This window comes from Tinamus guttatus, unplaced genomic scaffold (assembly GCF_059628265.1).
Source record: "Tinamus guttatus ecotype Peru unplaced genomic scaffold, ASM5962826v1 Tinamus_guttatus_pri_ptg000432l, whole genome shotgun sequence".
Lineage (NCBI taxonomy): Eukaryota > Metazoa > Chordata > Aves > Tinamiformes > Tinamidae > Tinamus > Tinamus guttatus.
The window spans coordinates 592,643-655,877 of record NW_028288966.1 but is presented as its reverse complement, the minus strand read 5'-3'; the positions used below and the strand labels follow the sequence as shown (position 1 = coordinate 655,877).

Genomic DNA, 63,235 nt, shown 5'->3' with positions numbered 1-63,235 from the left:
CAGTAGTATGTAACCAATCGCAATGTAAGCGTACGCGTGGCTAGATGACTTAACAGAAATGTAGTAGATAAATAGAGTGCTGTAACGCGAATAAAGTGATTTCTGTTTGACTCATATTGAAGCCTTCAGGAGTCGTGTCTGGCCTCCCGCATTTAGCTCTTATTGTCAGCCTGAAAATGTGGACCAAAATGAAACTCCTTTTGCAACATTTGAAACTCCTTTTGCAACATTTCTAGTGCATCCATACATGTTTTGCTTGGGAATGCAACTGCTGGTTTTTCTGCAGACAAGTTTTGAGTTGTGGGGAGATGGCAGAAGTTTTCCTCCTTTACTTGGTTAATGAGCAGGTCTAATTTGACTTGAAATGCTTTCACATGTGAATACATATCACAGATGAGCTTCCCCTTTCCTTGAAGTTGGACATTGAAATTGTTGAGTAGCTCTGTTGCATCTGTCAGAAACGCAAGGTGCCATTTCCATTCTGCATCTTTGAGCTCTGGTACTTCTTTGTTTTTAGAAAGCATAAAATCATAAACCTGTGGAAGTAAGTCATAAAATCGTTTCAAAACTCTCCCTCGACTCAGCCAACGGACTTCTGTGTGGTACAGAATATCTTCATAGGCAACACTTAGCTCAGACAGAAATTCCTGAAACTGTCTGTGGTTTAGTGCATGAGCTCTAATGAAGTTAACACAAGAAACTACAATTTTCATGACAGAGTCCAGCTTCAGTGATTTACAACACAGTGCTTGTTGGTGGATGATGCAGCGTATGGCTATTGGATGTGAATGGTTGCGTTTGTCCATCTCTTTGTTAATGCGTGCAACCACTCCTTTCATGGACCCCACCATGCCAGGAGCACCATCAGTTGTCACACTGAATAGTTTACCCCAGTCCAGCTCCAAATCGTTCACAGTTTGGCAAACTTTCTCATAGATATCCTCTCCTGCAGTTGTTCCTTTGATGCTTTTCAGTGCAGCAAGCTCCTCTGTGACTTCGAAAGAATCATTTGTCCCACGAATGAAAATTAGAAGTTGTGCAGAATCACGAACATCATTGCTTTCGTCGAGTGCCAATGAGAAATAGCAAAGTTTTTTTGAGGAGTTTTGCAACTGCAGATTCAAATTTTCCCCCATTTCTTCAATCCTTCGTGTCATTGTAGGTCCTGAAAAACTCACTGTACTAAATAAATCCGCCTTCTCTGGACACATCTCTTTGGCAACAGACAGAAGGCATTCTTTAACAAATTCTCCCTCTAGGAATGCTCTGCAAGTGCGTGCTATGAGCTTGGCAACTTGATAGCTTGCTCGAAGTGATGATATATTGAGCTGCTTTTGCTTCACAGAAGTATTTTGCTGAGTTGTCAATCCATGTTCCAGTCTTAATATTTTATCTTTTCTCACTTGTCTGACCAAAGAATCATATTTATCTTTATGTTGACTTTCCTAGTGTCGACGCAAATTGTATTCCTGGAACACAGACACTGAATTCTGGCGTATCAGACAAACAGCTCTTTCTTTGTACTCCGTGAAAAAATAATCAGAAGTCCACTTTTCTTGGAATACCCTGCACTCGGAGTCAATTTTTCTTTTTTTTGACATGATGGTGCGCGCGCTTTCCACTGGTGCTGGCTTGCTTGTCCTGCCTGGGAGCTGGAGGGAGGGAGCTGGAGGGAGAGACGTGGGAGCCGCCCACCTCACTGATGCCGCCGCCCCCCTCCTCAGCCCGGCCGCGCAGTCCGGAAAGGGTGGCCAGAAGGGACTGAAGGAACTTTGCCGCGCCGGGGCTCTGGCGATTCGCCCGAGTTGGCTGGACCTCGCAGTCCAGAGGCTGCCGACTGAGCTTGCTCGGCAGAGGAGATGCCCGCGCCTCTCGCCTGCCGCGCATCGCATCGAGGAGGACGGGGCGGCGGCGGTGCGGTTTGTAGCCGAGAGGCGCCCCCTGGCGGGGGATGGGAGGCAGGTCGAGGACGAGGCGCTGGTTTCAGCCCAGTCCCGGCGGGTGCTTGGGGGCTGCGGAGGCCGGCGCGCGGTTTAAGTGGCAGGAAGCCATCTGCGGCTGCTTGGTTTCCCAACCCCCGGCGTGGAGCGGGGCGGGGCGGGCCGGACTGAGGATCCTGGGGGGCCGTATCCGGCCCGCGGGCCGTAGTTTGAGGACCCCTGTACTAAGCTCATAAAAATGAGGAGGAAGGAGCCAAAGAGAAGCTTTCATCCTGAGCTGAGGCTGGTTGCTCACCAGCAGAGTACTCTATGAGTTATTCTCATTTTTATATTAAGTGGCAGTAGGGCTCAAGGACAAGGATGTGAGCTGTCAGCCAGACATCTTGCTAGCACATGCACCTCTTCACGTTGTTAGCAGGGCTAAAAGCACTTGGAAAAAAAAAAGTATGGATTATTTTTCTGACAGTTTGTTCCGGCGGTGTCAAAATCCCCAGCAGAGGGCTTAAGATTTTGATCTTCATAAGCTATAATTACGTAGCTGTTTTTATGGTTATTCTTACTGGTATTCACACCACGTCTCAGGCACTATTTTCCAGGTTTATCCTGAGATTTCCTCCTGATCTACATGCATTGTCTAAAAGGATTTTTTTTCAAACATTTCCAATGTACTTACGAGTTCTTTCCTCTTTGTTTTTTTTTTTTTTTTACTTTCCTCTGGAATTTTAATTACATATGAGATCTAATGCTAATTGGATAATAGCAGTTATAAATAGCAGTGCATATAATTCAGTGTTCATGCATGTACTTTATCAGCTTAGTTCTGTGATCTCCTTTTCAGTAAGATACATTGCTTACCTTTTCATCTTCCATTGACTTATTTTGTTCTCTGGGTATTTTTTTTTTTCTGAAATACCCAACAAGTCAAGAATTATTTTGCAACTTTTTTTTTTTTTGGCGGGGGCGGGGGATGCACTGTTTTTTTGTGTTTCCTTTACACTTTAATCTGCTTAAAAGCTGTAGTTACATTTGAACGCTATTAGCAGTTTAAAAAACAAAACTAAAAATTCCATTTCCATATGCCAAGTGTTTACCAGGTACTTTCTGTATTACTGCAAAGTGAATTAAATGTTCATTTAACATCCAGTTGCTACAGGATTTGCCATGCTCAGTCAGAGCAGTGTTTATCAAATTGAGAGCAGTGCATCCTGAGCTACACCAGACAGAGGCTAAATAAATAAATAGCTAAAGAAATAAATGAATGAAGTTGTGCACAGCAAATTGTCTGTTCCTGCACACAGAGGATAAAAATCCTCCCTGAAGCTTAGAGCAATCAGCTTACACCTTCAAGCATGAGATAGGGTTCACTAAGCCCAGCATGAACATGACTGCAGGACGAATGTTAATCATGGGCACAAAATCAGCCAGGCCTTATAAATAAATAAATAAATAAATAAATAAATACATAAATAAATAAATAAATAAAAAAGAAAGAAAGAAATGGCCTATAGTGAATAGTGAATGGCCGTTTTCCTTAATCACGCAATTGTGTCTACTCAAGCCAGGAGGGAGAGTAAGGAAAGGACATGCAGGGTCCTCCTTTTACCCTTCACTATCCTGAGCAGCTCATCACAATACCTGTCACAACCTCTTGGTATTACGGGAGGCGCAGCTTCCGCCAACCAAGTGCAGGGAAAGGCAATAAAGTCATTTGGGATAAGGTTCATGTAGAAGAAAGTAAAAGAGCAGACTGAATCTCTTGGCCAGTGAAAGGGTAAGACCCTGGATAAGGTTGTTTGATGCAAAGATTATAGCTGTTTGTGCCTCAAGCATGCACTAAAGCTGCTAGAATAAGAGGTGGTAAGTCTGCTTAAATGGTGGGGGGGGAGGTAATTTTCTTTTAACTGGTAGGAGTTTTATTATAAAAACACACTATTTTGATACCATGCAGTTTAGGTTTAATTAAGTGCTTGTGAATGTTAGGCAGGCAGGAGATAAATAAGCAGACTGCCTTCTTTGATGAGGTAGGGTAAAGCTACATGCTTGAATGTTACCTCTGTGTTCTTCCTGGGCATCCCGAGCACAGCAAAAAGCAGAGTGCAGCAGCAGTGGCTCAATGAAGTATCACTTTTTTTCCAGTTTCCTCATTATTATGCTTGAAAGCTGAGAGCTTAAACCTGAAATGTGCTGAATACTCCAAACCCAGTCAGATACATGGTCTTGTTTGTGTTGAAACTTAAACAAATGACTAAAAATTTGGGTTATACTTCTGTTGCTTAGCACTTCACAGAATCCTACCTGTAACAGCATTTTCCATCCTGCTGATTACATCTGTAAGAGCGTTAATGAGAGTTAATCTATGCTGTGTCCTACATATGAGCGCTATAACATATGATTCTCTATAAACAGAAGCGCTTTGTTGTTTTATTTTTTAAAAAACAGGTTTTAAATAATTAACTGAAATGTTTTTGTTGATACCCAGAACATCAACAGGAAACACGTGAGGTTAAAAAGCACCTTAGTGGAGCTTCTTAAACACAAATGCCCAAGGACACTCCGGTCTTGTGCGTCAGTGTCATAACTTGCTCCTGGTGCATCCAGCCTCCCGGTTTGCCAAGAGAGACACGGGGCTGATAAAACGACGTCTGAAAATGCTTGCAATTAGTTACCATTTGTTTACTGCCTAATTGGAAAAGCTACTGTTTCTTTTAGGCAGTTCTGCATGAATGGAGAAAAACCTTCATGATCCCACTGCAAGTCAATGACAGAATTCAGAGAAAATGTTTTACAGCCACTAACAGTTACAGGTCCTGACCAGCATAGTGCAGCTCTAAACTTCAGGGAAAAGAGAAAATACGCCTCAAAATAAGCTTTCATCCTGATGTTTCTAAACTGCTCCTCAGACGAGGAGGAGGAGGATTAGGGCAAACACGAGTTAGAAGCAACGGTGGCAGCTTGGCTGTACCCTCAGGTGCTTGTTGCCATCCTCAGCCAAGGAGCGGATACACATGTTAAACTGCCACATTTTATGAGCCAGCAGAATGGATTGGGCACTAACTCCTCCTTCTCTCCGGTGCAAAATCAGCGGGCTTGGTTTAAATGGCTGCTGACACTTTTACTTTTATCTTCATGGAGAAAAATGTTGGGAGTAGAGCAATAAAAATACAATCAGGAGGGAAAGCTCTACCTCTGTCCTGAGATATGGAAGTCTTTCTTGCTCTTCCCATGGGACTGAGTAAGAAAAGGCACTCTTTGTTTGAATAAATGTTAAGAAAAGTGTTACTTTTTCAAGTCCTCAGGTTATTGAAGCAATGGCAATAGGATGTTACTATTTTTATACATTTCCCAAGTGAACTCTGCAAGGCAGAGATGCAAAAACAGGCTGGAAGTATTCCCCAGGAATGGTGAACGGATGACCCCCAGACACCAGACTGAAAGCTCAGTTTAAAAAAAGTGGCAGTATTTTTTGCAGTGTAACACATATTTTTCCAGTGTACACATATTTTGCAGTGTAACACAGCACAGTTTTGATTTAGCCACCAAAGAGACAGCCCCCAGCTATGACAACTGCCAATCCTGTCTTCTCCAAAGGCTGAGGGAGTTTAGACTTCAAACTGTATTTCACCTTTCAGATTCTCAGTTTTAGTCGCATTCCAGCTTCTGTTCCAGCTCTTTCAAAAGCAAGCGTGGAAGGGGCACCTGTGGGGTGAGCGCGATCCTGGCTGGCTCACATCAGCTGGGGGCTGGCACTGCTGCACGGTCACTGCGCTGCCAGCACCTCCTCATGGGTCACTTGTTTGCGTTCCAGGCTTGATATTTATTGCTAGACACATCTGCATTCAAGGGTTTCCTTTCACTGTGAGGGAAAAAAAAAAAAAAAAGATAACTATATTAACTATATTGAAAGGAGAACGCCTCCATTAGCAGAGTATGACATTCTGTCGAGAAGAAATCGAGTCATGTACTTGAAGCATGATTTATTCAGACGGGTTGCTGCACTCCAAACAGAGCTCTTTTTCTCCCCTGTTCAGCAGAAAATATGCACAAGGTTCTGCAGAGGGGAAGCCACAGAAGGTCAACACTGCATCTTCCACCGGGGCCTGAGTGAGACATGGTGGGGCCGTGAAGCCATTTCTAATAATAATCTTTGAAGGACACGCATGTGGAGAGGTTTGGATTTGCCTTTCTTTCTCCCAGGCCATGAAAACTCATTTACCACAAATGGAAACTCATTTTCACGGAAAATATTCCTGAATTTTCCGAGTTAATCCACCTTTACACGACACTAATGATGAGACCTGCATTAGCCGGAGTTGCAGAAAGGAAGAAAAAAAAAAAAAAAAACTGCAGCAAAGAAACCCTAGGACAGAAATGCAACTGCTAATGCACAGGCTTTGCTGCCATATGGGCGCTGCTGCCCGTTCCCTCTGCTGGCATCGTGCCCGTCCACAAGCTGACAAGCTAATTTTATCTGAGGGGAGGCAAGGAAGGATTTCAGCAGCATGTAGCATTTGGCATTTCATATTCAAGATGAGCTTCTCAAGGGCAAGTAATGCCAGCCAAGACAGATACTTCAGAACAGAAAGCCACATGCTGACGGAGCCAGGAAAATACTTTCCTTTTTTGGGGAAAAAAAAATAATAATAAAAAGTTGCTTAAACCTAAAAGTTTCATCATTTAGAAAAGTATCCCCTATTAATAAAAATATTCAGAAAAAAAGAACAAGTGATTTTTAATATATTAAGACAGTTAAAGGGTTTGAAAACTGTACTTTGTGGGTTTTTTCCTTTCATTTGTGTATTACATTACATTATTTTATATGCAGTCAGTAGTAGCTATGTATAACCTAACACCTATTTTTATAATCTACAACATAAGTATTTTCCTGGTTTTACATTGCTGAGAGTAGCTGTTATTTCACATCGGTTGAAATGGCTTGTTTGCATTGCTACAAATTGGAGTTACTCCAGAAACAAAAAATGGTTTGCAAAGAAAATTTGAACTGCAACCCCTAAATGCAGAATTCTGAAACAAGAGCACATGCAACTTCCTACTCACTAAGTCTTTAGCGAATTACCCTTTCTTTTATAGCTCTTTTCAAATATTGTCTTTCAACAGATTCAGTTCACTTCTCTGGGCATTGCTCTCCCTGGTAGAAGTAAGTTTTCCCAATCAATGCTGAGCGCACCTACCTGCTGCTCTCCAGTTGCCACAGCAACTGGAATTTCCCTGCTTGTCGGATACCCGGAGACCGTGCTTACAATTAGGGTGTTTTCTAGACACCACAAGACGAGACGAGCTGCACGAGCTGGGAAGCCGAGCGGACATCCCATGTCGCTGCTGCAGCTGCAGGCAGGCAGGGACCTGTATCCGTGGCCCGGGCGGCCCGAACGCCCTCACTGCCACATGGGCTCTTTGCCAACCCTCAGCCTCCCTTGCAGCGACGTTCTTAGATCCATCATCACTTGTGGCTGGGTTGCAAAGCCGAGTGCAATGTTCTGGGTTGCAGAAGGGATTCAAGAATTTAGAGGAAGAGCCACATGGCTCTGTGCAGTCCTGCTACAGACCTTGACACACTTAATCCTCCGCCAGCGAGAGGGTTTTGGCAGAGCTCCTGGAAGCAAGAGCTCCTGGAAGCTGATGCTGCCCCAAAGCCCCTGCAAAGGTGACAAGCTGCGGTCAGCGGTGCAGTCTGGCATGGCAGACGGAGGACACAGCCAGCAGCATGCGGCTTTTGGCAGCAGAGTCAGCAGAGACGCGAGGGCAAGGCTCAGACCAGGAGGAAGAGGCTAAGTGAGGTCTGTGGAGCGGATGGGCTTCATTAGCTCATCCTGGAGCAAACAAAACACATAGGCAGCTACTAGAGAACAAAAAGCTTGCAAAAGCTTCCCATGATGGGGTGTCCCTGTGCGGAAAATCTCGCTGTCAAGAACTGAATGTCCAAAAGGAGACAGAGGAGTCCTAAAACTTTATTCGAATAAAGGGAGAGTCCACCGGGCATATCCCTGTGGGGTCTCTCTAAATGCTGGGGGACGCAGCCCCGCTTTTATCCTAATTTCCCGACCGAGGGACGCCCTCTCCTTTTCCCCATTGGCCAAGGTACTCAGAAGTTACAGCCTTCCCGGCCCGCCTACACCGAACTCCGGCCTCCCGCCATCTGTTCTCACCTGAGCTCACCAACTCCTTTGTCCCCCTTGCTGAAGAATGTGGGGCAATTGCCCTGTTTCCCTCCTTTGTAAAGGCCCCATCTCCTTGCAGATGGCTCTTTTTGTCCTTCTGGGCTCATGGCTCCACTCAGTCTCCCCTCCCTTTGTCCTGCTCTTCAGCCAAACTGTGGAGAAACCCCCTTATTGATGAATACAGAAACTTGAGCATTCCGCTCAATCCCTCCTCTTTTTCTTTTTTTTTTTTTTTTTTTTTTCCTTTGGACAATATTTGTTTTTACAAACTAGCTTATTAACTAACAACCTGCGTTCAGTATGTCTAGTACCCATCAGTAGTCTTCATATCCTCCTGAACTCCCACAGACCCAGCAACCCAGAGTTTATTTTCCAGACCCACTCCCCGTCAGCGGTACAGATCAACTGAGAAGTCCAGGCTTCTGGAGTCTTGGAAATCTTAACTCTGGTGTGATGAGTCCATCCATGCTCAGCTGTCTTGATTGATGTACCAAGACCCAATCCCCTGGTTGGATATCATGGACAGTGAGACTTCAATGGTCCTTTCCGTCAAACCTGGTCCTTTCCGTCGGACTTTAGCGCTACCCGGAGGTCCTTTCCTTCAGACCTAGTCCTTTCCGTCAGACTATAGCGCTACCGGGAGGTCCTTTCCTTCAGACCTAGCCCTTTCCGTCGGGCTTAGCGCTACCGGGAGGTCCTTTCCGTCAGACCTAGCCCTTTCCGTCGGGCTTAGCACTACCCGGAGGTCCTTTCCGTCAGACCTAGCCCTTTCCGTCGGGCTTAGCGCTACCCGGAGGTCCTTTCCGTCAGACCTAGCCCTTTCCGTCGGACTTTAGCGCTACCCGGAGGTCCTTTCCTTCAGACCTAGTCCTTTCCGTCAGACTATAGCACTACCGGGAGGTCCTTTCCGTCAGACCTAGCCCTTTCCGTCGGGCTTAGCGCTACCGGGAGGTCCTTTCCGTCAGACCTAGCCCTTTCCTTCGGGCTTAGCGCTACCCGGAGGTCCTTTCCGTCAGACCTAGCCCTTTCCGTCGGGCTTAGCGCTACCGGGAGGTCCTTTCCGTCAGACCTAGCCCTTTCCGTCGGGCTTAGCGCTACCCGGAGGTCCTTTCCTTCAGACCTAGTCCTTTCCGTCAGACTATAGCGCTACCGGGAGGTCCTTTCCGTCAGACCTAGCCCTTTCCTTCGGGCTTAGCGCTACCGGGAGGTCCTTTCCGTCAGACCTAGCCCTTTCCGTCGGGCTTAGCGCTACCGGGAGGTCCTTTCCGTCAGACCTAGCCCTTTCCGTCGGGCTTAGCGCTACCCGGAGGTCCTTTCCTTCAGACCTAGTCCTTTCCGTCAGACTATAGCGCTACCGGGAGGTCCCTTCCGTCAGACCTAGCCCTTTCCGTCGGGCTTAGCGCTACCGGGAGGTCCTTTCCGTCAGACCTAGCCCTTTCCTTCGGGCTTAGCGCTACCCAGAGGTCCTTTCCGTCAGACCTAGCCCTTTCCGTCGGGCTTAGCGCTACCGGGAGGTCCTTTCCGTCAGACCTAGCCCTTTCCTTCGGGCTTAGCGCTACCCGGAGGTCCTTTCCTTCAGACCTAGTCCTTTCCGTCAGACTATAGCGCTACCGGGAGGTCCTTTCCGTCAGACCTAGCCCTTTCCTTCGGGCTTAGCGCTACCGGGAGGTCCTTTCCGTCAGACCTAGCCCTTTCCGTCGGGCTTAGCGCTACCCGGAGGTCCTTTCCGTCAGACCTAGCCCTTTCCGTCGGGCTTAGCGTTACCGGGAGGTCCTTTCCGTCAGACCTAGCCCTTTCCGTCGGGCTTAGCGCTACCGGGAGGTCCTTTCCGTCAGACCTAGCCCTTTCCGTCGGGCTTAGCGCTACCCGGAGGTCCTTTCCTTCAGACCTAGTCCTTTCCGTCAGACTATAGCGCTACCGGGAGGTCCTTTCCGTCAGACCTAGCCCTTTCCGTCGGGCTTAGCGCTACCCGGAGGTCCTTTCCTTCAGACCTAGTCCTTTCCCTTCCGTCAGACCTAGTCCCTTCCGTCAGACCCCTTGAGGACCCCCTCCCGGTCCTACCTGCGGATCCCCCGATCTGCTTCTCGTCTGTCTCCGGACAGTCTCGGGAACCCAATCAGTCTTCCGGTGCAGGCTGCCGTCGAAGGGAGTCGATCACCAAAAGCTATGGTGAGGCGCGCCGTCGACTCCAATCGCCGTCTGCCGTTCCTGGAAGGTGGAAGGATCCCGGACGAGCCCCCATTTGTGCGGAAAATCTCGCTGTCAAGAACTGAATGTCCAAAAGGAGACAGAGGAGTCCTAAAACTTTATTCGAATAAAGGGAGAGTCCACCGGGCATATCCCTGTGGGGTCTCTCTAAATGCTGGGGGACGCAGCCCCGCTTTTATCCTAATTTCCCGACCGAGGGACGCCCTCTCCTTTTCCCCATTGGCCAAGGTACTCAGAAGTTACAGCCTTCCCGGCCCGCCTACACCGAACTCCGGCCTCCCGCCATCTGTTCTCACCTGAGCTCACCAACTCCTTTGTCCCCCTTGCTGAAGAATGTGGGGCAATTGCCCTGTTTCCCTCCTTTGTAAAGGCCCCATCTCCTTGCAGATGGCTCTTTTTGTCCTTCTGGGCTCATGGCTCCACTCAGTCTCCCCTCCCTTTGTCCTGCTCTTCAGCCAAACTGTGGAGAAACCCCCTTATTGATGAATACAGAAACTTGAGCATTCCGCTCATCCCCAACACAGTCAAGAACCCAACCCCACAGCACCAAGGCACGCAACCAAGGAGTGCAGAAACAGAGGAGTGAGCCTTTTACCCTCTCAGAACCAAATTTCAGGGAAAAGGTGGAAATGGAGCACGGCAAAACACCACTGCAACAGGCTACGGCCTCTATCTCAGTGGACTATCCACACATCATTCCAGCAGGATCTGGGACTGGAAAAATAAAACCACAAGGCACAGCGGATGCAGGTCTTATCCAGCAGCCACTCAAGAGGCCCCTGTTTAAATTCAGCACTGAAGGGAAACCCGAGCACAAGACAAGTTCACCCACACACACCCAAAATAAAAAGGGAACAGTCAATAGTAAAGGTATTTGCACTTTTAAATAGAGATAATACTGCCTTTATTCTGTTTTGTCTGTCTGATCCATTTATATTTTATGCTATTTGCAGCACAGAACATACTTATTAGTCACACACAGAGAAGCTGGCATGAAAGGCACTGGTGCCATAAAACAAATAGGGAGACAACAAGAAAAAGCAAGAAATTGAGAAGTAATATTTGTTTGTACCACATACAGTATTTCCTCACCTCCCCCTCTATCCTCCTCTCCCCCCAAAAAACCAAAAAAGATTAAGCTAGAAATAACCTACACATTACCTAAAATACCTCTCTATCACTGTTTTAGATCAAAAAGGATTTCAAGGATCAAAAAGGCCATTCTGCGAGTGACCTGTAAGAAGATTATGCTGAGCAATTGTTTGTTGCTCCTTTGCTCCTGAAGACAACTCTGGGAAAAGGAAAGACCTCCCACACATTTAGGGGGGGGGGGGGAAGGAAAAAGTTCCAGGTGCTGATTTGCTGAGGCGAGGATTAACTGCAGGAAGCGATAAGACGAAAGGTTTTCTCTTGAAGACCCTGCTTGGATTGTCGCATCCCTCCCTGATCTTTTCTAATCAAACAGCCGCCGTGGTGGCTGCAGTGCTGCCAGCCGTCCGAGCAGGACCCTGTCAGAGTTAAAAGCATGAAATACCAAGCGGAGCCATAGCAGCCTTGCATGCGCAGTGCCTCAAGGACAGGAAAGGCACCGGGACACGTCCACGGCCTTCCCTAGCGTGCCTGATTTACAAGCACAGATTAAAGCGTTTTCCCCTGCCACGCGCAGTGGGGAAGCTCCAACACAGAGTGGAGAGGAGAGCCACTCTTGGAGACTCAGGGAGCGAGGCCGGGGTGAGGCAAGCGCAGGGTGTCGAGTCCTTGGAGGAGACGAATTTTCAGGGATTTGGAGGTGATGGGGAAAAGCAGGAGGCAGAGGGATGGGGCCCAAACTCGTCGACTGCAAAACAGCAAGTACCAGCCGGATACAGTGAGATGAGAGGGAACAGCAAAATGGAAGGACTATTGGGAACGGGAGCGAGAAAAGCCCATGTCAATGGAGACTTGCTGGAACACAGGGAAGATGTCAGGAAAGGCATCCAAGGAGGTGGCAGAGCACACAGAACTATGGGATTTGAATCCTGTAGCAGAGCTGCTACACGTGGACAGAAGCAACAAGGCTGACCAAAGTACAAGAAGAGCAAATAATTATAATTATTATATGTGCAGAGGAGATGTCTGGGGTACTCTCTTTTGACAGATCCTCCTGGGTTGAGGGATCCTGTCTTCTCTGTATGGTGATGATTTCTGCTAGCACCTGAAGAAACTGCTAACCTAGAAAATCTCCTCAAACCTTCCTCTGTACGGCAACTTTTAGAAGATCACCATTAAAAACGTAACCTATTTAAGTTAAATAGGCTAGCTCACTTAAATAGCCTCTCACGGAATGGATGTGCAAAACCTTATTTTGGCTTCCAGGCATCCTTGGAGGTGAAGGCCCCGGGGCGGCAGCGGGACGGCACCACTGGCTATGATGAACCCAGCCGCAGCCCACGACCCTGCTCTGCGGTGCAGAGTCACCCCCAGTCACTCACACCATTAAATCTCGCCTGCACACATGCTCCATTCGCCTGCTCTGCCGGCGGTGATTCATCGGAAGCGCTTAGCTGCGCTATCTCCCATTGACGGATCATGCCTGGTTACATCATTCCCTCAAGAGCTCCCTCGAAAGAAAGAGTTTGTTTGCAGCATGGCAGCTCCCTTCCTGAAGATGAAACACCAGAGTAAGCTGCCTTAAAAGCACAAACAGAAAGGGGTGGGAATTATCACGGCACAATTTCTACATCTGTCATGTCAGAAGGCATTTTCACGTTCCCTGTCGACTTTTATACTAAATGTATTTCAGAAAAAAAAAAAAGGCAATTGCTCTATCAGATGCATATTTTTAAAGATGATAGCAGAAATAGTAAGTCTGAATTCCACCTCTGAGCCCGAAACAAGCTAGGGAAATTGAGAACTCTGCTATGTGCTGTAGTGATTGGTGAGCATTTGACCTTCCACCTTGTAACCAGAAAAACTAGACTACAACCAGGGAGCGCCCCTTCCTCTGGCTTCTTCTAAAGATACCAGCAATCAAATCACAAACATCAAAGCACAGAGTCTTTGGTGGGTGTCCTGCAGGGGGAACGTCAGAGAAGGAAGAAGAGGAAAGTAAAACTAGACTGAGAAACACCTACCACTCATGTATGATTCAAGCTGCAGACAGCATCCCTGAGGGGCTGAGAATGTTTCTTTAGCTGCACCATCGACGCAGCTGACCTAGTGCTGCAGGGTTGCACTGTTCCTGGAGACCACCTAGCAGACAGCTTGAATGTGCAGTCCCCTCATCGGTCTGGCTGCCGCAGAGAGGACAGCAAGATACTCTGAAAAGTCTCTAGTCACAGCCCAAACCTGCAGGACCACAAAGCTCTTTCACGATGTGCTGAAATCATCCCCCTTCTCCGTGCCCTTGGCCAAGGTCATTGGTTTCCCTGCAAATTTTGCCATTCAGTGAGTTAAAACTAGTTGAGCTGAAGTGTCTCACCTTAGATTTGGATTTTTAGCCAATGGCAGAGATAAGAGACTCTAGAGAATTTCCCTTGCCATTTTTTTTCTTTCTAGTAGGGAATCCAAAGATTTCCTTTCAGCTGAAGCAAGGGATTGGTTTAACATAGTCTAGTTCAATGCAGTAGGACAAGTGCCTTAAAATCATTCTGTATTTTCCCCTAATCAATTACTATCGCAGGTTCTTTTATAATTGCCAGCCATGCTAGAAAACCTATAACATAACAATTCTATTATGCTATCCCCCAAGTCAACTGTTCTGCAAAATAAAAATTTTGTATGTGAGTGGGTACAGGTCTATATATAGATACATCTTGTATACATGACCCAGAAAAAAGCCAAGGACTTTAACGGTGTTCAGATCAAGCCCAATATACAGTTAGACTGACACCATTTCCATATGTTCTGATTGAAAACTTTAGATAATATTTCCCTTCCCACTGCACGTATCATATCAACAACATTATCTTTATTATTTACTTTTTGAATGGCTTTTTTTTTCCTTGATGGCAAGGCAAGCACCATGGCAGGAAACAAAAAACAAAACTGAGAAATCAAGAAATTAAAAGCTTGTTTTGTTGTTGTTTTAAAAAAGATCCTCAGTTTGTAGAGCTCCTTATCACATACCAAAACACATTTGTTGGTGCAAGCACCAATGATAGCAGCAGAGGTCTGGAGAGAACAGTATTTGCTCATTAGCAGCTCCTGCAGACTCACAGGAGGTGAATACCTAACAGATTGCTTTTCTCTGGGATCTACCCAGAGCCCATAGCCAATGCTCCTCTCCTATTGCTTTGCACTCTTGCCAAATGAGTGACAGCTATTTTAAAGATTTCTATGACAGATGCTTCGAGCCAGGTTTTTGGGAGCACTGAGTACCCATCCCCAGCAGGAATCAACAGGAGCTGCAGGCACTTGGCCTCTCTAAAAGGCAGAGCTATAAATTTCACTAGACATTCTCACTGTGCCATTATAACAAGCTAAAGTAGGTCACAATTTCTACCTATAATGTTGTCAGTGACCTTCTATTATTATGTGTCATTTCCAGTCTTGGCATAATATCCTTGTTTCCTAAGAGGCCGGATTTACTGCAGTTACCATTCAGAATATATACACACGCGATATATTTACATATCTATTAAAATATACATAAAATCATGAAATAGAACCATACGGGTTAGGAAACCTTGCTGGAATATAAATATGCTTCTTTGCAAGCTTAATTATCATATACCCCAATGATCTTGGGGTCAATTGATGTTGAACTAAGGTTTCTACCTTCTTCCCACAGCTCACTTGAATAAAAATGAAAAGCCCCAAGCACCCGAAGCATCCTTTCCCCTGTGATGGGAAAGCCTCAGCAAAGAACATTTTTCAAACGTCTAAACCAAGTAAGATTTTTCTCTACCAAGTAAGATTTTTCTCTCCCAAATTGCCCACTTGAGAGACTCTTACTGTTCCACAAACATCTTGTCCTCTGGCTGAAGCTCTCCTAAATTAACCAATGAAACCTCCGCAGGAGGAAATGAGTAGGAAATGAGGAAGTAGGAAATGAGGAAATGTGCAGCTGGTAGAAGGGCTGGCAGCAGAATAGAGCGATATAGCTTTGTTTTTCCTTAAGTTTAGCTCCTGTATCATTAAAGCCAATGCTCATTTCCCCATTGATTTGAAAGTATGGGCCAAACCATAAACGGTTCTCATACTCATTTTAAAGAAAGTTTTCTTTCCAGGGCCAGATAAAAACAAGTTGCACAACTACAATATCAATAACATCCTGGATTCAAAACTACTTGAGAAGTGTCAAAATGTTAAGAACTACTACATCTTTCTCAATGCCAACATTTTCTTCCAAAAGAGAACACAACTCCTTATAAGCCAAAAAATGCAGAATGTCTGAGAGAAGCTTCAGAGAGAATTAAAGCAGGAAGCAGACAATTGAAGGTTGTCAGATCTCATAATTTTATTCACAAATCTGGTGATATCCGAGGAAATGTATATTATATCTTAAGAATATAAATAAGAATATAAAAGATCTCAATTCTTTTTAGTTGAAAAAATAAAAAGGTTTAAGATGACAGGAGAAAAGTGAAAACACCAAGCATATCACAGGGCTTCTAAAACCAGAAAGCAAACAAAAACATTCAAATATAGTAAAAATAAGATTTGCATATCAATTTTTTCTAACAGTTTGGGCTGACTATTCAGGTTTCCTTATCCAGTTTCTAAGTTAGCTAGATAGTCAAGAAGACAACCTGTCATCTCCTAGAACATGGCATAAAGACTCCTGTGAAGCCACCTTTTCCTTTTGCTAGTGGGAGTTTAGGTCCCAACTCAAGAGCTTAACTTCCTCCTTGGTTTCAGCACTACTGCCTGTGAGACCCAGGCCTTCTCCAGGAGGCCAGAGTGAATAGCAATTTCTTTAAATTCATAAAAAGAAATTTAAGCAGGAATAGATTCAGGCCTCTGAATTTCATCCTATTACAACTTTAAATAATCATCCTGCAAAGTTTTCTTCCAAAGTAATGCATCTTAAAATTAATTCCCCTGAGCATTTATAAATCCTCAGTCTTTTTTTTTTCCTCCTTTCCTTTCACAGATAGCCATTTAGCCTTTGAAGATGTTTTAAAGAAGGCTACTTTCAGTGCAGGCCTACGCTGCTGAAATGCCCCAGGTCTCATCAGACTGATGGAAAAAACATCTTGAGATGCTCCTGTGCAATAACTGATCTAATTGATGAGGAGTAATCCAGCCTTCTAACAACCCTCCCCAAATGTTTAATCATGGATTCAATTTTATGAAACACAGCCCTAAAACATGACTATGTGTCATAGAATTTACAGATATTGTCTTTTTATAGATCATCTTGTCCCACCTGCATTCCCTGGAGTGATGAATGATTGTTTGTGTGTGTGAGCGCACAGTTCTACTTTAAAATGATTAAATCAATGGCACTGCCACCACTTTTACGTGATGCTTTATCTACCAATTTAACCGACAGCACAATCTGTATTTCTTCCTCTGGTGCCAAACTTTTTTCACAACCATCTCTGATTCAAAACTACCTCTGAAATGCTATCAGCTGAACATGGAAACAGCCTATAGAAATTAAAGCAAATTAAATTTTATGTAAAATATTAATATAGAAAGATAGAAATCTTACACTGAGCCAGTTGCTTGGAGGCATAGCTATTCTGGATATCTTCTGATTTTCCTTCATAAATATTTTAAGATGTTTACCTCAATTAACATGAGAAACATTAAATCATTTAACTAAGGCAGAAAGATTGAATCTTACATATACTGCAGTCTTCACCCCAGTCTATATCACTCAGCTAAAAAGCTTGGGGCTAGATATGCTAGTGCATTATGATATTATCTCTCCTCCTCTATAATTTCATCCATTTGCAGCCTATAATTCACACAAGTGAAGCTCTACACTGCAATATTTTTGTCCAGAAATGGAATGCTAAAAGCATCTCCGTACCTAACACTATTGTTCAACATTTTTTGAGAGTTTTGAAAAACAGGTTAATGCAAAGCTCTGCAGCAAATCATGCCCTACTCAGTTTTTCATAAAGAGTTCAAGCTGTTAATGCTATTTGCAAAGTTCTTGCATATTTTAGCACTCAGGTTTCCAAGACATTTACAGAAATAACAGGTCATCAGGTGCTGAACAAGGCAACAGTCTAGCGAAAATGAAATTGGGCAAGAATTTTACCACACATCCTACTTGATATTTATGCTGGAATACAGAATGAAGCTTGAGCTTATTATTATTATTGCAAATAATAATAAAGTAACATTACAGTATAAACATTTATTGTTGCTCAGGTAGCTTCCTGCATCAGGTTTTGTCAAAGAACCCTATGAAATTCCACCAAATGCCTATTGGCACTGGGTAGAGCTGCGGGATAGCACAGGAGCACCGGGGGATTCGCACTCAGTACTTATTTGAATGTCATAAAGCATTCAGCTTATTATTTTATTCCCCCAGAACTTTATTTTCTCCGCTAAGCTTATAAGTTTGCAAACTTACACACATAGCCTCAAGCTCCTCTTTTCTCCCTTCTCCACTGTCCAGCTCCAATCAGAGCGTTTTGCTAACGCATCCCACCAGCCTCCTTATCCCCCAGAGACACCTGGACGCATGTTTTCTAGGCACGTTTGAGATCAGCACACTCCTAGCCCTCTCCTGCACGTCTTTGCTTCTCCTCATGCTGAAGCCCTACATTATTTCCTTCTTCCTACTCCTGCAGTACTGCCCCAATGAGGTTTTCTTTTTATTACTTCAACCTTCTCCTGAGACATCTTTGTGGATTCTCCTGTCAGCTCTCCCACTCCTCCTTTCCCACAGGAAAAGAAAGTGCTGTGCAGAGCTCACCATCTCTGTCCTCCCCCTCGTTCACTCCAGACTAATTCTTCAATAAGTACCACCAAGCAGATGTAAATTCATACAGCCATCTCCTAAAAATGGACCAAATGCACTCAGTTAATTCCCTTACCTTTCCTTTTGTCTTCAATAAAGTCAGCTGATTCTTGATCTTTTTCTCTACCGAGTCTTCTCTCCTTAGGTCTTCTCATGTGGTCTAGATAATTCTTCTGCAGGGCTGCCTTGATGCCATTCTCTACCGACCAAGCTACTAAAGTTAAGAGTAAATTAACATGGATATAAAACAGACTGGATTCTGAGACACCAAGTGAACAGTCTCCTCCTCAAGCCATCCCATAAAAAACACCCAAGAAAAGAAGGTTCAGAACTTCCCCTGATGTCTCAGAAGAAATGAATCTTAAACTACTGTCCCGCAACCAGAGCGCTGAGCAGTCAAATGAAACAACCAGAGGCAGCTCCTGATGGGGCAGAGGAATTGAGAATGGTCCCTCATGTGCTACGTGGAAAAACCGAGGTAATTGTAGATTGACTGTAGATGGATTGAGTCATCTCCTTGAGGCAAGGAAACATAGAATCATAGAATGCTTAAGGTTGGAAGGGACCTCTAGAGATCATCTAGTCCAACCCCCCTGCACACGCAGGGTCACCTAGAGCACGTGGCACAGGACTGCATCCAAGCGGGTTTTGAAGATCTCCAGAGAAGGAGACTCCACAACCTCTCTGGGCAGCCTGTTCCAGGCCTCTGTCACCCTCACTGTCAAGAAATTTTTCCTTAGGTTCCTGTGGAACTTTTGGTGCTTCAGTTTGTGGCCATTTCCTCTAGTTCTGTCAGTGGCCACCAGTGAAAAGAGGCCAGCACCATCCTCCTCACTGCCTCCCTTGAGGTACTTATAGACACTGATTAGATCCCCTCTCAGCCTTCTCTTCTCCAGGCTGAACAGGCCCAGCTCCCTCAGCCTCTCCTCATAGGGCAGATGTTTCTCCTGGGCCTGGAACATTTTCCCCAATCGATAACAATATTAAGTATGACTCTAGTCACTCAAGTTCCACCTGAATGTAAAGAAAAGGATAAAAGGTGAACTCAGGAGGAAAAGGAGGAGGGAAGAATCCATCATAACTCTGGGGTCAGTCGATGCGCTGATCCCCCTTTCCTCCCCTCGGACTGGCGCGCCGCCTGAGGAGACTCGAGACTGAGAGCCCTCTCCCATCTTCTGGGGTGAGTGATGATTCCACATTTGTACATCAGAGCTAGCTAAAAACCCCACGCTCTAGTAGAGAATTTCCTGTACTGACATCTGAAACCTGCTTTGTAAATGTTGCATTTGAATAAATCATGCTGTTTGTGAACTCGACTATTTCTTTGCGGGGCGATCGGACCTACGGTCCACAGACTGTTTGTGAATCTGATACTGATTTGATATCTCCTCCCCCCCACCACCACCACTACGGCTTTCAAACTGTAACATTTCACAAGCAGGGATTTTGGAAGTCTTTTTTTATGCAGCGTATGGCCTTTCTGCTCTCTTCTTGTAAGTCTTCCTAAAGACTAAACTTGCCCTTTTCTCTATTTGTCCAGAAAACAAGGTTATTTATGCTGAAAGCACTGAACCATTCAAAACCTTCCCATCTCCAGACAGTAACCTACAGACAGCACCTACATTTTGAGCCATTAAGCAATAACCTTTCTCCACTTGCTCCTCTGTTCTTCCCAGAAGAACAAAAAAAACCCAAACACTTAGAAGAGCAACTTTAGAAATAGTTTTAAAAGTTTGGCTGTTAGGTGTTCTGTTTTACACTCTAGTAGCCCCCAAGCAGCAATTTAACAGCCCCAGCACAGTAAACATGCTCAACAAGAGCTCCTGCATCGGGAGTAGCTACAAACGTATACTTGAAACAAAGCAAAAAGAGAGAAGACACTGAAATAAAGTATATTAAAAAAATGAACATGCCATCCATCAGTTCACCAAATTTAAGACTTGGCTCAGCAGCCCAGCCTTTGGGCCTTAATTACAAACCTGCTTTGGGGTTAAGAGCAGATTTGTGTCGCTCCCTTGTATTACTGCTACCTTCACTCTTTTAATGCTCAGGAAGAGACCTAGAGTTCATACGACCAGCTCATTTTCGTCAACGTCTTCTATTTTCCAAACATACTAAGAGAGGTTACATTTTTAGTGTCCTCATTCTCCTACACAGCAAAAGACTCCACAACAATATGTATTTATATCACCCTTTTTATTTTTTCAGCCAGAAATACAATTTCATATTTCAATAAATAGTTGTTGCCGTTCGCTGTCTCCGGCCGTGCAGTCTCCAGACTCAGCTCTCGGCAACGTAACATGTTCACCCAGAGGTCGGGCTCTCCGGGGTCATCCTACCCCACTAGGGGACAAACCACGTAACACCAATATGGTTGGAGTGCCATTTATTGTTTACTGCTCACTACAGTTATACTCCTTGCGAATGCGGAAGCTTACTCTGCCACCAATTAGCAACAATGTTACCTTATATGGCTATGTACTGATTCTTTAAGGTAAGACAGCTGACTCGCCTTAATCTCTGCTGACCCTTTGCTTTCCGTAACATCGCGAGATCTTCCGAGCGCCAGGCCCTAAGCCTAAGTCAGGCCAAGTCAGCTTATGTCAAGCACGAAGCCATATTGCTATATCTATATAACCGTCCACATTTCCCCCTCCCCATGCAAGCGTTTATTCAGTGTCTGCTTTTTGCGTTGAGGAATTAACAGAAATTGTAATATGTGGATGGTTATTAATTGTCTTATACAGCGTAAAGCACAGCTAAGCATCACAGCACCTACTATTATGATAATACAGAGCATGATTCCTGTCTTAACTATAGATTTTAGCCATCCCCCTAGTCCGAAAAGGTCTGTGAGTCCATCCAAACCAAAAACCCCAGATCCTCCTGTATCTTTTTGGTGTGATCCATCAGCTGTTGGATTTGCTGATGTATTGCCTTAGAGTGATCGCTGAGGTCCATGCAGCACATTCCTTCAAAGTCTTCACATCCATGCCCATGCACCAATAACAAGAAGGCTATTGCTGCTCTATTTTGTAGTACAGCATGCTGAACTTGCGAGAGGTCAAGCGCGAGCTCAGAAAGAACCAGGCTGGTTGCATTAGCCTGCTTTACTGTCCAACAGGCCAGATTGTTGAGGTTTCTTGTGTGCGCGCGCAGCTGCTGCTCCTGGTACAAAAGGAGACGTAAAGAAAGACTCCCACCAATTCCATAGTTTTACGGTGTCGTCGTACTGTTCTGTCAATACTGCACTACCTGCTTCTCATCGGGTCCTCACGCACTGTGTTGCATTTGGGTGAACCCAAGGCATAGCCATACTGACCTGTCCAACTGTACATGGCCCTCCAATTGTTTTGGTGGGGTCCCCATTCCAAGCTCGGTTACCACAGATGAGGAAAGAGCCCAGACATTCTGTTGTTGCACATAGTGATGGTTGTACAGTCTTGGATCTTTTCAGGACCCTCCGTCAGTCATCTTGATCATTATTAGAAGGAAGGTTATCATCACTCCAGCGCGCACCTGTGTGAGATAGATTGTTCTGCTGTTTTGTTAGTCCCGGTCTAATACATCGTGCTGGAACCCATTCTATTTGATCATTCAACTGCACAGCTGCATATCCCCTTCCTAACAACCTCAACTCCCAACCATCTTCCCATTCTGCATTTCCAGGAAATCTTACCTGCACCTTTGACAGTGGTCTTTTATCTTTTTCTCCTTGTCCGAAATGAGCGCTTATAGGTGTTACTGATTCTTCCCCACAGCAAGGGTGCTTTAACACATAAAGGGCTCGACTTAAAAGTTTTTGCTGTTCTTTCTGAGGTATGCCACCTGTATATCCTTCCCCCTCCCCAAGCCGAGTTAACTGCTGTTTAAGAGTGCGATGCGCGCGTTCAACAACAGCCTGTCCCTGACTATTGTAAGGGATTCCGTGTTTCAATCGGATGCCCCATTTTTCCGCCCATGCTTGTGTTTGTCTAGATTGAAAGCAAGGGCCGTTATCTGTTTTAATGTGCTCGGGCGAGCCCATGACCGCAAAACATGTGGTTAGATGCCTGCAGACATATAGGGCCCTTTCGCCGGTCTGCGCTGTGGCCTACATAAACTTAAAGTAGGTGTCTATGGAGACGCGGACATACTTGAGGCGTCCAAATTCAGGTACATGTGTGATGTCCATTTGCCACATCTCTAATGCCTTTTTGATTGCTTCACCGAGCGCTTCCATTCGAGTTTGAACACTCTTTTTTGGTTGCATTGCTAAAAATACCCATTCCAGAATGATAAAGCGATGAGTGTAATGATAATTGTCTTCTCCCCCTTTTTTCTTTTGCCACTGCATGATGAGGGCAAACACCGAGATTGGGTTGGAGACGACCATGAGGCGTATCGGAAGCTCAGAGCATTGCCGTCCTGCCCACCGGGTGGAGATGAGCTGTCTTAGGCGATGGATGCATTGTTCCTGGATATCGGGGCATACGTTTACATGATCGGCCTGCACACAGTCTCTATCCTGCACTGATAAGCTTGTTTACAGGTTCTTCCTCTCCTACTTCAGTGTTCTTGCAGCTGGTGACTTTCCCACGATCTTTTCGCCTTGGTCTTAGTCCGGCTCATTGTGCCCGTCTTCTATCGGGAAGTCTCCGTTACTTAGATATGCTCCCACAATTTCCCCTTTTTTCACTGATATGATGTATTGAGTAGGCTATATGGATTCAAGCTTGTCCAGTTGCTTAGAGGAATACCTAACACCAGTGCATCAAATTGATCTGCTGTCCCACAAAGCCAACAACTCTTAATTTGGGTATAATTAACAATATGCCTAAGAAGCATAACATATCCATTAGCGTGAAAAGTAGCATCAGCTTCTATAATAGCATTAAAAGCAACATTACCTCCTAAAAGCCACAATATACAGCTAATAATGACAGTAACACCTCTTCCTCCCATGTTGTTCTTCTGCAAGCTCACACTTTCCACAGCTAGGGTACCGGCTGCTTGCCTGCTACATATGATGTATGCGAGTTTGCTTCCAGCCAAGGTCTCACCCATTTCGCTGGCATCCATCTGGTTCCAGTATCTGTAACAACACAAACATACCCTTTTCCCCAGGTTATCAAGTCCAAAGGTCTCGTCCATTTTCCCGTGTTCCAGTCTCTCAGCATCAACTTACACGGGCCTAATTTTACTTCTGTCAGGGCTCCCTGTAGCCCAGCCCTGTGTTTGACCATCAGAGGGACTAGGCCGTCCTGGGGTAATCTCAAAAATGTAAAACATATACTGCTCTTGCCAATTTTTTTTTTCATTTTTTGTAGCTGGCATTTCAGCGTTTGGTTCATATGTTCCACTATGTCATGGTCCTCAGGATGCAATGGTATGGTGAAAAACAATCTTTTAAATCAATTATTAAGATGTCCCAATCATTTTGGAAGGTTCTCTATTTCCATTTCTATTTATGTTTGCATATCTTCAATTTGGTTTCCTCTCTGCCCAAGGATACAAGTCAGAGTACGGCTCCCGGTCCTCCATCGGTGGGGGGGGAACGCCGTAGGCTGAGTTATTCCTGGCTTTCCCACTTCTGAATTCTGCACTTTCTTGTTGCGCTTATTCAGCCCTCTCTGCTGATATATATTACACAATAAAGATCTAAAGACCACAGACACACACAAACAGCACAAACACAATTTCCATCTAGTGGCACGACCTCACATAGCTGTGCACTCCACTAGTGAGTTCCACTGGTTATCGGCAGGATACTAAGACTGAACATCTTGAGTTGGCAGATTAGAGGGTTGCTGATAGGCTGGCAGATTAGAGGGTTGCTGACAGGCTCCCACCTCAGCGGGCGTCCCCGCGGAGACAACATAGGCCTCAGTGTTAGGAGTCTCACCCCCCTCTCTCTGCACTGTCTTGTTTATGCCCGGTGCATCCTGCCACGTAGGGCCAGTACGTGCCAGCAGGCAGACCAGGGGGCGGACAAACTCCGCCTTCAGTCACATAACCTTCCCTCCTGGCTGCGCAGGTGCGCATACCAGTAAGTGGTCCCAGCCGTCAATCTGAGGGTCCTGCCTTTCTCATCTTCCTCCCTCTCAGGTGTTTGACCTTCAAACTAGTTCAGAGGATGTTTGCAGTTAAGTTGGCTACAAGCCCGGTCGAGCAGCCGCCTTCAACTGCTTTCGGAGGAGGTCGGCTGTGAGCCTGGCTGAGCAGCCGCCTCCGCGCTCCTTATCTCTCAGCCTGGGCAGGCAAACATCTTCTTTCTCAGGGTCTTGGATTCTATTTCACACAATAGTTTTATGACTCTATGGATCATACACATTTACAGCTTTTCAACCATACCTCGTGTCAGCATCAATATACAAAGGATACAACACATAATAGAGATGAACATAGCAAATAGAAATAATAGCCCTAATAACGGTTTCTGTCCTCACTTAAAGCATTACAATTCTTCAACCCCCACTTTTAAAAGATGGATCAAATTCCTCTGCACCTCCCCCCTGGCTGTTGTCAAGCCCTCAGCAACATAAGTTTCCTTGATCTCATTTGCCTTCTCTTCCCCGGCCCCCCTTTCTCCTTTTTTCAAGGCGATCTAACAAGTCCTGGACCCAGCCAGGCCGTTCTTCAGGTGCAACAGCGGGGGTCTGGAAGCAGGGGCACAGACAGTGTAGGTGCCGCAGGTGCAGGCACAGAGGCAGGCACGGGCAGAGGGTTTGGCGATGGATCTCCAAACACCAGCGGTTTTTGGTGGCGTGGCGGTCCCGGTCCTGAAGTGCTCGCAAAGGCAGACGTGGCTCCAACGGCCACTTTCCTTTTGGCTTTCACATCGGATTCGAATACTAGGTGGGGCTCAGCTTGGAACCCATTCTCTCTGCACCAGATCGAAAGCTTGCAGAGGGTCTGTTCATCAGTAGCTTGCTCCAGGGATTGCACGAGCCTATTCACCAAATTTCCGTAGGACTTCCACAATCCCTGCTTCACCATCGTAAATAATGGGGCCTTTCATTCTGACGGCACTAAAAACAGCGCCTGCTTCCGCAAAGCATTATACATGGGCATCGAGTAGGTTGGCTGGGCTGCGGGGTCACCATAAAGACCCCGTCCCATAAGCATCTGCACAGTCACACCATACAACGCATCTCCCGAGATGTTACGTGCGTTCACCACCTTTTGGATTTGTTTCTCCCACTCCCTGGCAAGCTCTAGGATAGTTAGAATCTTACTGAATACGACTAGCTCTTCCGCCTTTCCAGCCATAGCCTGTTGCATTAGTTCTGCTTTAATTTTATCCCAATTCTCCTCCCTAAATATCTGTGAGTGGGAGCCAAGCACTCCCTGCCTGATTAAAGTATCCAGGCACCCTTTTATGGCTGCCGACTTGATGCAAGTCTTATATTCTTTGCCTAGGGTCTTTATCACCTTCACCGCGGTCTCCATGCTGCCTGCAGCATCCTCCTCCGCCTCCGGTATCACGTCGGGGTCACCACCTGTTGCCGTTCGCTGTCTCCAGCCGTGCAGTCTCCAGACTCAGCTCTCGGCAACATAACGTGTTCACCCAGAGGTCGGGCTCTCCGGGGCCATCCTACCCCACTAGGGGACAAACCACGTAACACCAATATGGTTGGAGTACCGTTTATTGTTTACTGCTCGCTACAGTTATACTCCTTGCAAATGCGGAAGCTTGCTCTGCCACCAATTAGCAACAATGTTACCTTATATGGCTATGTACTGATTCTTTAAGGTAAGACAGCTGACTCGCCTTAATCTCTGCTGACCCTTTGCTTTCTGTAACATCACGAGATCTTCCGAGCGCCAGGCCCTAAGCCTAAGTCAGGCCAAGTCAGCTTATGTCAAGCACAAAGCCATATTGCTATATCTATATAACCGACCACAATAGTGGTGTTTAAACAAAGCCCCCTTCTCTTTGGCATTTGACCATATTTTGTTTTTCAAATTTAAAGCCTATATAGGAAAAAAGTTGACATTAGAGCTCATTGTTCAATACATTAAATTTACAGATATGCAATTAACTTTTTAAAATACACAACAGTTGTTGGAAAGACTCTAATAAATCTAAAACACTAACCAAACCAGTAAAATTCAGACTACTGGGCTTTTATTTACTGCCTTCAGTTATAACTGTGGAGTAAGTGAAAGAATGAAGAGATCTCTTGGTTTCCCACAACCAAGGTGTTTTTTTTTTTTTTTTTTTTTTTTAATATCCCAAATACTTATTTCCAAGAGAGGAGGCAAAGCAAGTACTTCCATGCAGATACTAAAAAATAACTTAATGGACCTAAAGTAGCAAATGAACAAAGGTATATTTTATGAGTGAATTTCCCTCTCACCAGTGCAAACCCAGTTACAAATAATAAGTTACAAATAATAAGTGATCTAATTTAGCCAAGTTCACATTCCTTCCTGTTACATAAAAAAACAAACAAAAAAACCCAATAAAAATAAAAGGGAAAAGAAAGCATACGTACATTGTACTGTACAACACAGGAAGAAACAAAAAGGTAGCTTGAGCACTTATCCAAAAGCATTTTCTAACATCAAGCCAAAATTAGCAACAACCAAGCAGACATCACCATTTTTCAGTGTTAAATTACTGTAAATACTAGATCTAACTGTACAAAAAAACCCCGAACCCAAGAAAACAAACAAAAAAACCAAAGCCTTTTGTTACAAGGTGTCCAAAGTAATATCCACCAGTTGCAGTCAAGTTTGAATTAGAAGCTGCTTGCTCTGGAAGGATGTATTGCCCTCCAAGCGCTTGGAGCACAACACATTGTCAGAATTCTAGCCAAATAAATTACTTTCTGGTAACATTGAGCTGATACAACCACCTACGATGTGGACAGTCATGTACATGGTACAACAGTGGATTTTTGCAGCAACAGAGAAATAACCAGAAATGGATTCTAAATTCCAGAGGAGAGTTCATGTGTTATTTCTTGCAAACATACAGTCCCCTCTAAGGGTGAGGTGTTGGAGCTGGTATTGTAGCACTTCTGTGTCAGCAGGTTCCTTGATGCTCATTTTGTCTAAATTGAGGTAGTCCAGGGATTTAGAGTGAGCCTTTTTACCTTTTAAAAGGCAAAGAGGCAGGGGGCCATGTAGTGCCTTGTAAGGTTCATATGGCAAAGCCTTAGTGCATTTATCCCCTGAGCTGGGCATCCGCCTCCTCCTCCTCCCGTTCACTGCTGGAATCTCATATGGCTGATAGTACCTGCTTCTGGTTTTGTATAAACGGGAGGGACGTGCGAGTCCCAAATCGAGCCATTTGGAGCGCAAGTTAGGCCCAGATTCCCCTTTGCTCTCTTCATTTCCTGTACACTTTTGGGCTAATTTCAGCAGCTCCTCTCCAGTTGTGAAGCCAACCAAATAGTTAGAATCAATATGGAGGATCTGATAGGCCGAAACTGTCTGCCGCATTGGTGAGCATGGCGTGCTGGAGCATCGGGGCTTCTCGGCATCGCTTTTGCCTGCAGCGCTCACCTGTGCAAGAGGCATGGGGAAGGTAGATATCGTACTTCTGGACTCTCCATTTATGTCCACTTCCATTTTAAACAGTGCTATGCTCCTAAAAATAAAACAGAGCTTGATCAGAAAGAGAGCCTTTAACAAAGAAAAAGAGCCGAGAGAAGACTTCAGATAGCAGATGTTTATCACCCCAAAATCACAACTGGGACTTCTCTTTACAGTCTTGTCTTACACTCCACAAAGTCTTGTAAGAAAACTATCACCAACATTTGCCTTCCAGAGCTATTTTGATTGCTTTTTCTTTTTTTTATGAAAAATACCAAAGTATATTATTGATATTCTTGAATATGTTAAGAACATTCTTGAACAGTATTGCAGACAAAACTGAAATATCATTCCACCTCTGTTATTTAATCCTTTTAGTCCATCTGATATCCTGTCCATTGAGGCCATCTATATCAATTAGCAAGTCCACAGCAAATTCCCCCCTATTCAGTTGCATACATTTGCCACTTAAAATGATCTCAGTAAATAAAGCTACCCCCTGAACCACTCACCTATCTAATAGCTACCGCCTTCAGGCATGATCATGGACAGGACCTCATCTACTGGGTAGTGTTTCCATCCTCCAGAAATAAAGACACCTTGCTTTAGATTCAAAGAGCGGCATCCTGACTGCTCAAACTTGGCAGTCTTTATATGCCATCCCCAATCCTCCCCCTCCAAAACAACCAATCTTCTTATTCAAAGTCAACCAAACAAACCCACAAATTCTAATGCATTTCTAACCAAGGAAACAGCTGACTAGTGTTTAATAAGCATGCCATATGATGCTTGTAAGCATCTTAAGAATAATCAATATTCTGATTTCTATCATATTTGTTTAGCTTTTATTTATTTTGGAAACAATGTGCCCTGTCGTTTCTCTCCTCACAATTACTCCACATAGTTTGGTGCCTTTAGAGGTGCAACAACTTTCCATCACTAGTCATCACCATCTTTAGCATGGGAAGCTAAGGCTAACATCACAGCTGGTATATGCCAGTGGGTACCAGAACACAAAGAAGACTTTTTATTTTTTTTCTCCTTTTTCCCTCCTCATTTCTTTGTCTTTCATGTCTTTTACACTGTCTCTGTGACACAGCTAGTTCACAAAATGCAAAGGTCACATGTGTTTTCAAATCCTCATTTCCTTCACCATCAGCCTCACATTTACTCTGAACTGGTCTCTACTCTAGTCAATTCATTTCACAAAAACAAACCTGCACAGTTCTGTAATGTTTAAAGGCAACAGGACTTGGAGAAGAAAAGTTAGTAAGCATGCAAACTTGTAGTGGAAATGAAGGCCTAAACTTTGTTCCAGAGGACTGGACCATGTGAATATCTTGGCAGAGTGTCACAAATGAGACTGCTGCTGTCAGTTTGCACACTTTTAAAGCTACTACTTGTTACATCCTGAGAATTGAGAGGTCAGAAATAAAGAAGCAAAGATGTAATAAGCAAAGGAAAAAACATAGTGTCTTCTTTTCAATATGTTATTCAAACATTTGTAATTAGACTCTCCAATATGGAATGGAAAACCCCATCAAGGTCAACAACCATTCACTTGTCTTAAAGCTGAAGCCTACCTGGTTTCTTTCTGTGGATTGGGAAAAGGCAGTTTAAGTAATGCTCCCACTTTTGCGTCCCTGCTTAGTCTCAACTCAACCTGCTGCTAAACAGGTTTTTGCTAAAGAGGATTTGATTTGCCAATCATTGACAAAAAGACTTATACTATGGAGAGCCCGTTATTGAAGTGCCTTTAGTCTAAAATGTTTTTTTTTAGTTCTCCTCATAACGTGGTCTACTTTGGATTTCTCAGTTTGTGTAGCATTGCTTTTGCAGATAGATGGATTCATTTCATGCAAGTTAATATTTTTTACCAAAAAAGAGATAGCAAGAGATAAACAAAAATCAAAATACTGTACCAAATGTCAATGTTTAACACTGAAAAAAACAACTATGTAAAAACTCAAGAATGGTGCTCGTCATATTTAATTAGCTTTCTAAAATGTATTTACATAGTCAATTCAAACTTTCAGTATAGCAAAAGCAATTGTTACTTCCTACTTTAGCACCATATGAGATGATAAATATAGCCAGGCTTCAGCACACAGAGTTAAAGATATTCCTGACAACTCGTTGGGCAGACATCATAGTTCCTGAGCCATCAAGATCCAAGGATATTCAAAGAGTAACTTAGAAAAATCTTTCCTTAAAATTTTTGACTGCCCATAGGTTTTTCACAAAGAAACCTAAATATTTACCTGTTCCTGATCTTTTAATTCCTACTTTGTCTCTTCCAGGTCAGAAATATTTACACTCATCTTCCAGAAAGATTCAACTTGCTCTGTTAAAAAGCAGAAACAATGCTAGGAAAAGCATAAATAGAATTTTATTGCAAGGTTATAAATGAATAGATACATCCTCAAAACCAGCAACAACAACCTAATCGCTTGCTACAGCTGTGGGTGCCCTTAGGGAAAAGCAGGGAGGAAAGGATGTCTACATGCACGTTTTGGGTTAAAAAAGCATTGGAATACCAGAAAGCAGCACAAAGGCTCTTCTCAAAAAACAGCTTTTAAAAATAATTCTAGTTTGAAAAATGCATGTGTGCCCTGCTAACAAAAAGCTATCCATTTTGGCAAAAAACCTACAAGCATGAAGGCAAGGGTCAAGAGGTCCTTGTGGAACAGCAACCCCCTTGCTGGCCGGGAAAAAGGGAGGAGAAAAGCCCAGAAGTCAGCAATGCTCCAGCTTAATGCTTCAGTTTGAAAGAGCAGAATCTCCACTGCTGTACCCCAATGCAAGCCCTAAAAACCCGACGCTAGCGAGAATCTGACAGACGCTTGAAAAGAACAGTAGCAGCAGGAGCCAAATTGCAGGATTTGGTGCCATCAACATCAGAAACTAAAGGCAAGAGCACTGCGAGTTGCTGAAATGAATGACTGGCCACCTCCAGAGGCACAGCTCCAGGACACAGCATGTTGAATTGTGCATTCCCAAGCCTTTTAATGGGACTTACTCAAGCTACCATATGTTTTCAATATATCCCATTTCCTTATCTGGTTAAAAAAAAAAAAAAAAAAAAAAAAAAGACAGAGTTACACTCTTCAGAAGATTTTGAGCAGAATGCTCAAGTTTATATATTCATCAATAAGGGGATTTCCCCACAGTCTGGCTGAAGAGCAGGACAAAGGGAGGGGAGAGACTGAGCGGAGCCATGAGCAGAGTGGGACAAAAAGAGCCATCTGCAAGGAGGGGAGGGCCTTTACAAAGGAGGGAAATAGGGGAATTCCCCCACATTCTTCAGCAAGGGGGACAAAGGAGTCAGGTGACCTCAGGTGAGAACAGATGGAGGGAGGCAGGAGTTTGGTATAGGCGGGCCGGGAAGGCTGTAACTTCTGAGTACCTTGGCCAATGGGGAAAAGGAGAGGGCGTCCCTCGGTCGGGAAATTAGGATAAAAGGGGGGCTGCGTCCTCCAGAAATTTGAGAGACCCCACAGGGATATGCCCTGTGGACTCTCCCTTTATTCGAATAAAGTTTTAGGACTCCTCTGTCTCCTTTTTCGACATGCAGTTCTTGACAGCGAGATTTTCCGCACAATTTCTATAAAAGAAAATCTTCTGAGAGAGTCACAGTATCTGTGAATATAGGTACTAGTAGCTACAAAGACATTGTTAAAGCTTTTAGGCTGATTTTTTTAGGCCATTTCTGTGGTTATAGGACATTAGCCAACTCCAGTAAGTTCATTGCTGCATTGTCTAAGGCAGGGGTCCTCAAACTACGGTCCGCGGGCCGGATACGGCCCCCCAGGGTCCTCAATCCGGCCCGCCGGTATTTACAGAACCTCCCTGCGCCGGGGGTTGTCGGGGGGGGGGGGGGGGGGGGGGGAAACCAAGCAGCCGCAGATGACTTCCTGCCACTTAATCCGCGCGCCGGCCTCCGCAGCCCCCAAGCACCCGCCAGGACTGGGCTGAAACCAGCGCCTCGTCCTCAACCTGCCCCCTCCAGGGGGCGCCTCTCGGCTACAAACCGCGCCGCCGCCGCCCCGTCCTCCTCCTCCTCCTCCTCCTCCTCTGCGATGCGCGGCAGGCGAGAGGCGCGGGCATCTCCTCTGCCGGGCAAGCTCAGTCGGCAGCCTCTGGACTGCGAGGTCCAGCCAACTCGGGCGAATCGCCAGAGCCCCGGCGCGGCAAAGTTCCTTCAGTCCCTTCTGGCCACCCTTTCTGGACTGCGCGGCCGGGCTGAGGAGGGGGGCGGCGGCATCAGCGAGGTGGGCGGCTCCCACGTCTCTCCCTCCCTCCCTCCAGCTCCCAGGCAGGACAAGCAAGCCAGCACCAGTGGAAAGCGCGCGCACCATCACGTCAAAAAAAAGAAACATTGACTCCGAGTGCAGGGTATTCCAAGAAAAGGGGACTTCTGATTATTTTTTCACGGAGTACAAAGAAAGAGCTGTTTGTCTGATACGCCAGAATTCAGTGTCTGTGTTCCAGGAATACAATTTGCGTCGACACTACGGAACTCAACATAAAGATAAATATGATTCTTTGGTCGGACAAGTGAGAAAAGATAAAATATTAAGACTGGAACATGGATTGACAACTCGGCAAAATACTTCTGTGAAGCAAAAGCAGCTCAATATATCATCACTTCGAGCAAGCTATCAAGTTGCCAAGCTCATAGCGCGCTTGCAGAGCATTCCTAGAGGGAGAATTTGTTAAAGAATGCCTTCTGTCTGTTGCCAAAGAGATGTGTCCAGAGAAGGCGGATTTATTTAGTACAGTGAGTTTTTCGGGACCTACAATGACACGAAGGATTGAAGAAATGGGGGAAAATTTGAATCTGCAGTTATAAAACTCCTCAAAAAAACTTTGCTATTTCTCATTGGCACTCGACGAAAGCAATGATGTTCGTGATTCTGCACAACTTCTAATTTTCATTCATGGGACAAATGATTCTTTCGAAGTCACAGAGGAGCTTGCTGCACTGAAAAGCATCAAAGGAACAACTACAGGAGAGGATATCCATGAGAAAGTTTGCCAAACTATGAATGATTTGGAGCTGGACTGGGGTAAACTATTCAGTGTGACAACTGATGGTGCTCCTAGCATGGTGGGGTCCATGAAAGGAGTGGTTGCACGCATTAACAAAGAGATGGACAAACGCAACCATTCACATCCAATAGCCATACGCTGCATCATCCACCAACAAGCACTGTGTTGTAAATCACTGAAGCTGGACTCTGTCATGAAAATTGTAGTTTCTTGTGTTAACTTCATTAGAGCTCATGCACTAAACCACAGACAGTTTCAGGAATTTCTGTCTGAGCTAAGTGTTGCCTATGAAGATATTCTGTACCACACAGAAGTCCGTTGGCTGAGTCGAGGGAGAGTTTTGAAACGATTTTATGACTTACTTCCACAGGTTTATGATTTTATGCTTTCTAAAAACAAAGAAGTACCAGAGCTCAAAGATGCAGAATGGAAATGGCACCTTGCGTTTCTGACAGATGCAACAGAGCTACTCAACAATTTCAATGTCCAACTTCAAGGAAAGGGGAAGCTCATCTGTGATATGTATTCACATGTGAAAGCATTTCAAGTCAAATTAGACCTGCTCATTAACCAAGTAAAGGAGGAAAACTTCTGCCATCTCCCCACAACTCAAAACTTGTCTGCAGAAAAACCAGCAGTTGCATTCCCAAGCAAAACATGTATGGATGCACTAGAAATGTTGCAAAAGGAGTTTCAAATTAGATTTAAAGAGCTTCGTCTCCATGAACAGGACATAGAGGTTTTCCGGAACCCATTTTCTGTTGACATTGAAACTGTTGATCTGATTTACCAAATGGAATTGGCCGAACTACAGACTCGTGACTCGCTGAAAGATGCATTAAAATCGAGCAGCCTTACTAATTTCTATGCATCTCTCCCCTCAGAGACATATCATAATCTCAGGAACCATGCACTCCAAATTGCAACCATCTTTGGCAGCACCTATGTCTGTGAGCAGACTTTTTCCCCGAATGAAACATCTGAAATCTCCAATCAGATCCAGACTAACCGATGAACACTGGCATCACTTGCTATGACTAGCAGTGACAAATACGGAACCTAACATTGACCATCTCATTAGCCAAAAGCAGGCCCATAGTTCACATTGAAATATTATTTGTTTTTGTTGATTACAATTGTTCTTCATTTTAAATATTGCATTCTTTTTCCTGTTTTTTGTGCACTACTACAAACAAAATACATGCAGTGTGCATAGGAATTCGTTCATTTTTTTCCAAACTATAGTCCGGCCCCCGACAGTGTCTGAGGCCCCCTGTTTAAAAAGTTTGAGGACCCCTGCTCTGGAAGCTAGATTTTGTGCAACTCAATTAATTACTTGAGCTAACTTTATACAGTGGCTAGCCCCTTTTGGAGAAGTTATCATCAAAAGCACCAAGCATTGGCATAATCTTTCCTCTCACTAAATGCAAAAGGAATTTTACTACTGAAATAACACAAGAAAAAGTCTGACGCTGAATACGCTTTTCAGAATCTTGCCTTTCATGTATATTTCATGAATCCATTTTTTCTTGGCTGTCCTGATTTGTTATTCTCTTTCAAGCCCAACAATGTTCAGATAAACCAGTATCAAACTAGTACCAAGCAAGGACTTCTGGTAAGGGGAAAAAAAAAAAAAAAACCTCAATAGCAAACCAGTATGTGTCTATTGACATATATTCCCCAAGAACTTTAAAATATAGTTTAAAACATCTCTGATATCTCCTAGAAGCATTAAAAGTCATGGACTTTTCTGCAGCCAAATGCAGTATGTACTTGTGCAGGTATGTTTGTGCATATACCTATTCAAAAGTAGTGAAAAAGGATTCAGCATTAAACACAAACATATCACGCTCAAGCCATTGCATGTTGGATTAGTACTCAGGCACAAGGACATATAATTCATACATACATTAAAACTGACACACACATAGTAATGCAAACTAAGAAATAGCAGGAGAAGAGCTAATGGCAGATCACACAATTCATCACATGAGAGAACAGTTACTGAATTCTCATTCTATAGGTCTAAGCACATGTCAGTACTTCCAGCATCAATTTTACCACTGGGGGAAAAAATAAAAAAAATCAGAACTTCAATTAAAAGGGATTATTTCCTCAGATCACAGTTGTCTTTCCTTCTGTCTTCTCAAAGGGAACGACAACAGAGTGATGCCAATTCAACGTAATTGATAATTAAGGCTTTACTACAGAATCCAAACAAGGAGGTGATGATGAGATGGCACATGCTTTTCTTTGATGCTTCTTCATATATTTATGTATGGAAAAATATTGAAAATAGAAGTTAGCAAGAGAAGGATTCCCTTGACCAATATACATATACTGGTGCTAAAAATGCTTCCAGAATAAAATTCACTTCATTAAGATTTTACAAGATTTTAATTATTTTCTTTGAACTACAAAGGGGGCTTTGCATATAAATTAATCTGACCTAATTCAACTAAATATCAAGAAAGCCACCTAAACCAGTGACAAAAGGAATAAGGAGCACAAAGACTAGGTTAACTATTATAAATTACTAATATATTAAAGAATGCATTCATATGCTTAAGACAGAGCTTTGAGGGCAAATCTAAAAACCCCTACATCATACATATAGCAAAGCTTTCTGATTTTTGAACATTTTGCAAAGGTGACAGATAGCATGCCAAGATAAGCATGTTGTACATGAAAAACAGAAGCATATTACATATTAACATCAGGAGATGCTGGTGAATGTACTGTACATCATTTGCTGACTTGGATTGGAGCCCTGAAATGACGCCTAGTCATGTGCTCTGATTACACACAATGACATTTAGGGATTCGTGCTTTTTGACTGATAATTTGTTACTTTCTTTTCTCTCTTCCTCAAAAAGAGGACAAGTGGCTCTAAAGTTGCAAGTTTAATTGTGTGATTACTCAAAATTTAAACAAAGAAAATACAGAGAGATGAAGTTGGGTTTCACTCAACATGCCTATGCTTTCTGAAAAGTCCGTGTTACTTTGAAACCACCAAAACAGCTTGCTCTTAACAAGAGTACTGGCTCTAAGTTGGTATTTTCAGTGTTATTAATCTTCTCAACCAGAACATGAAGTGATTTGAGAAGAAACCTTTATTTCTATGAAAAGCATTTCATTTCTGTGCATTCAGATACAAATTGATATTTTTCATCATACATATTCGGTTTGTTTGTTTTGACAGAATCCTGCAGGTGTGTTTACCATTCCTTAAGAAAGACAAAGATGCCTCTCTCTCTCTCTGATAAATTTCTTTAATTGCAACAAGCAGGTGGCTGAACGGAAAGGTGGCTTTAGAGTCAGCTCATACCAGTTCCATACAAGAGTGGAACACATAAGATTAGACATAGTGAATCAAGCAGTACCAGCTTTGACATTTCCCCTTCTCTGATCTTCCATTACTTCTTAATGTATAAGACACACTTAAAAGATATGATTCTTGTCTATCAAACATTAGGGGAGAACACAGGAAGTGAAGCCACCCAGCCCATGTAATTATAAGAGGACTGTGACAAGTTAACACATTTTATTTCCAATATGCAATAAATATATATATATATGTACACTGAAAAATTTAGCTTGAAAGGAAAGAGTCAGGTTAAAGCTAAGCTTGTGCTGAGCATGCACAAGAGTGCCACATTTCAGTTTCTAGAGCAGGGGCTGCCAGACCTTGAGCTATTTGCAGCTTGCAGACTCTTCCCACACAGGCTGGTGATGTTGCTGCAAGCACTGCCAACCCCAGATCACAAGCACAGGGATGGGGACTGCCCCCCAACTAACTCCTAGACTCCCTCAATCTTGTCTCAATCTGCTGCATGATTATTGTTAACCACACACGACTTTATATTCAGCTGAAGGGGGTTAACACACACACACACACACTTAGCCTCATTATGCTCTTGGAGGTACCTTAGAACAGTCACATTAAGTTTTATAGACAGATACCATGTTTGTAGAGACAAGAAAGATGGGAGAGGGGAGAAAACAAAAACATATCACAGCAAGACCAGAGAGAAAGCTTGTGAGAGATGCCCACAAATTGGACATATTTTCACCAAACCCTGATTTTCCTTTAAAAGAGATACTAAGCCACAGAAAAAGCAAACAGAGAAAGCATGTTGCATCATATGAGGTAAATTTGGGACTGAACAAAAAGTTTAACTTTTTTTTTCCAAAATTAAAATAAGAAAATGAAATTACACATAAGGTATATGCATATATAGAGGTAGGTTTTTTTTTATATATATATATATACATATATATATATATATATATATATACACACATACACACTCTTAAGAAGTCACAGATAGACCAGATTAATAAAGGACAGTGCACTAACTTCAGGAAGGGATGCAAAACAACAGCCTGCACACCACAGCCACTTAGAAAGGTATCTCTGGAATAGCTGGCATTTTCCTTTTGAGCAGGTGAAGCCACCCTTAGCCCTTAAGCAATGCAGTACACTGGACAGTATCAGTTTTACCACACCATGATTTGTAATGTTTTGCAAAAGAAGATTAAGCCAATTTCTAATAATGTGCTCCTACTGCTAGACCCAGAACTAGTTAACCGGTTCATTTGTTAATCCTTCTTATTAATTCAACTTTGAGCAGAAAAAATAAACAATCCAGGAAACAATCTTTGAAAACCGAAGAGGGTCACAAGTGACTTGCCGAGGAATCACATTCGTCCTGTAGACGCGGCACTGTGGACCAGAGCAGCGTGACCAAGCAACCATTTCCACAGAGAAGAGAGAGATGGAATTTCAAGAGCCCGTTCAGGCTAATGAATTTTGTATGAGCTGTCTTAGCAAATGGGAAAAGTAAGAGAAAATGGTGGGAAGGCAGGCCGTTTAACTTCCAGCACCTCCTCAGCAAACAGTGTTAGTTAGATCATTTTCATCTCCTCATCAACTGAAAATTTAGTTCTCTCTTCAGTTTCAGGCTATTTCACTCAAAAGAAAACTATATTGATTTATCAGAATAATTCAATTAGCTTTATAGAACAATAAAGATAGAAGTAGAAAGGTAGATTTTTTAATGTTTTACAGATATCGCTAAATAAACACTATTTTGTCCTAAAAAGACAAATACTAGTGGCAAAACAGGCCTCCACCATTTTTGCATCACACATGAAATAACCATGTGGCAGTAGGTTATGTTGCCATGCCTGAAAACACAGCTCTGCAGATAGTATTTTGAAACTATTTACCTCAACAGAAACTCTTATCCACAGCCTTTGTTCGGAAAGAGCTATTCAAAGAAAAACACTAGTTAAAAATAAGACCTAGTCACAAAGCTATGAGGGAAAATATCACATTTAATCAATATGATTTGTTCTGACGGGTTTTTAAACAGAAGCACTTTAAGTAACTATTCCATTGGCCTGACGCCATGCAATCCGCAGCAGGTAGGTAGCTGTTTGCTGGAAAGGGGTGTCTCCTTCCTTTACGCCATCTGCATTTCAAAAGGTCACTTCCTCAAGCTTAGGAGCTATATAATAACCTTTAAAGTGCTGTCCTCTGCCACCTCTTCAAATGTCCCTTCCCATACTTAAATAAACACCTTTTTTTTTGTGGGCAGCATTTAAGTTTAATGTAAATATGGGATAAACATTAACTGGAGCCCAGCAGCACACTCTGTACAGTAAATGTGATTTAAATGCGTGAATGGAGAACGTGGACTAGGAAAGCTCCATGCATCTGACTTTGCCATAACGTTTGCATCTGATTACACAAGCCCAGTGGCCGGGCAGGCAACATATGGCTGGGCAAAGGGGAGATTATAAAGCAAGGCACACTACAATGCCAGGGCTCTTATGCAAGAATTTCATTTCAGCGATCACACAGCGATTGCCTCACTTCTTTCCTTCATTTCAGAGCTTCTGAAAGAACCACCCTTCTCCATCCTCATTATCTCCACAAACACTCTCCTTCCTAACTGCAGTCTGCTCCCCTTAATGCACAACTGGGCCCGTGTGTACGTACAGGGATGCACAACCCCACCCCGGGCAGGCACAGCAACAAGTGAAGACACTCTCCAAAAATATCTACGAACGCACATTTCCTGCTATTTTCTGTGCAATAGGTGGGTACAAACGCACGCACGTCAGCTAAACCCTCTGGAAAGTAGCACATAAATGATAACCACTCGGGAAGGCTGAAGACCCGAGGATGTTTTCCTCTGTATCTGCCCAGCACGTGACGCAGCAGCACCTTAACTGCTGGGAGACACCCCTGCCCCGCTGCCCAACAACCCAACACACACAGAGACAACAGGCAGAACAACCTGGCTGACAGCCCAGGGCCATTTAGGAAGCTTCCTGTTCTGGAAGGCAATCCTTTCACCTGCACTAGGGCAGTAAAGGCGGCCCACGAGCACTGCGGATCACACAACTGACATGTTTTACACAGGGCTTTGAGTCTCCGCTCACTAAAGATGCTTCAATTATGGAGAAACGTGAAGCTGCCCATAGGAAGCTAAGCACTAGTCTCCTGTATTGGTATGATGAGTCCAAGGGGTGCGCTCGGGTTTAGGACCTCTATAAATGCATCAGGAGTGGTATTAGGGGGACTGCTGTGCGTTGTAAGTTGCTACTGAAATCCATTATAGATGGCTATAAAGAGACACAGCTGCTAACATGTGTGAACTCTGTCTTTTCCACCAGCACATAATAATAATAATAATAATAGCCAGCACAAAAAACGCACTTGAGCGACCTAACTCCAAGATGAAGGCTTCACGTGACCCCCCCCAGCCTTCCGCGCGAGGATCATTCCCACCACCACCTCATTTTCCCCCTCGCTGGGCCAGGACAGCTCCCCGGCCTCACCGCCTCCTCCAGCGCGTCTCCAGGTGCCAGGAGGCGCGGGAAGGCGGCTCGGAAGAGCCGGCACAAAGGCGGCCCACAGCGGGCTCCGCCGGGGCAGCTTCCCGCGGGGCCGGGACCCTCCGCCCGGCCACGGGCAGGGCGGCTCGGGAGCTGAGCCCGCTACCAGAGGGCGGCGGCAGCGCTACCAGGCAGGCGGGCTGGTGCCATGACATGACAGAGCCCCACCACCGACCCCCAACCGCCCCGCGCCACGCGGTGCCAGCCCCCGCTCCTACCTGCGGTCCAGCGGGGCGGGACCCGGCCCGGCCTGGCTCGGCTCGGCCCGGCCCGGCACAGGGCGGCAGAGCGTGCAGGGGCAGCAAGACGCCGAGTGCGGCGACTCCTCTCCGCGGACGAGGGCGGGGCTGTGGCGCGCGGGACGCCACCTAGCGGCCGTACCGGGCGCCATGTCTCAAGGACCCCAACGGCTCCCAGCGGTTCGCGCGGTGGCCACACCTCTCCTCGCCTCTGCCCCGACCTTTGCTGTTGCAGATAGTTAGGGAACGGCGGCCGGAAGATATCGTGCTGTACGGAAAGATAGGGCCCCTAATAGCCAATAGTGTTTAGTCTATGGTGTAAGCAGACGGATGTGACGTTGTAAACCTAGCTATATAACACCTTGTTACCCATCAATAAAGGCCATTTTGCCGTCCACCACATTGGTGTCAACTAGCTGATGGCCCGAGTGGTTTGGGGGTGGTCGCCGTGCCGTCCCTGAACCAGGTCGCTGCAGCCGTTTGAACGGCAACAAGTGGTGCCGAAACCCGGGAAGTCATCGCCTGGACGGGTGAACGGCGGCCGGAGCGAGTGGACCACCCCGGCAGAGAGGACGCTATCAGAGCAACAAGGAGGATGGAAGCCCTCGTGAAGGTCGTATCGCAATTACATAAGCATTGGGGGATTGATTGTAAGCCAAAGATTTGTAAGCCAAAGATTTGTAAGCCAAAAGATTTTACTCTTGCAGTTGCGAGGCTTTTAAAAATTAAGGTTATAGACCAGCCCGTGGATATTCTGAAGTCCCTGAAGCGTGTCCCTGAAGTGTGGGACAAATGTACTAAGGCGTTGGCTGAGGAGATTATGTCTTCAGGTTGTGGGAAAAACCTTAAGGCTTGGGGAAAAGTTGTACAAGCCTTGCAGAAAGCTAGAAAAGAGCAGGAGACCTGGGTGGCAATAAGGGACTGTTTGTTAGCCACCCCGAAAATGGGAGTCGGGGCAGCCGCACAGACTTTGCACCCCCCAGATGATGGCAATTCTGCTGAGCCTAAAGGTCTGCAAGAGGGTGATACATCCCCTCCATCCCCAAACCCCGCCCCGCTTACAGAGGAGCAGAAACAGCCGAAATCTGTTTGGAGCGAGCTAGCCGAGGAAGCTAGGAACATTGAAAAGAAGTCAGAGCATGGTGACGTCTGGGCCAGGCCACCACCCTATGCCCCTCAAAATGGCGCCGAGCCGCAGGGGGTAGGGTGGGGCGAGGGTGCCCCCGGCGTGAGTGAGGCGCCGAGAGCCAATGGGAGTGACCGGACAGCTGAGGGAGGCCCGAGGGAGGGGCCTGGAGCGAGCCCGAGGGAGGGGCGGAGAGGAGGTCCGAGGGAGGGGCGGAGAGAAGGCCCGAGTGAGGGGCTGAGAACCGATTAGAGCGGACATTTCAAAAAACGCCGAAGCCCAACGAAAAAGTACCGGAGCCCGGAAGTGACCAGTCAGTCGAGTTCCAACTCCGGATCAGACACTAGTCAGGACGAGTGGCTCACAACCGATTCAAACTTAAGGAAGGAGAAAAAGAAGGTAAACATCCGAATTAAAGAAAAACCGGCGGGAGCATTCATGATTAAGCATGTTGCAAAGGAAGAGCATCTGACCCCAATTCAGGTGGCTGTTACCTTCAAAATAAAACTAATGAAAATTGTGAGTTTCTGTTCACAGGACCGGATCATCGGACACCCCTGTAACCCGTACACCCTGGTGACAAGCGTCCCACCCGAGCCTGCGAGTTCCACGCTGACTGAATCCAGAAAACAACAAAACAGCCTCCGCAAGAGGGGGCCGCGATGCCTTTGCGTTATCTTAATTTTGCAGCTTGTCACTATAGGACAGGTAGAGTCACACCAGCCCTTTAAATGGGGTGCTTGAACAGATCGAACAATCTCGAGCAATTAGTACAAAAATAACTACAGGACCACCAGTTTTCAGTGCCATGCCTTGCCAACTAGCACCCATTGAACCCTGTTCCAAACGCAGCCGGTACAAAAATTTGTTCACCGGTTCGCCGTGGTTAACCACCCTGATATCCACCTTGATAGGGCCAATAGCAATGATCATGATGAGTGTTTAGTCTATGGTGTAAGCAGACGGATGTGACGTTGTAAACCTAGCTATATAACACCTTGTTACCCATCAATAAAGGCCATTTTGCCGTTCACCACATTGGTGTCAACTAGCTGATGGCCCGAGTGGTTTGGGGGTGGTCGCCGTGCCGTCCCTGAACCAGGTCGCTGCAGCCATTTGAACTGCAACACTTTGCCCGCTCTGAAGCAACAGCCGGGGAACGCTGGCCGGTTACAAACTTTTAGCTGTAGCTTTGTCGTTGTCCAGCTTCATGGGGCGCTCCAGGGACATGGCAAAGCTGCTGTCACTGCAGCTAAGCTTGCAAACAAGTGCCAAATTCTCCTTCTTTAAGTCAGCAAAAAGAGAGGGGGAGGGAAAAAAAAAAAAAGGAAAAAAAAAGAGGTGCAGCAAGGTTGTCAAGGCTCTCTGTCTTGATAGCAGTTGGTTTGGGATGTGTGACCACATGGTCTGTGGCCCTGTGCCTGACCAAGGGCAGGCCCACGGAGCCCCCTCACCTTATTGCTTCACTGCATTAGGCTGGTACTGGGGAGACTACCAAAAGCAGCGCCCTGAAGTTGTTCTAAAATGGCTGCCCTGCCCACAGGTGTCCAAAACAGCTACTCTGAAACAAAAAAAAAACGTTATTTTAAAGGTGGTTTTGGTGGTGATTGTGCTATGAAGTAACTGCTAAATCTCGCGCCCCTTGTCCTTGACGGAGCTGCCAGGCTTTGGGGTGGACTCCCACCTAGCGGCCGAGGGCAATAGGAGGGGAAAGTCGTGGCCAAGGCCTGCAGGAGAGTATGGATCTTCACCATTTAATAAACTTCAATCTAACAGAATTGCCTTTGAAATTTCTAAGTACTAAAGCAAGGTATATCCTAAATACTTCCCAATGCTTGTAACTCAGCTCCACAACAAATATTTGAAAGTATAAAAAGCCTCAATTTTCAAGCTTCTGCATTCTCCATGCAACAACTGAGCCCATTGCTCTTCACTTCTGCAGTGCTCTTAAAATTATCCAAGATTTTACATCCTGAAAAAAGATACAATGAGGTACCATGTATCACTTAAAAATTCTCTGCTTCAATGCAGAGAAAGACACACACGTTAGTACTTTAGATTTCCCTGCATCATCACCCTTGCCAAAATATCAGTGACCTCAATCCTACAGTGGCTTTGACCACTAATAGGTTCCTGCATCACTAACAGTCAACTCTGCTGCCAATTTAAACCATTTTTCCTAAGTAGTAAAGATGAAAAAGAAAGGGTTTTACTTCCTTTTCAATATCTGTAACTTCTTTTATTATAATTATTATTTATTACCCTGGGAGAGCTTTTATCAAAACATTTTTCTTCCTTGCTTTTGTATATTCCGGGCTTATATATTGGAAACTGTTAAGGTGATTTGAGCATTAATGAATTTACTAAATCATGAAGGCTGAAAGCTGAGCCACTCAAAGAATATGCACTCTGTATTTTTTTTTCATGAATTTAATTCCAAAACCTAATAGGACAAATAACATCTTTTATTAAATATTCAATCCATTTTCCTGTATTAAAGACTGCAGCCCTGTATCCTGAAGCCCTGATTTTGTTGGAAAACCGTAAGGACTTTCAAGATAAAATACAAAATATTTGTTTTCAGGAAAAAAAAGGCCACAATTCTTGGAACATCCTCAACTCACAAACGTACGTGATATTAAAAATATATGCATCAAATTTAAAAGAAGTAGGCAAAATTAGTTTTTAAATTCTAAGGCAAGTTAAACAAAAACTGGTTATAAGAGAACATATATGCCATACTCGAAACTGAATAACAGTTTCCTAAACTTGCAATTAGCTGGGCAAAAACTACCACTACAATGGAATAAAGCAGCAAAAGGTTGGCAGTGCAGCAACACAGAGAGAAGCATGGTTGAAATACTACTACAACTTTTATGCTGAAAAAAAATCAACAAACCTAAATGTTTTTATGTTAAAACAGTCAAGAGTAGCAATATTTATCTATTGCCATAAGATTTATCAACTTTTGCCAACCAAACCCAAAAGCTTAATCATTTTTTAAACAGATCTTAAAAGGTCATTTGGCTAAGTTAAAAGAAAGTATGTCAGCAACTTACTGAAAATCTAACCCAAATGTCTGAAGTATGCCACTGAATAAAATCCCATCCTTATCTTTCATGCAGCAGTAGTAATATGAATTTTAGAGAGTGTGAAAAATATTCCTTGATTTCCTTTCTGAGCCAAATTCGCTTTTAGTGTAATTAAGCTGACTTCAGGAGGAATTATGGCTACTTGTGAAAGGCTGAATGTGTTCCTTTGTATCCAACAGAGGAGGTAAAAAAACGTGAAAAAGGAAAGATGGAGTGTCCAACACTGTAATATTTAATAATTACTGGGAAAGGGAAGTAGAGTATCACTTTTGGTTTGATTTCCCCTGTGCAGAGCTCAGTACTTCATAACTCTCCACTTATCGTGCAAGTCCTCTTCAAAAATGACTACAAATCCCTTAGTTCAAATTCATAAATAATTTAAAATATTTCCCAGACTACTGTCCTTCAAGTCTAAAAATATTCCAGCTTAACCCTGTCCCACCAAAGAAAAATAAGAAATTTTTCAAGAATCTGAAGGCAAATAAAACAAAAGGCCCAAGTGAGCTTATAGCAAGATTTTTGTGTATATATATATATATATATACACATAATATATATATATTTTAACTAAGAGGACCTTTAGTGTCATATAGCATAGTAATAATTAAGTGAAAGGAACAGCTCAGAGCACTTGGCCAAACAGCCTGACGCAGCCCACATGGCCAGAGTAGTAAGGAAAAAGAGAAGTGTCGACACGGGGGTCTCAGACACCACAGACACGATCAATGTGATCAAGCAGTGCCAGTTTATTCAGGGTTCCAAGCGCGCTTATATGCAAGACTTCCCCGTACACGCGAGCGCTTCTTTACAATGATTGGTTAAGACCCCACGTCTACGCATCTAACTATACAGTGTGATAGGCTAACTAACTTTAATGACCGTCCCCCTCTTCCTGTTTGTCTCAACTCTTTGACTCCTTATCTGATTGTCGGGGGAATTCCTTATCTTTTATTCAACAGTCTTTTCATCCTTTTCAGCTAGGTCCGGCACCCTGGTGCCCCTCTGGCACCCATCTGTCCTTTTATCTAGGCCTGGCACCTATCTGCCCTTTTATCTAGGTTTGGCGCCTGTCTGGCTTGCTCACAGCATGACCACTGGCCTTCAGAAATCCCACAGAGAAGCACTCACAGTTGTTACATACTTTATGTTACCATGCGAGACCTTTAGAAAGCATTGCAGAGAAAGTGACTGTTCCGTCTACCTTTTTGAAGGCCACTTTCAACAACAGACAATGATAAACCCTTATTTTTTTACAAGCTATTTCACCTACCCCCCAGAGAAATTCTGGCTTATCCATACATTAATGGCTTATTCTTTGCCACTGAGACTACTCAACATGCTTCAAATAGACTCATAGAAGAGAAAACAAAATGGCTAGAAGCTTCCAGTGATCTTGTTTGTATTTAGGAGCACATAAAAAAGTTATGTCACAGCTTTGGTTGACTGAAATGATATGCATACGTAAGTTTTAACAACATTTTTCTTTAACAGTAAACATAACATGTACATTCAGTTGTGTGCAAGACAGTCAGTAACACATTTACACCATAGAAAATGAAATGTTTTAAGTACAGAGCTGTGAAACGCTTTGTATTTTTGGTATTTAATTGGTATTCTGTCAAATTAGTCTGTTGAAACCATTTCACGTACTGTCAGTTTAAACACTCAAGACTCTGTGGCAGGGTGAACTGTTGGGGATTGGCTACGAGAGCGTGGACATGAGTATGAATCCACTGACTTTGGTTCAGGCCTGCAACTGAGCAAGCAGGGCCTTCTGGGAGATTAGGCCTCAGGAGAAAAGTGCTGACGACGTGCTGGTAAGGCAAGGACACTCTGTCCTTGGCTAGTTTCGTAAACAACTTTGAGGGGATAAGGCAGGAAGAATGAAGAAGCTGCATTGCTTATCGACCGTAATCTGGGCTGGCCAGACTGAAGTAATCTTTCTAACAAACAATCAAATACCGCTAGCAACCAATTACCGACTGACACGTTGGCATGCTCAAGCTGTAACTGTATAAATGTGCGCTGTCTCGGGCAATAAAGTGAATACTGCCTATCACTCATATTGAGATGTCTTAACTCAGCGTATTCCTCTACCACCCGCAAGTGGCGCCCGAACAGGGACCCCTGACGGGGTACCTTTGAACCGACTCGGGGTGGTGGACGCGGAGAAGTCTCGGGAGCAGCGACCGAGGGGCAAAGACTGCTGAGTAGTCTCGAAGCCTGAACCGATTGAAGTTCGCCGTCCGCGGGGACCGCCGAAGAAAGAGCTGCAACCTGGTGCTGAGGAGAGGGAGAAGGCATCAGGATAAGGTATTTACAGAGTTTTAGAAAAGAAAAAGGATGGATCTTGAAGTGGCCCTAGAGTTATTGCAGTGCTTTTTAGAAAAGCGGGGAGTAGATAAAGATGTTATCAAAAATTTAGCAGGGTTGGTTTCGTTGGGACGTTCGCAAGGATGGTTCCGAGACCCTGATTTACTGTTCGAGGTGGATGAGTGGAGGAATTTAGGAGATTGGTTATGGGACAAAGTAATAGATGATGATAAGGGAGCAAAAAAAAAAAAAAGAAAAGAAAAAAAAAATTGATGAAACCTTGGCGTGAGGTCATCAATACTATGAAACGATATCAAAAGGAAAAAGATCTGGCCACTATGGCAGTACGGCGGCTAGAAGCGGGGTTGCAGAAGCCAACAACCGGCCAGCCGCCAGTAAATGATTTACTATTCGGGAATGATCGGGCAGCGCTGCCTTGCTGGAAGCCGGTGCCGGTTCGCCAGCGACCTCAGATTGACGAACCAAAGTCGCAGCTGCGATGTGAACCTTCAGCGCCACCCGCTGAATTGGCGACTCAGCCGTCCTCAGGGACAGCTGGGTTATCAGCTACCGCAGATATGCAAAAGGAGCAAGATAAGATAAAGGGAGAAAACCTACCCCAATGCCATGATAGAGGGGAGGCAGGGTTGGCGACAAAACTGAAATGACCAATTGTTCAAAGAGTAGATTGGGGATTGATTGCAAGGGAAGCAGCTGAAGCGGGCAATTATGACATAGCGGAAAAATTGACACAGGGAGATTGTGCATTCCCAGTGTTGTTTGATCAGGACCAACAAGGGAATTGTCGGGGAACTCATACCCCAGTAAATTGGAAGTTGCTGTCGCAGTTAAGAAGTACGGTTAATGAATCAGGGCTGCACGGTGAGCCCACAAAGCAGCTGTTAAACTATATTTGGGGAGCCACTGTATTGTGTGCAGAAGATATCAAAGTGATTATGATGCTAGAACGAATGTCCCGGGTCCCCATAGGGGCGCAGGCTATGCTAGTAGAGGCTGTTCGAGATGTTGGTAGGGATTTAGTACAGGTTCAGCAGCAGGCATTTGCAGCTCTGGCTCCCCTGCGGCCGGCCGAATGACCTAGGCAACCACCCCGACCGTCGTCGGCCAGAGGGAACAAATGCTTCCGTTGTGGCCAAGAAGGACATATCCGAAAGCATTGCCGAGCAAGTAATGTATGGTGCAACTCCTGCCAGAGCAAATCCCACAACACGATCGCTTGCAGTCGTTCGGGAAATGGTCGCCTGAGCGCGCCGAGCCGCCGTGCGACGACAACAGTAGCGGCCCCAGCACAAGAGCAGTGGCCGCTGAAAAGGGAAAGTCTGTCGGCGGCACATGAACTGGTACAGGAGCAATTTCAACAGGGACATTTGCAGTTGTCGACGAGTCCTTGGAACACCCCCATATTTGTGATAAAGAAAAAGTCTGGCAAGAATAGGCTGCTGCATGACCTTCGTGCTGTCAATGCACAAATGCAGCCCATGGGGGCACTGCAGCCTGGCCTGCCGAACCCAGCCATGCTACTGGAAAAATGGCATCTTCTTATTATAGATCTAAAGGACTGTTTTTATACTATCCGTTTACATCCTCAGGACAGTCAACGTTTTGCTTTTACCCTGCCATCTATTAACAAAGAGGCGCCTGCTCAGTGCTTTGAATGGGTAGTCCTGCCTCAAGGAATGAAGAATAGTCCCACACTCTGTCAACTATTCGTGGACGATGCCCTACGACCCGTTCGATCTGCCTGGCCCGATGCGGTAATCTATCATTACATGGACGATATCCTGATTGCACAAGAGCTTCCCTTTATGGTGTCACAGATAGCATTTTTGGACGCAACGCTAAAAGAACGAGGTCTGGTGATCGCCCAGGAGAAAATACAACAGAAACCACCCTGGCAGTACCTAGGGTGGCAAATCACAGACTCTCAGGTTCACCCACAAAAATTGGAAATTCATACAGCAATTCGGACTTTGAATGATGCCCAAAAATTGCTTGGCGATCTGCAATGGCTACGCCCTATAGTGGGCATTGACAATGATGCGTTGAATCGTCTCCGACCCCTCCTACAAGGTGTGGACCCGGCACGCCCTGTGTTTCTTACACCAGAGCAAGAAACTACGATACAGGATATTGCTACACAGATCACTCAGCGGTGGGTAGCACGTCGCGATCCAACTTTGCCTGTTGATCTTACCATTTTAAATACCCCCACGCAGCTCATTGGTGCACTGACACAGTGCAAAAAGAAAAAGGGGGAGAAAACCCGTACCCGTGTTCTCGAATGGTTGTATACATCACTGCAACCACACACAACTATTCAACAAAAAGTAGAGAACTTAGCGGAACTGATTATGAAAGGGAGAACACGAGTGGTGCAGATCACGGGAATGGAACCAGGTGTAATTAGAATTCCAATAAAAAGAGATCTGCTTGAATGGTACCTGCAGCACTCTGGAGAATTACAAGCGAGTCTATTATCAACAGCTGCTGATATCGAAGTAGACTCTATAAAGTCACCGGAACTACAATGGGTGAGCTGAAATGAGTGGATTATGCCACATAAAAGAAGTGAAGTACCGTTAGCGGACGCAGTCACCGCCTTCACGGATGCAGGGAAGAAATCACGACGAGCAGCTATCACCTGGATGGAAGGAGTGGAATGGCATCACCACCTGCTAGAAGCAGGGGACTCACTACAAACGCTGGAACTGGCTGCGGTGGTTTGGGCGGTGCTTAGATGGCAAAATGAGCGGCTCAATCTGGTCACGGACTCTTTATATGTTGCTGGAATTGTTACGCGCATAGAGGGGGCGAGGGTCCGGGATGTTAAAAATCCGTGGTTGAATGAGCTCTTACGCAGGTTGCAAACCGCTTTGCAACAACGGTTGTGCCCGTATGCTGTGATACACATCAGGAGTCACATGTGGACTCAGGGTCTGGGCGAGGGTAATCACAGGGCCCATCGAAATCTGGATTGTCTTTCTTGTTGGGTGGTCAAACAGGCTAATCTTACCACCAGGGCTCTTTCTGACTTAGCGAATGGCATGGACCGTATGCGGCATGCGATCTTACAAAACCGTATGGCCATAGACTTTTTACTTTTGGCTCATGGTCATGGCTGTCGAGATTTTGATGGGATGTGTGGTATGGATCTTAATGATCCTTCGCGATCCATACACCGAGACATCCAACAATTAATGGAGCATACCCAAAAGGTAACAGAGGATGTTGGTTTCTTTGGCATAAATGGCCTTACAGACTGGCTGGGTGTTACTGGATGGCTCCGCAATATTTTGCAGAGTTTGCTAATGTTTTTAGTAGTAAGCTATAATTGTATTGTTAAGCTTAAGCTGTATCTTATCCTATGTAAAACACATGATAAATAAGAGCATGGGGGATGTCCTGCTCGCGCAAAAAGAAAAAGGGGGAATTGTTGGGGATTGGCTACGAGAGCGTGGACATGAGTATGAATCCACTGACTTTGGTTCAGGCCTGCAACTGAGCAAGCAGGGCCTTCTGGGAGATTAGGCCTCAGGAGAAAAGTGCTGACGACGTGCTGGTAAGGCAAGGACACTCTGTCCTTGGCTAGTTTCGTAAACAACTTTGAGGGGATAAGGCAGGAAGAATGAAGAAGCTGCATTGCTTATCGACCGTAATCTGGGCTGGCCAGACTGAAGTAATCTTTCTAACAAACAATCAAATACCGCTAGCAACCAATTACCGACTGACACGTTGGCATGCTCAAGCTGTAACTGTATAAATGTGCGCTGTCTCGGGCAATAAAGTGAATACTGCCTATCACTCATATTGAGATGTCTTAACTCAGCGTATTCCTCCACCACCCACAGTGAACGTCATTAGCATTGCAAGAGCCTTACCTGCTTGAAAATACTACCCGGAAGTTGTCTCTCCTGTGACTTAAATGTGAAAAGAATTAGCTAACTGGGAGTTTAGGACATTTATTAATAATCAGCCACCTGAACTTAGGACAGTGGACAACATTTGCACACATTTGTGATAATTTTAAACATTCAGAAATGTGTCATGCCACAGCTAATCACGAGAACCACTGAAACGGGATGATTCCTCTATGCAACTCAATGGTTCAAAGCACCACAGATTTGCCAAAGCTTCTCACAGTTCTTGTAAGGCCTTGAATGACTTTTAACGAGAGCTGTTGACAACCACCTGAATTAGGAGAGAGGCATGAAAATCTCAACAGGGCCATCCCGGAGCCCGAGTATTGCGTTACACACTTTGCATGTAACATCAAGCATTGAGTTCTGGCTGGACCGCAGTCCCTCTCTGCTCTTAAGGGCTGCTTATAAAAGCATAGATGGGATATTTACAGCTTTCAGGATAAACTTACTACCAGACCAACTGTAACCATTTCTCTTTTTATAAACCCTGCTTTTTTAATGTCAGCCTTTCATACAAACACATGGGGAAGCAAATAATACTGTCTTTTTTTTAATAAAAATAAATATATTTTTTCAATAAAAACATAAAAAGGACCATTTTATCTGCTGGATGATATACAGGTACTTACATATAAGTACGAATACTAAACAACAATAGAGAAGGTATTTTAGAATGTTTTATGTCTGATGTAAACACAGAATGAAAGTATGGAGATTCAAAAGTAAAAATACATCAACTCACTCCATTATGCCTAGTTATTGCAGCATATATGATACAAAATCATTCAAATGCAGAAAACACCTGCTTACCTTCAAAAAGAGGCAAAGCGATTTCTTTGGATATGTAGTTAAATTATATATAAAAAAAAAACTCCTAGCAAAGACATGTGTTACCTTTCAGCCCCCAAAAGAAACTCATGGGCAAATTATAAACTCATGAAAATAGAAGTTTATAATGACAACAAATAATGTTTCATTACAGCAGCATCAACAATGCCACCATAACATACCACTGGACAGGTTTTGTATTTTTGTACATGTTTACAGTAAATATTTGAAGACACAAAAAAGATTCTTGTGCAGCTTTTTCCATTAAAGGTGTGCAATTTATCCAGCTGATAAATATTTCCTTAAATGTTTTTAAAAACTGAGATCTTTGACCTAGATATGTAGAGCGCATGCTAGTTGTCCTTAGTCTATACGGGATTAAGTTCACTATGAAATGCAGATGCAAATGGCTTTTGAAAGCTCAACCATTATTTAGTCTGTTTCTATACAATCAAATGCACACTACAGAATCGTTTAAGAAGTTGCTTCCAATTTCATTTCTTTTCAGCAATTTCATTTCTTCTCAGAAAGAGTTTCAGCACTAACATTTACATCCCAAGAGGTTTCTTCTGGATTCAGCTTAACATTAGATTCACAGCCAGCAGATACACTGGTAGCTGCAAAGGTAAGAACAGAAAGAAAATTATTAGATTTTATAGATATTATCTTTTCTTTATGTTTATATATATTTTCTTTATAAGAACATCCATGGTAAAAAGATTTTAAAAGGAAGGCAAATGCAACAAAAGCACAGAAACATGCACAATGTTACAATAATTAGATCTTAAAGTAAACAGATCCTGAAGTTACACATTTATCAATCCATCACTATTAAAAATTCTTTATACGAACACTAAAATGGCAAATAACCTCAAAACCACATATATTATCAGTAGAATAAGTAAGTACTTTGTTTGACCAAGTGAGCCTATTGGTAAAAGGTATGCATTTTAATAGATAAAACAGAGGAAAGTAGGTTTGAAAACCCTAGAAAGCAAGAAATTAACTCAGAACAGAAAAGCCAAAGCTGGCAGGGGTGGGGGTGGGGGGAAGGCAAACAAACACATCCACTTCTTGGAGTTGCAGTACAATAAAAATCGTTTCAAGTGTAAGAAAGGGACTAAGAATTCAACCTTCCCTATTTAATATTCTCATAAATCTACTGACCTTTCCCAAGGAAAAGTTTCTAACATAGACAAGTCTAAGCAAAAGTATTTTCATTAAAAAAAAAAAAAGTGGTAAATATCAGTGTTTACCTTCAAACTCCATGACCCAACAGAGAGGAAAGTCTGCAAGTTCTTTCCGAGTAGCCTTGACCAGCTAGTTTAGACTAGCAGAGCTGTCTCTAAGGAGGCCCTTGAAATGCAACCTGACCTTGTTCTCGAAACCTTTAAAGCAGCACAGATGCCCAAGAGCAGACAGCATGGCCAGCTGGCAGTTCAAGCTGCATGTGCTCCACACACGCCTAAAGCTGTCAGCTGCTTTCACCCAGCTCCCTGGCATGAATGAGGAGCTCCGACTGGCCTCTCATGGTGCCACCTTTCCAACAGAACAGTATTGACCCAAGTATCACAGAAAAGAGGAGGAGGAACTTCCTAATAGATGCTGCAGCATACTTACTACAGGTTATACCTAGACATTTTGAAATATTAACATCTTTCAGAAAATCTTTTATCTAGTAGCTTCTTAAAACACAGGAAGTTCCTCCTCCCTGTGAGGAAGAACTTCTTTCCTGTGAGGGTTACAGAGCCCTGAAACAGGCTGCCCAGAGAGGTTGTGGAGTCTCCTTCTCTGGAGATCTTGAAAACCTGCCTGGATGCCACCCTGTGCCACATGCTCTAGGTGTCCCTGCTGAAGCAGGGCGGCTGGACTAGATGATCCCTAGAGGTCCCTTCCAACCTCAACCAGTCTGTGATTCTTCTCTATTTAAATAAACATTGTTTGGGTAATGTGCCTCCAACAGTGCAAACTGTAATACCAATCTACTTAGCACTAGTACTAAGCTAAAAAAAAAAAAAAATCCGAAATGTACCACTAGAGCAAATGCACAAGAAGTTTTATCTGAACACGCAGTTTCGCAATAAAACCACCTCTGGATGAAACCAATATAGAAAGCATGGGATATTAATAACTGGGGGGCATCCACAAACAGCCTAACTCAAAGGAAAAGGAGGAGAAAAAAATAAAAGCAAGATCATGTTAGTAGTTTCAAGTCAAGAAAAGATCAAAAAGATCAAAAACTAAATTTATTTATTTATTTTTAAGTTCTTTTTCAAGTAATGTTGCAACTTCCAGGCCCGCATGCCAATGACCAGCAAAATTCTAAAGTATTCAAATGAAAAAAAAAAAAAAAAAAGAGGAGAAAGCTTTTAACTGTTTTAACTGTACATATGTTCCCTGCTCATGCGTATGCTGTTTAATCAGTAAAGGAAGTATATCTTGTGCGTGCAGTAAGCTAGTGTTACTATCAAAACATTAAAAAAATAATTTTCTTTGAATCTCATTGGTCTTTTTCCTCTTTCTTAATTTCCCTGTTACAAGGTCTGTGAGGAATCCTGCCTTTCAACAGTGAATTTTGAGATGCACAGCACCAACCATTTCAATTTCCCAGGTCATTTTTCTTCTTTTACCTATTTTGTAAATAGCAAATCTTCAGTTAGGATTTTTCTTTTTTTTTTTTTTTTGGTTCATTAATTCTATTCATGTTTGCAATGCTGCCATTTAAATAAATAACCTCTGTTCATCTAAGAAAGACTAGAAATGCTGAAATACTTACAGAACAAGACAAAAAAAAAGTGAATTTTCAGATCATAACATTTCTTTCAAACACTCTGGAGCATAAGAGAAATCAGCTATTAACAAAGCTTTACTGTTAGGATAACATGGGCGATGCCATGAGTTCTAGATGACTACTAAAATGTTCCCACCTACATATATAGGGAATGCTATGAAATAGCTGCCTGGAGAAATTACACAATATGTAAGAAGAGAAATCCTGCAAGAAGCAATTAAATGAGGTTTGTTACTCTACCTCTGCCAGAAGTTACTTACATGTGGGTGCTTTCTCTACTGCTAGCCTTTCAGACAAAGCTTCAAGTGGTGTTGGGAGAATTTTTGCAGGGGGGTGTGTATTTAACGAACCCTTCCTTCCTGACAGTGGACTCATGTAAGTTGAAGAAGCTGAAAGGGGGCAGGGAAAAGATACACATCACAAATATTAAAAATACCATTATTAATAGCAAAATGCTAAAAATAACAGTGACAGAACCATGTATCTGTCTAATACTACCAAAGTCTTAGCCAGAAACCCTGCAAGCCAGTCACAGATTTTTGACTCTCTTGTGTAAAACTTCAAAGAGTAAAAGACAAAAATCTCCTTTTTACCTCAGAAAGTGGCATGAGAGCATCTTTGGCAACCAAGTCTCAATAACAGAAGACGACTGGCAACAGTTAGTGCTACTGCTCATGGGTCACCAAAATGCCCCATGTAGCCCAACAGGTCTAAGGAACATATACAACGGACGACTCTCTAGACACCTCCCCAATGTGGTAGGAAAGCAGAAGGATCTATAGATAGATCATCTCTACATAAGCAGAACTGTGAAAATCCAGCTTTCCAAACCACTCCAATAGCATGACCTTTTTTGTTAGCATTTTTTTACCCTCTTGTGAACTGCCAATTCTTTACTGCTTTTAAGAGGCACCATCTTTCCCAATCCTAAACAATATAATGAAACTTTTTAAATACCTAAGAACTTTAAAATATTTATGAGCTGTGTTAATTTAGCCTGCACTATCTAATTAGCTACTGATTCAAATCTGTTACATGGTACATGGTACTATAACAAGAGGATACCAAAAAAGTTAATATTGCAGTTAATCTATGTTGCGGGGTTTTTTTCTTCCTTTTCTCTTTTAAAGAAACAATATTCTTAGTTTAATCATTTGCTATAAAATAGTGGAAAGATTAACTAGACAATATTTAACAATTTAAGATGAGCATAATTACAACTAAAAGCAGTACATGTCTCCTGTAGATTTTCACTTGATGGAGCAGCAACAGAGGCAAGAAATTCATCCACCTGCTTTAGAGACAGGGAATCATGTAGGGTTTCCAAAGGGCAAATAGAAGGCACCATGGAATACAGTTCAAAACCTGCAAAAATAATAATAATAAAAGATTTCCAAACATAAGACAGGAATTAAGCTATTGCATAGGTAAGCATTAATGCATAAAACAAAATAATTATTTTAAAATCAATACATGCAGACATAATACTCTTGGAATCCTGATGTTAATACAACATGGAGTTGAAAAAAGGTGGACCAATTTCCAGAATAAACTAAACTCAAAGTACCATGTAACAGAGCATGGGATACAAGTCCCATGCACGTGTAGAAGTCACATGTACAGAACTGGTCTACAAACATTGTATCAGTTCATGAAGAATAACCTTCCTTTAAGTCACTAAAAAAAGTCAAGAAATGGCAGTATTTCTCCTACTCATTCGCATACAAGGCAGAACACTGAATAGGTAACTCATTCATGCAAGTGGACAGCTGTGTTGTCAACAGCTGGCTGAGACAGAAGAGCTAAAAAGCTAAAGCTCTCAATGAGAAAAATTTGAAGAAGTCGCCTTCTATCATCTCGAGTATTCTGTGAAAACAACTGTTGTCTCCAGTATCCATGGAAAACCACGATTAGCACTTGGGTACTTTGAGGTTACAGGTTTTAATTGTGTAGAACAGATTTACACCTACCTTTGTGGATTTAAAAATCAGTACTTAAAACACTAGAAGTTTTGTATATTAGCATGGGTAAGTATACCAAACCAAAAATCTAAAATTTACTGGACTCTACTCTTCTACATTAGTATTTATCATAAACCAACCATGCATATTTGCATTACTAATATATCAAAAGCATTTAAACCCATTGTGGCATAAAACTGCACTTCTGTAAACTGAGCAAGTTGGATAACTCAGCTCTCTTTATCCAATTGCATTTCAAAAGAGGAAAATGTGTCCATTAGTGTTCTCACATATAGCTGTAACATTCCAAGCTTGCAATTCAATACTGTAAATGTATAGTTGCTACATTTCCTTTATGATACTTAAATGAAGAAACAACAGTGAATGAAATAATGTTTCGAATTTCAGTTCAAGGTATTTTTTTTTAAGAGATAGCAATCTAACTGTGAACTGTTCCCTCTCCCCAAAATAATAAGCATAATAATATTCCTATGCTAGCCAGTGTTCCCCATTTGCTCCTCCCTTAGTGATTTATGTAGAAAAAAAAAAAAACACTCCACAAAAGTTCAACCCAAGGATGTCTGGGTTGATACTTGAATCCACCATGGCCATACTCAAATTTGAGTGAGAGCCACGCCAGCTATACAGTCAACTGCAGCGTGCTTATGCCAGCTTCACTAAAGTAAGGGAAAACATTGCATTTCAGGGAAACTTGCTTTCCATGTGCAAAAGAAACACCAACACTCTCTTTAGTTGTATTTTTTTTCTTAAAAAGCAGCTAAGCTTTAGTGTAAGCACTAGAAAGGTTTGACACACGTGTTAATATCCTATGTAACTGTGCGTGCATGCAAAGCACAAACCCTTTCTTTGAGAAGAGTTCTCTCTATCCTGGTGGAAGTGTTGTCATCAGCTGAATTCATTTTTACACTTTTCAATCTTACTCTTGCACAGAAATGCAGTGGGACACTGTTGGGTTCATTTTTTTAAAATACCTATTAATCTTTCAGTGGAATGTTACAGAAAACCTGAAAGGAAATTCAAAATGGATCCTGAGAGGAAAACAAACAAACAAACAAACAAACAAACAAACAAAAAACTCTTTCCTTTTAGGAATCCCCCCTCTTCAGCCTTGTGGTTGAAAACCTTTTAACAGCAGAACCATGTGTGATGTCTGAGAAAGAGAAAAACAGGTACCTGAAATTTGTAACAGCTACCAAAACATTTAAAAAAAAAAAAGAGAGAGAGAGGAAGAGAAAAGAAAAAAAAAAACACCCCCCCAAAAAAGAAAGGTAACAAGCTTAAACAGAGCCCTTAAATAGAGGGCTGTTGATAGCTACAAGATGTGTCATGAAGTGTATGAAAACAAGTAGAATGAGCTGGTGATTCTGGCATACAAGGTTATATCAGGTTAGAGTTGAACATTGAGTAGTGATTTTTTTGGGGGAAAAAACAGCAGGAATACTGTTTCATCTCAATGTTATAAAGGGATTCACATTCTGAAATCTATGGCAAGAATTTCTGCTCTACCCCAGATTATACAAAACTGAAAACCTCCGGCTCTTCAGTAAGCCAAAATCCACCAGAAAAGAGTCAGGAATCCTAAAATTTTCACCATCAGTATTTTTAAGTTAGTTGATCATTTCTCACTGTTTGTGAACTCGACTACTTGTTTGGGGGGAGGCGATCAGACCTACAGTTGACAGACTGTTCGTGAATCCGATACTGCCAGAGTCGAACTTATAGGTGATTACACTATTTGGGATCTCGATTTCACTCCTAGGAAGGCGATCGGACCTACGGTCCACAGACTGTTCGTAAATCCGATACTGATCTGATATCTCCTTCCCCCCCCACCACCACTACGGCTTTCAAACTGCAACATTTCACAGTCATACACAGAAATAGATTTTTTTTATAATGCACCATATATGAGACTTACAAATACCAGTGAATAAAATGGAAAAAAGTACCATATTTTTTTTCCTTTATCTTCACTATGACTCAAAGGGAAAAATGGTTCACTAGACCAACTATTTGGAGATATTTCCTTTCATTGCTTTGGATGACCCAAATGAGAGGAAACATTACTAGCACATGTGACCAATCACAGCCAAAAGAAACGGGTGCCTGGTCTGTGGCAAAAGCACCAAAAGTAACATCTTGACCTACACACAAATATATCATCTTCCACAAGCCATATTGTGTCACACTGACAAAATAAAAGTTGTTTAACTTTAGCAAGCACACATTAAAACAGAACTTCAGTAAAGGAGAGCACCTGATGTATGCATTTTACTAAGGAAAAAATATATAAGTAGGGAGAAAATAATCACAGAAAGATTAGACAAAAATACACATCTTTATAAGGAAAGGAAAAAGCTACCTCTAGCCTGATATACATAGCTTATACATTTCCTATGTTGCATTTTTCCCATGAAAAGACATTTTACACTTAAAGAAAAAAAAAGGAAGATACAATATTAATTTACATTAGCATGAAATGTCATGTTTTTGCATGTTGGTCAAATGAATGCCTGTTTCAAAGAAACAACAAGAAAACATCACTTGTATTACAAGAATTTGAAACAAGTCATTGAATTAGAGCAAAATTAATTCTAGCACTGAAAGAGAGAAATTGATTTTTGAAAGGGACTGTGTGCAAAAGCCCTGATACACCCAAGAAACTTGAAGCTTGTTTCTTTGTTTTTTTCCCTGCTTTGATACCACACCTTCAATTCCATCAATTGCCCATGGTAGGAAACATTAATTATCTTCAAGAAAAGGGTTTTAATGGTTTCCATTCTAGGCCTTTTCAAAAGATTCTACAAAAACCAACAGCTCAGTAATGAACTACAAAATCTTAAAGAGCTACATTATGCTAAAAATAATCCTTTGTACCTGTTCTGGGCAGTAAAGAGTCAGGAACGTTAACAGTCTCCAATAATTTGCTCTTTTCAACTATAATTTACGTAAACACTTTTGCTGCAAAAAAATAAAATTGTCCCATTCAAAAGGTTGTACTGTTTCAGACAATCAGGAGATATTATTGATTACAAATGCTACCTGGTCCTGGAAAAAGATTTAAATCAATTGATCAATAAATTAAAGGAAAAAAAAAATAAAGGAAGCACAACTGTGCAGAACACTGGGCAGAAGAAAAGCTAACACGAAACGAAATGTCAATTGTATGCACATACCTAGACCAGCCTGCTCTTCCCGCCGCCCCCCCCGCCCCAAACATTCTCAGGAAGTAATTTTAAGAAGTGGAAGAATTTGCTTCAAATGTAATGCATAACAAGGGATTAGATGTCCTTAAAGACAGTTGGCTGTTGCTTGAAATGCATAATAAGGTTGAATGAAGTTTAAAAACCTGTTGCCATGAGCCAAAAATACTGGATGTGAAAGGCAATGATTTAGGGAAGACAGGGGAAGAAGTGATTTGTTCCCCTGATCTGTGTCTTTGACGCCCAGTACACACACCACTGATGTAATGCAGCCAGGTACCAATACACTCTGGGCTAGACACACTCAGGAGGGTCTCTTCCTAGAAGTGAGAAAGGGGGCAAAAAACAGGAAAGCATGCAAAGTTAGATTCAACAGAGCCAAATGAACAGGAAAGAAAAAAACCCGATCTGCTCGCACCCAGACTCTATACACAGCTTCTTCCACAACTATCCAATGGGGACTAGGGACGAATAAGACTCCAAAGCTACCAGTTCTGCTTGTGATCACTTGTATCTTTAAACACAACAGTTTCATCACGTTCTGGTAGGCTAATTATTAAAAAAAAAAAAAAAAAACTGAGGTCAATAATTCGTTTAAAACTTTAAAAATTCCCCTACATGTTGGAAGCAATAACTATTATTCTTGACATACTGTTTAAGAGTTTCCCCTTCTAAGTACATTAACCCTTCCTATTTACTACTTAATAGTTTTCATTTCTAGTCTGGGACCTTGCCTAAAAGTTTCTAACAGTTTTTAGAATTGCCTTGGAGATTTTACAGCTGTCTGGTAGTGGCACCACAGGTTTTCCAACTTAAATTATATATTTTATATTTAATTTTCTATTGCTGGACAGCTCTAAGACTTCAAGGGACATTGTCAGGCTAAGATTCCCCCATGCCCTACATAACTATTATTATAATGATTAATAACAAACATTTTTAGTAACACAGAATTTGAATCCCTGTTGTTTGGGATGGCAGAGTGACAAAATGCTAACACAGTCAGTCTCTCTGTGAATTGTAGATCATAAAATAAGTAGCTACATTTCCATTAAAATATTAACAGCAGAGGTGGGGTTGAGTAATTTAAATAAGCTACCATTAAGTCCCCTTCATTTTAACCATAGGGCAGAGGGCAGTGGGAAATACAGTGTAGAGGGATAGATGTTATTCATAGCTATGAATTAGTATGGCTGTTCATATGGCTCGTTTATGAGATAAAAGAGAAATGTTGCCCATAGTACAGTCTGCTGTATTCCTTGAGTAAAAATACAAATATCTATTTTAGGAAACAGCATTCTTGTTGGGGAAAATTAATAATTGGTTTGTTAAAAAAATCAGAAATAGACACTATGAATACTGAAAAATGCCTTAACATTTTGGGAAATATCCTGAAAATATATCTGAAAAATACTAATCAGTCCGTAAGGGATGACCACTTATTTCTTCACTTATTTCTGGGTGGTGCATGGGCCCAGTGCCCAGTTCTGTAAGAGAAAAGCTCCTGAATAACTTCTTGTGTTTGAGTTTCCTACTTTATTATAATGGATTTCCCTGAAGGTGAAATAAGTAGTTCTGTTCACGCATTGCAAAGATTTCAAGAAAGCCTGGTCTTATTCATTGAAAACACAGCAGCATAGCACTTGATGTGGTAGGAATCCTGACTTACCCCCGCAACATTTCACTAGTAAAGACTCGTGAAACAGTAAGAGTTTTGTAAAAGTATAGCTGGTTTCAACATTATGAATGCAAATGATAAGCCATGACTTTGCTAATATCCTTCCAATCACTTTGATATTTTTTAATTTCCTAAACCATACTGATGCTATTGGTGCTAGCGTTTATTTTTATTTTTTGCCAATATTATTTGTTGATAGTTGTTTTTATGAAATTGCACATTTGTCTTATTTCAATGGCATTTCTGTCTCAGGAGATCCTTTAAACACTGTGAAGATTATCTTATTAAAAGGAGATGTGAAATGTGATATGTTTGTGTATGTCCCATAACAAGAGCTTTTCATTATAAACATGTGAAAATTCATTTCATTAAATAAGGTTAATAGATGAACTATTCTAGAAGGTAAGCAGACAGATCTTCCTAAAACTTGGAAGGAGCAGAAGGGGTGGTTAAGGCCAGCTCAGATTCCCATTAGCGGGTTATCTGGACAGCTAAACTGAGCCGTTGCTCATGAACTCACTGATGGGACAAGGCAACTCAGTATGAAAGACACTGTCTGTAACTTGTGATGTTACCAACATACCTATGCATATGCCTCCTCTCATTCAGCTTTTTGTTATGTCATCTCAGGTATAAGGTGTGTTGGCAGAATTCAATTCCAGAATCCTATTACAGAATTCTGTGTGACTACATAGTTATATTACTGGATTATACTGAATTTAAATTAAAAGTTTTCACTTGGGAAATGAGCTGGACAGATTTCTTCAAGCATCTCACTAATAGAGCTGAAGACATTCAACATTTGACATGGAGTAGGGAAGATTAATGGAGAGGAATCAAATTATCAGCAGGAATAAAAAATATAAAAATAAATATGCATTGATTATTAAATATATTTTTCACTTTTTTATATTGGCTTCTATTCACTGAAGTGAAAGAATTAAATTACTAAATATTCCTTGAATAAATATTCATACCCCAAATAAGACAGAAAGGTTGCATCTGCATTGCTTGCTGGCAAGCTTCATGGTGCATCCCAAGACTGGGATTCACTGATATGTAGATTGGGAATCTTCTGAAAGAAGCAATGGCTTCTGGCGGTAGTTTTTGGGGGGCAGAGGTCTGTTCTAGAGAGATTCATTACACTGATTTACAGGGTTACACTGTATAACTGTGATTACTTTGTGAATGCGAGCAAGCATCCGGCAAAAAAAAAACCAATTTGTGTGCTAAAAGCTTTTCATACGGAAACAAAAACATAATTTTTCATTCTTCCATTTTATCTTCTGTGGAGATGCAGATTTCAAAGGAGAAATAAAGATAATGGTATGGACTCTGATACCACCCTGTACTGTGCCAGCGGGGAGCCGAATAGCACAATTAGTATACTTTTTACCACAGACACCAAATGCTGCAAAAACTAAACGCGGCATAGGCTCTTTTGGGCCCACGGGACAACCAGAGATTTTCTGGACTCAACAGATAACTATGAATCGCCCACAGATATCCTGTACACTACAATCAGGAGCGATAAAGTTTAATGCACAAGGAATTTTAGATAGCGGAGCGGACGTTACAGTCATCGCTGCCTCGCAATGGCCAAACAGTTTACCCCTAGTGAATGCGCATACATTGCTTTCGGGAATTGGTGGGCAGAGTACCCCAATGCAAAGCGAAAGCCCGATAAATATTATTGGTCCGGAAGGGAGAACCGCAACCATTAGACCATTTATATTGCCTGGATCCATTACCCTGTGGGGGAGAGACTGTTTGAGTCAATGGGGCATGCAGTTAAGTACGGATTTTTCTTAGGGGCTACTATCCAGCAGCAGGTCCAACCCTTGATCTGGAAAACAGACAAGCCCGTATGGGTGGATCAGTGGCCCCTTCCATGAAATAAACTGCTGCAGTTACACAAGTTAGTAGAGGAACAATTGCAAGCTGGACATATAGTTCCTACTACAAGCCCCTGGAATATACCAGTTTTTGTAATTCCTGGAGATTGTTACATGACCTTAGAAAAATCAATGAGGTCATTGAAGATATGGGAGCCTTACAGCCTGGACTCCCTTCTCGGGCGATGTTACCTCAAACATGGACTTTGATAGTAATTGATGTGAAAGACTGTTTCTTTACCATTCCACTTGCACCACAGGATGCACCTCGGTTTGCATTTTCTGTACCTTCCATCAATGCTATGGAACCCCATAACAGATATCATTGGAAAGTTTTGCCACAAGACATGAAAAATAGTCCTACATTATGTCAACAATTTGTGGCAGCAGTCTTAAGTCCAGTACGGAAGTATTTCGACAACGTCCTCATC

The 63,235-nt window shown here is 43.1% G+C and overlaps 1 protein-coding gene and 1 long non-coding RNA gene across 2 annotated transcripts; both read right to left on the bottom strand.

Annotated features, from left to right (window-relative positions):
• Window positions 1-2,905: 2,905 nt before the first annotated feature.
• Window positions 2,906-4,087, bottom strand: LOC148593197 (uncharacterized). The gene is made up of 2 exons (XR_015913768.1): window positions 3,992-4,087; window positions 2,906-3,166 (listed from the first exon to the last, which is right to left on the bottom strand). It is a non-coding gene; the product is annotated as an uncharacterized LOC148593197 (long non-coding RNA).
• A 22,817-nt stretch (window positions 4,088-26,904) lies between these two features.
• On the bottom strand, window positions 26,905-27,794 carry LOC104575451 (macrophage immunometabolism regulator). The gene has a single exon (XM_010222798.2). The coding sequence runs from the start codon at window positions 27,789-27,791 to the stop codon at window positions 27,168-27,170; it is 624 nt and encodes a 207-aa protein (XP_010221100.2). The 5' UTR covers window positions 27,792-27,794; the 3' UTR covers window positions 26,905-27,167.
• Between the last annotated feature and the right edge of the window lie 35,441 nt (window positions 27,795-63,235).

Bases quoted from the DNA above. Each gene is read 5' to 3' on its own strand.
- LOC104575451 (XM_010222798.2), bottom strand. From the start codon at position 27,791: ATGGAAGTGGACATAAATGGAGAGTCCAGAAGTACGATATCTACCTTC.